Genomic DNA, 70,931 nt, shown 5'->3' on the forward strand with positions numbered 1-70,931 from the left:
GGTTTCTTTGTGTAACAGTCCTAGCTGGTCTGGAATTAGCTCTTGAAGACCAGGCTCAACACCAGGCTTTAAAAAGTCAACTTTTGTTGCTGTGAACCTGGAGATGTCAATGAAAAGGAGGAACACTTTACTTTGGTTCATGGTTAAAAGAGCTTTGGTCCAGGGTCTATTTGTTTCATTAGCATGGGGACGTGGTCAAGCAGAACACAGAGGCAGAAGCATGTGGCAGAGAAAGCTGTTCTCCTCTTGGAAGAAGAAAGGAATAGAGAGAGCATGACATCACCAACCCTCTTCATCCAATCAGGCCCCACTTTCTACCGTATTCACTGTCTTCCAGGAGTTCATTTCACTGTGTGAGTCCAGCAGTGGACGAATCCATGGATGATGTCATCATTCTCATGTCCAGTCACTTCTCCTGAAGCCCACCGCTGAACACGAATGAGCCTTTAACATGCCTTGGAAATCCCCTCTGCCCTCATCTGTACTGGCCACCACGGCCTCCGTAGTGAGTGGTATCGATTTTACAGTTTTAACTCACAATTGCATTTTATTATAATCAATGGATTCTGGGAACCAGGAATTCAGAGAGTACAGTGTACCCAGGAGTTGGCTCCAAGCTGTCTGGATCCTCAGCTGCAAAGTCTCAAAGGCAGCCAATGACTCAGTGCCTAGGGCTAAGTTCATCTGGAAGGTTTTAAACTCAGACACACCTGCTAGGTTTTCCTGGTGAGCAGCTTTATCCTCAGTTAAGCGATTGCCTGGAATAGCTATGTGTTTTCTCCATGGTGGTCTCACTTCGAGAGAGAATTTGGGCAGCCTCACTGGATTCCAAGAGCTAATTGTCTAAGAGAATCAGGTTAAATGCCATTCAGACAGACTTAAGCTCAGAAGCCATACAATGTCACTTGCCCAGAGTCAGTCTACACCACAGTTCAAACTGTCCCCTGCACAGTCAGTCTACACCATAATTCAAACGTAGGGACTTTTAAAAAATTTCTAAGCCACGCTGGTCTCAGCCTCTCTTTTTAGCTGAGAATGGTCTTGATATTCCGCTTGTCCTGCTTCTACCTCCAGAGTCTGGGATCCCAGGCATGTGTGCTCATGTTTCATTGTATGCAATGCAGGAGGGTGAAGCCAGAGCTTCAAGCATGTCAGGTGAGCACTCTAGCAGCTGAGCCACATCTTGTTGCACCTGCCTAATTTAAAACCTATTTTAAACCTGCTCTGCTTTAGAAAGCATCGTGTATGTTTTACCTGAGACCATCCTCATCCCCCCTTTCCCAGGCAGTGTTCATTAAGGCTTGTTGAAAACACTAAACATCTGCTTTCTTGGCCTCCCTTGTAGCTCTTGACACAGGTGTGCCCAGTAAGACACCAGCCATAATCTGTTGCTAGGCTTCTAGGTAAGTTCCAACCCTGGACAAGGAAATGACCCACGGTGTGAGATTCCAGCTACACTGCCATCTTTGGGCAAAGGCCAAAAGAATTGCTACATCCTTAGAGGTGGGTGAAAGTACTGGCCCTTGTACCATTGAGCCCCTGAGCTGGAGCAGCCGCCTGTCCAGACCCCTAGCCTGTGAGAAAATAAACCCTTATTTGGTAAAGCCCTGATAACATCTATGAATCCAAACCTGGAAAACTAAAGGACTTCCTTTGGAGGTGTAGGAATCACACCTGAGGTGTAACAGGTTCATAGAATAGAGTCAATGATGCAGATAAGGAAGGGGGGAGAATTTGAACTGAAAAGGATGAGTAGAGAAACTCTATTGAAATTGGGAAAGAATTGGCGTTGTATGAGAGGCTCTACGTCACCGATTCATTCAAGCCAGTATGGTGGTGCATTCCTTTGATCCGAGCACTTGGGAGGCATAAGCAAGTGGATCTCTGCAAGTTCAAGACCAGCCTGGCCTATATAGCAAGTTCCAGGGCTACATAGTGAGCCCCTCTCTCAAAAAAGGGTAGGGTCTGCTAGAGGCATGGCTCAGCAGACAGAGCACTGGCTGCTCTTCCAGAGGCTAGATCTGGTTTGATTCCCAGCACCCACGTCATTTCAGACCTGTCAGTGATTCCAGTCCCAGGGAATCTGACACCCTCTCTCCTCAACAGCACAGATGTACATGCAGGCAAAGCACCCACACATATAAAACTAAAAAAAAATTCTTTTGCTTTTTGAGACAAGGTTTCTCTGTGTAGCCTTGGCTGTCTTGGAACTTGCTCTGTAGACCAGGTTGACTTTGAATTCAGAGAGCCTCCTGCCTCTGTGTCCTGAGATTATAGGCGTGTGCCACAACTACCTGGCAAAATTTATTTTATTTTTTCCAAAAAACGATTCATCCAACAATAACATCTTGATGTCCATGAAAATCTAGGCACAAGTTAATCATCTTCAGATGACACAATCCAAGCGTGAAGGTGATTAGACCGCCCATCCTGCGGGGCACCTGGCGTCCTCAGAAATCTCATTTCCCAACTCCGTTTTGAAAGGCTCTTTGCAATTTGACTTTAATTTGCCCTGTAGTTGGGCTTTCTGTCACCCAGTCCTTGATAGCAGCACTGGCCTGGGGACCCACTTTTTCCACTTCTGGCGTAAAAGTCTGCCTTCTCTGCAAACAAACTGAAGTTCTTGTGGTATCTGCAGCCATCTTGCTTCCTATTTCCTTCCTGTTATGCTAGAGAAGGCTCCCTGTTCACTGTGGAGCCAGGAGTGGGAAAGCTTGTATTTGCAGTAATCCTCCAGCCTCTGCTCCTAAGTGCTGAAATTACAAATGTGGGCCACCCTAGTGTTTCTGGAGGAGACTTTGGATTTCTACCATTCTTTTTTTTTTTTTTTTTTTTTGGTCTTTCGAGACAGGGTTTCTCCGTGTATCTTTGACTAGCCTGGAACTCACTTTGTAGACCAGGCTGGCCTCGAACTCACAGAAATTCACCTGCCTCTGCCTCCCAAGTGCTGGGGTTAAAGGCATGTGCCACCATGCCAACCCGGCATGGATTTTTATCATAATTGTGCCTTCCTCTCTATATCCCCATATGAACTGGGTGGTCTCAAATAAGGCATTAAGATAACAAGTATTTCCCAAGAACTTTCTTTTTGTAGGTTGGGATTGCCTAGTTAGTGTCCACAGCTGGATGGTGGATTTGCCCAGGCTGAAGGTAACTAAGGCAGAAGGGGGCCCGAGCACAGCAAAGTGAGTTCTAGGGATCAGACAAACTAAAGATTTGGATTTCCGCCTTACATTTAATTACCAAGGTGAAAAATTAATATTATAATGCCAATTTCCATTTTAAAAAATCTGTGTTAGAAAGATCTGTTTGGTTGAGTTTCCCATAGCAGATGGAGAGTTAAGGGTGAGGAGTCGTGGCTTTCCTCCATTTTTATGTCCGCACCAAGTGCACAGTAGGTCCCTGTTGGTTGAATAACTGAGATCGTGGAGTACTCCCGGATTCAGTTAATAAATCAACCAATAGTGGGTTTCCCCCACCCCCGCATTCCTCCCCACGGCCCCCCTAGCCCCGCCCCACATGCCGCGTGTCGCGAAGGCGGCCGCAGCCAGGAGCGCTTTACGGCAGCCGCGTTGCAGCGGGGCGGGGCTCCGGGCTGCCCGCTCTTGACGGCAGCTGTGGGAGGCAGGCCGGCAGGCAGACGGCCTCGCAGGCGGGTGGCGGCGGCTGTGCTGGCTGCAGAGGGCGGGAGCGAGTGAGTCACTGCGCGCGTGTGAGGGAGGGAAGGAGCGAGGGAGCGAGCAGCCCGCGCCCGCCGCCCTCCCGCAGCTCCCGGCAGCCCCCTCCAGCCCCCGCCACCGCCTGCCCTCCGCCCAGCGTCCAGGCCGGGCCGAGCCGAGCCGGGTCGGGCCCGGGCCATGCTGCTCACCGTGTACTGTGTGCGGAGGGACCTCTCCGAGGTGACCTTTTCCCTCCAGGTCGACGCCGACTTCGAGCTGCATAACTTCCGCGCGCTGTGCGAGCTGGAGTCCGGCATCCCCGCCGCCGAGAGCCAGGTACGCCAGGGGCAGCGAGCGGGGCCTCCAGCCGCTGCGGCCGGGGAGTCGGGGGGGGGGGGGGCGACTGTGACCCAGTCCTGCAGCCGCCCGGAGATGCACCCACTGCAGCGAGGGGGACACGTGCACGGGTGGGCACCCCTCCCCACCTTCTGGCCCTCTGGAGCCCTGGATCCTCATCACGTACCTCCTGCTTCTCCAACCAGAAATACCAGTTTGGATCACTGGGAGATAGACACTGGTCTGGGGTTTGCTTATTTGTACCGAGTTCTTCCGTCAGTATGCGTAGTTTACCTGGGAGCACACATATCTGTAATTGAAAGTGAGGGGAAAAGTTTGAGACTCGCTCTGCCTCTGCCTTTGACGTCGCTAGAAATGTATGCGTTTCTGGTTAATTTATTATTATTTTTTAAAGCGAGGGTTAGGTCAACTCAGTCTATTTGCTTCTCAGGCCAAAGCCCTCCTCCTCTCTGGTTCCCCGTTCAGTTGGGTCAGTTCAAAAAAGCTCAGTGCTTTCGAAGGATATCGGCTTGAAAATGACCTACTGTCTGAAGACCTCCGTGGGACTCGGTGGCCAGGCGTTCAGTCCCTCTTATGTTTTAACAAGAAAATATATTCTCAAAATGCTTTGGAGCTCTCAGTAGTCTTCATCAAACAAAATAATAGGTGGACTGCTCTGTAGCCTTTGCACTAAAACTCTTAAGATTCTACCCAAAGTGGGCCTTGTTGGGCATAGTCCAAACATTAGAAAATTGTAGACGACTCCCAAGGCCTCAGAATGTAAATCTGGATTTCCTTCTGCAGTTATGAAATAGTTCCAGAAACTATTGCCCAACTACTGCTTGTTCTGCCCTGACTTATGGCAAACATGTGTCAATATTTTGTTCAGACTTATGATTCCTTTGCACAATGTGAACTTTAGAACCTTGGCATACAACTTTTTCTGGAAGGGTCTGTTTTAGGGAACAAGGTGTCACTCACATATGCAGTCTGGCAAAAGGTAGGGATTAAACAGTTCCCCCAATTTCTATAGAGATATTAACCCACAAAAACCTAGGACTCAGTTCCTGTTGGTCAGCCTCATACTTGTGGCAGTGGCAAACTAAGACCAAAGAGATTGTGTGTGTGTGGCGGGGGGGGGGGGGGGAATATATCAGCTTTTTAGAGGGTTGATTGATTGATTGATATATTTTTGATGGGGGTTTCAAGACAGGGTTTCTCTGTGTTGCCCTGGAAATTGCTCTGTAGATCAGGCTGGCCTTGAGCTCACACACATCCACTGGCCTCTGCCTCCTGAGTGCTGGAATTAAAGGTGTGCGACACTGCCGCCCAGCAATTGTTGATTTTTGAGGCAGGGTCTCTCACTGTATAAATCCTTGGCTCCCATCTAAACTCATACAGATCCCTTCGCTCTGTGTCCCAGGCCAGAGCTATCTCAACCAGCTGTTTCGTTTTTTGAGACAAGGTCTCAACTAAGGGGCCAAGGCTGACCTCAGACAACACTCATCCTGCCCCAGGCTCCTGGACTGCTGGATCACATGCAAGTGTGCACTACCATGCCCAGCCTAGCCTTTTCCGTTTTTGAAGTCCTCCCCTCCCATAGTTCTTTTATGTGGCTGTTTGATTACCCCAGTTATAATTGCAAGCTGATTGGGAATAATTTTAAGTTGAATTTGTTAGTAGGACTTGAGAGTGAACAGAGGTTGACATTGTTTCTTTTCCCACAGTGTGCACATGCACTCTGCATGTGTGTGTGAGAGAGAGTGTGTGAGAGAGAGAGAGTGTGTGTGTATGTGTGTGTGTGTGTGTGAGAGAGAGAGAGAGAGAGAGAGAGAGAGAGAGAGAGAGAGAGAGAGCATTCTACCCCTGGGTTATAGGAGAGAGAGAGAGAGAGAGGGGGGGGGAGAGAGAGGGGGAGAGAGAGAGAGAGCATTCTACCCCTGGGTTATAGGTGCACTCCCACCCCCAGCCTGTGGCACTCAGAGGGCATTGTCATCTGCCACTTGGGGACTTTAGGGGTACTACTTGAACAATTAGGCTAGCTTCAAATTCTTTCACTGCTGGCATCAACATTTGGTATTTACTTTCTTCCCAACGCAAATTAGTGTGCTCCAACTAGTGTTAAGCCTGTATTAAATAGCTGTAAACAGCGCCCTGTTTTTCAAGTTAGTTCTGTCGGCTCCATGTAACCTGACAACGTAGTGTCTATTTTAAGAGCGGATTTTTAAGCGCTCTGGGGGTCGCTTGTCTGGTTTGCTGGCTAGCCCCCACAGGCAGGAACAGGATCTGCCCCAGACACTGAAGTCACTTCCTTTCATCGGATCTTAAACATTATCATTTTTTTTTGTTTGGTTTGTTTTTTGTTTTATTTTCCCCAGTCATTTCTTATTTGAGCTCCCCAACCAGTTTTTCTAACTTGAACCTTCCTCTCAGATTTCTTTCCGGCTGTTTACTTCATTGGGCTTTAGTTTTTTCGTCCCCATTTCTTCACCTATTTCTGACTCCACGCCACGGGTGTCCAAACATGTATAAATTTTACAGAGCTGCTTGGCTACCGAGTCACACTTGCACTGAGATAGAATGTGGTTTCACTTTAATCACATGTACAGGTGGAGATGGTTTCTGTTCTAAATTTATTATCCTCATGTAATAATTTGTATCTCCATAAGTAAAGTGGTTCAGATCATGCTCACAGTACCTTGTACATAAATTACAAAAGTGGCTGTTTTAGGTACTATACACGTGCATATTCTCTTGTGTGGTACATAGCAGTTACAGCTATGTACACAGTTATATATGTGCATATACTATACATCAGCTATGTTGTGTACATACATACATTGAGTAATAATGTGCATTATAAACATGCAGAATAGAACTCAAGGATAAAATAAGGGGGGAGTGTTGGTGCATGCCTTCAATGCCAGAACTTGGGAGGCAGAGGCAGGTGGATCTCTATGAGTTCCAGGCTAATCTACTCTACAGAGCAAGTTTCAGGACATCAAGGACTACACAGAGAAACCCTGTCTCAATTCCCCACCCCTCCAAAAGAATAAACAAGACTACATGGAAATGGGACTGAAGAGACAGTTACCGACTAAGAGCACTTGTCCTTACAGAGGTTTGATTCCCAGCACCTATACAGTGGCTCACGACCATCTGTAACTCTAGTTCCATGGGATCCAGCACCCTCTTCTGACCTCTGTGGGCATTAGACTGTACACATAGTACATATACATACACGTAGGCAAAGTACACATACATAAGTCAAAATTTAAAAACAGTAAATAGAAATAAGAATTCTCAGGCTATACCTGTGCTCTCGAGTTGTCTTGCGTGCCTGTCTCACCCAGGGAGCACTGTTCGGAGCTCCACCTTTCATCAGCATCATTTGTGCACAAGACACTGGGAAAAGGTGTTCATTTTCTAACAGCTCTGGTCTCGTTATAGTAGTTTTAATGCAGTGACAATAAATTTAGAATAGAAACTGTCTCCACTTGTGCCATGATTAAAGCAGGACATGTTCTCCCGTGGTGCAAGTGTGGGCTTGGCAGCCAGGCAGGCTTAGGGTTATGCTTTGATGCAGACTTGACTGGGCCGACCTCAAACAGTTATCAGAACTTACTTCACGATAATGTCTGGGTGGTTTTGAAACTAATTTACTTCTATAGGTGGTATGGAGTACAAGCCTGTACAGAATGGAAGGCCCCTCAGTGAAAGCCATGTTTAAGTAGCAGCTAGCAACCGTAACTGTGACCCTGGAAATGCCACTTTTGTACAGCTTATGTGGTTTACAAAAATGCTATTTTAAACCGTGGAAACTGAAGATACTAGACATTGTAGTATTTTCCTGTCCTTTGCAGACATCCCCCAAACCCAGTATTACTTGATGTTTAGAATAAGGGCAGTTATGTGTGTATCCCGTACCCCATACTCAGACTTGAACCCAGGGGCTTCACATAGCAGTCAGGCACTGCCAGTAGAGGTTTAGATCCTTAGCAGGGAAGGCTGGTTTAGAAGCCATTTCTCGAAGCTACTTTGGGGTGCTAGAAAAGAATACCATTTTTAATGTCAAGCACATAGAATACCCGCGTCATGTCTCTTAATAGCTGTGTGGCCTCTGTGCTTCTGATCCATAAAATTGGACGAATGATCCTTGTTAAAATGATTGTGACAGTCCGTGAGACAGTGTGAGGGTTAAGAGGGAGAATGGGAACTGGACTTGTTAGCCCAGGAGAGTTTCACTCAGTGGTAGCAGGGTGCTCTTTAAGTTTGGGTTTCAATACTATGCCCCACTGGAAGAGAATTCAGTAGTCTTGTGTTGAGCTTTTCCATGCCAGGCAGACACTCTCCTACTGAACCAAGCCTTACCCCGTAAACTGTTCTCATCTTCCTGAGTTTGGTTTTTTATACATGAATACATTTTCTAGTAAGTGTGTCTTCCTTGGGAGACGAGTCATTTGTCTTTAAATACATTGCAGCTGACTCACTGAACCTGAGACGCTAGGGTAGGCAGGCCATGGGCTATTGGTGACCTCATCACAGTGGCTTAATTGTGTTGATGCCACCCAGTACACCTCAACCTGTAACCCTGGTTTATGGCTGTTTTCCACTCACCCTCACAAATTATATGTGGTACAGTTCTCCATTGTATTACCAAAAAGAAAGAAGAATCAGTTTGGGATACACACTTAGATGAGTGTCATGATGAGGTGGCAGTGATGGTTACAGTCATTTTTAGTAGTGTATAAAACTTGTGAAATTGGTTGGGCCATGGTGGCACAACTTTAATCCCAGCACTCAGGACACAGAGGCAGAGACAGGTGGATCTCTGTGAGTTCGAGCCCATCGTGGTCTACAAGAGCTAGTTCCAGGACAGGCTCTAAAGCTACAGAGAAACCCTGTCTTGAGAAACAAAACAAACAAAAACGTGTAAAATTGGACAGGTAAATTCTGTTTTCTTGTCTCCAGAAGGATTCCATTTTGGAGGATTAGGGTTTTTTTTTTGCCGGTATCACCATGAGATTAGGAACAAAATGGCAGCATATGCTCAGGATGGCCGGTGTCAATGATGTTTGCTGTTCTGTGCCCAGGAGCTTTGCCAAGAGCGTATGTGGACAGGCGCAGGAAGGCTGTGGTGGACAAATTGCCTAGTAGGTACAAGGCCTGGGTTCAGCCCCCAGCACGGAAAAAGAACTGGAAGGAATATCTGCTATGATCAGTCCTGGTGGCCTGCTGGACACAAGACATTTAACTTCTGGCCCACCTAGTGACAGGCCCCTCCTAGAGTTCCTGGCTGAGTTAGTAACCACTCAGTTTGTTTGTGGCCCTGAACAGGGCAAACGCTTAGGGAGCAAGGTGTGCCAAGTGTGCCACAGCGTGTCCCATGGAGTACATGAGAACATAGGGACAGTGTTTCCACCCTCACTCCTGTGTGTTCCATTCTTCCCTCACAGTACACTCTGCTTATGTGTTGGACCCATTGAAAGTATTTCTGTTAATAGGATTTAGCTCAGCATGTTTTTCTTTCATGTTAGTTTTCTCTTATAAACATGAGAACAATAAAACTTCGAGGATGGTAGAAGAAAGGCCTGCTGGTGTGCAGACTCGCTGCTGACTGTACTCTGTATTCCCGTCAGTTACTGTAGTCACACAATTCTCTTTTATCCTGAATTTCTTTTTTGTTTTTGTCTTGTTTTGTTTTTTGTTTTCAAGATAGGTTTTCTCTGTATAATAGCCTTGGCTGTCGGGGCTGGAGAGATGGCTCAGCGATTAAGAGCACTGCCTGCTCTTCCAAAGGTCCTGAGTTCAATTCCCACCAACCACATGCTGGCTCACAACCATCTGAAATGAGAGCTGATGCCCTCTACCGGCCTGCAGGCAGACATACAGACAGAATATTGTATGCATAATAAATATTTCTAAAAAAAAATAGCCTTGGCTGTTCTGAAACTTGCTTTGTAGACCAGGCTGGCCTTGAACTCAGAGATCCACCTGCCTCTGCCTCCCAAATGCTGGGGCTAAAGGTGTGTGTCACACCATTCCTGCCTCTGAAGCTCTGAATTAATTTCTGTCTGTCTGTCTGTCTCACTCCCTCCCTTCGTTTCTTTAATGACTTATTTTTATTTTATGTACATTGGTGTTTTTCCTGCACGTATGACTGTGTGTGAGTGTCAGATCTTGGAGTTACAGACCGTTGTAGAGCTGCCATGTGGGTGCTGGGAATTGAACCCAGGTCCTCTAGAAGAGCAGTCAGTGCTCTTAACCACTGAGCCATCTCTTTAGCTCCCTGAATTTCTTAACCATCTCTTTCTCAGGTTTTTAAACTATGTTTGGCTTTTTACATTTTTTATTTGCTTTTTTTGAGAACTTGATCCTTGAGTGCTGTGCTCGCATCATTTCCACACACACCCCATTCATGACTTGTTTTGTGATTGTTGTTGTTGCATATATAATGGGTTTTAGTTTTGTGGTTTTTTTCGAGACACTATCTCACTGTAAGCCCTGGCTGACCTGGTACTTGAGGTAGTTTTTTGCCTTGGCCTCCTAGTGTTGGAATTACAGGCATGTGCTACCATGCCTAGATAGCTAAAAAAAAAAAAAAGTCAACATTATTTGCTTTATAGCAGACATAGCCAGAATATGTCATCCCTACTTCCCTGGTTGCTCAGAATGGAAGCTAAATTCCCTGCTATATGAACCAGCCCATCTTTTACTTGAGTAGACTTCTGGGCAGTCATTATTTACCAGGCTTTGTCCTAAGCTGATGGGCAGCTGAACAAAATCATTATTCCACATAGCTTACATTGTAGTTGACCAGATCAACGTGTAGCATATTAGTGAGGAAAGTAGTTTATTTCAAAATATATTGTGTTGTTAGGGATAGAACCCAGGGCCTTGTGGGTGTGAGAGAAATGCTATGTCATTGAACTCCACCCACAGCCCATGTCCAGGGTTCACTTTAAATGTGGCTTTAGGGAAGAGCACTGAGATAATGTTTGATCAGAGCCCTAAACCAACTGATAGGAGGAAGAATGGTCCTCAGGTAGAGAAAGAAACAGAGAGCTTGAGGGGAAGGTGGTGTGTGTCTCATTGGGACAGCAGTGGGATGAGGTCAGAAGTGGCCATCGGCCAAATCCTTTGGGCCTAGTAGGAAACAGGCAGGGCTTTGGGTTTCCTTCTAGGCATGATGGGAACGCATGGGAGGGTCTTGAGCAGGGAACATGATGAAGAAGAGGAAAGTGGTACCATGTTGCTTCTCCGCACTTTATACCACCGGATCTTCCCTTGCAGATTGTCTATGCAGAAAGACCTCTCACTGACAACCACAGATCCCTGGCTTCTTACGGCTTGAAAGATGGTGATGTTGTGATTTTACGGCAGAAGGAGAATGCAGACCCTCGCCCTCCAGTGCAGTTCTCAAGTAAGACCAATGCTCATCACCTTCTAAATACAGTGTCAGACTAAGGGGGTGTAGGCCGCCTGCCTGCCGCATAACGTTGGGCAGGTCATTGGATTTCTAAATCAGTCATCTCTTTAGCAAGGTAGGTGTCATAATTAACCCAGCTTTACCTCATCAAGAGATGAAATGCAGGCTTAAATGATGTCATCACAGTCACGTAGCTAGTAAGTAAAAAGTGATTGAAATGGCGCTTTTTCTGTTGCTCCAAACCTGCAGATTTAAGTGGTTGGAACATCAGGTTTGGGTCTCTCCCTGACACTGTTATTAGTCTTGATGTGCCATTCAGAATGGGGAATTTTCTTCTCTTTGTAAATGTTTTTGTGGGTTTTTTTGTTTGTTTGTTTGCTTGTACGTATATTTGTTTTTGTTTTTCTGAGTCAAAGTTTTTCTGTGTAACAGCCCTGGCTGTCCTGGAGCTCACTCTGTAGACCAGGCTGGCCTTGAACTTACAGAAAGCCACCTGCTTCTGCCTCCCCAATGCTGAGAGTAAAGACTCGCACAGCCACCACCCTGCCATAAAGAATTTTTTGGGGGTGGGGGAGGAATTAGTTTTTCGAGACAGAATTTCTCTGTAGCTTATGAACCTGTCCTGGAACTCGCTCTGTAGAGCAGATCCACCTGTCTCTGCATCCCAAGTGCTGGGATTAAAGGCGTGCGCAACCACTGCCTGGCTTTAATGATGTGTGTGTGTGTGTGTGTGTGTGTGTGTGTATTTTACCTCTTTGTGTGTATGCTATTGCATGCAGTTCCTGTAGAGGCCAGAGGAGGATATCAGATCTTCTGGAACTGAGTTTATTATTTTTAATTTTGTGTGTGTGGGGGGGGTTGTGCACCTGAATACATATGCCCACAGAGATTAGAGGCATTAGAGCCTCCAGAACTGTAATTTAGCTACCTTACATGTGTGCTTGGAGCCATCAAAAATCTCTTAACCACTGAACTATGCTCCAGACCCCATGGCTTTTTGTTTTGTTTCAAACCCAGAACAGCCATGGAATTTTCTGTGTGAACCAGGCTGGCCTCCAGACTCCTGAGGGCTGAAATTACAGACGTGCACCCACACATCCAGCCAGCTTGGTGTTCATAGTCTGGAGCCTGCATTTAGGTTTCTGTGTCTAAAATATGCAGGACTGTGTGGGAGTGGGCACATATGTGCTTGATGCTGAGAGGTCCTGTAGCTTCCTTCAGCTGCTCTCATGATTCAGTTACCAAGCCCTGATATGGGCTGTGTGATGAAATGTGACTTCTTTTCCCTGCTGCCTGCCATATTTTGGTGAAAATTTCAGACAGTATTAGGCCTCCAGGTCTCCTGCCTTTAAAGGGTGTGGTACTGGATTGACAGGTGTGTTAGGTGTCAGCACACTGCTTCATTCAGACTCCTAGACCCAGCACTCGTTGTACCAGTTCCGGATTTTAATCCGTCCCTTGGGCTTCTCCTGCTTTAGGAAGAATAGCAGTTGGAGTTTGCTCATCGGTAAAAACCAGATCTTCCCTTGGGTACTTTGTGAGGTGGTCGGTACCAGAGAGTCGCCATAGTAGTTTTGTTTGTATGTTTTATTTTTTTCTTCACTGTTTGTGTATGGACAGCATCACAGTTAGGTTGCTGTGAGGGGAGGGGTGTGTGTGGAGATCTGAGTTATGAAGTAGACAAGGTTTTCAGAGTTCTGAAGTGAATCAACTGGCAAGTGGAGATAAGTTTCTCCAGCTGCAGAGGTGGCCCCACCCATGTGATTTTGTGGTTGGTAAGGACAGCAGCTCCCCAGGGAGTCTGCCATTCCCTCACCTTTCCATTGCTTAAATGTTTTGTCCCACATGACTCTCTTTTCAACACACACACTGACAGCCGGCCTCTGTTTTAAGACAGTGACTAGTTGAACCCACATGTGAGACTGAAACCTTACATGTGAGTTTAAGCTTTCCCTTTTTGTAGTTGATACACAAAGGGCTTCAGGATAGTCCAGACTCTGGACAAGGCTGGTCATTAAATAAGTTTTAGGGTTGAATGTAATGTGGATTTTTTTTTTTCAGGGCCATTGTCTCATTTTGGCTCTAGTTTGCTTTAGTTTGCCTCTATTTTGGAGACAGGCTTGCCTCAAGTTCCCAGTCCTCTTGTCTCCGCCTCTAGCATGCTGGGGTTACAGGCATAAGCCACCACAGCTGTCACCTTTCTTTTACTAAGCAGATTTATTGAAATAAAGTCCACACAACCATGATTCCCCCTTTTAAAGATACAGTTCAGTGGCTGTGATATTCACAGAACTGTATAGCTTTACTCTCTGTTCAGCTTATTCATCTGAATCCTAGTAGTGATTCACTGGTTTCCCTTACACACCAAAAGTGTGCTTCCTGTCCTTGTGTACTGTTCTGGTATTTCATAGCAGCAGAGTCTGACATTGTGTGTGCTCCTGTGTGAAGATGAAACTCTAGAACAGTCTAGAACCTAGGATGAAAAACTCCTCTTCATTTCTTCAGTCCTGTAAAACAATTATGCCCACTTAACTTCCCAGGACCTTGTTTGTCTGGGATGATGCACAGATGGAATTGTAAATTCAAAGAGGTACGGAGAACCTCCACAGACTTCCTCAGGCAGTGCTTAGATGTTCAGAATTTGACATGTTTGTGCTGTTCACTTGATTCATACAGTTTTCTTTACTCCAAGTGTCCAGACTTTTCAACAGAGCAGTATATCGGGGCTGGAGAGATGGCTTTGAGGTCAAGAGCATGGGCTGCTCTTCTAGGGACCTAGGTTCAATCCCAGTACCAACATGGCAGCTGATAACTGTCTGTAATTCTAATTCTAGGATCTAGAGTAAGTACATGCACCACATGTGTGCCTGCACAGGACTGCAGAGGAAGACATCAGAGCTCTTGAAATGAAGTTAGGCATGGTTGTGAGCCACCATGTGGGTGCTGGGAATTGAATGCAGGACCTTGGAAGAACAGCCAGTGCTCTTAACCGCTGAGGCATCTCTCCAACTCTGGTTATCTATTAAGAACCTTATGTAGAGGGGCTGGAGAGATGGCTCAGGGGTTAAGAGCCTGCTCTTCCAAAGGTCCTGAGTTCAATTCCTGGCAACCACATGGTGGCTCACAACCATCTGTTATGGGGTCTGGTGCCCTCTTCTGACCTGCAGACATATACACAGACAGAATATTGTATCCATAATAAATAAATAAATATTTTTTAAAATAGAACCTTATGTAGAGCCGTGCAGTGGTGGCGCACCTTTAAGCCTAGCACTCTAGAGACAGAGACAGACGGATCTCTGTGAGTTCAATGCCAGTCTGGTCTGCAAAGTGAGTTCCAGGACAGGCTTCAAAGCTACACAAAGAAACCTTGTCTCGAAAAAACAAAACAAAACAAAAAGAACCATATGTAGGGCCAGTAAGATGCCTCAGAAGGTAAAGGTACTTCCTGTACAAGCCTGGCAACCTGAGTTTGAACCCAAGAACCCACATTAAGGTGGCAGAAGATAACTTATTGGGTGGTTTGAATATAAATGCCCCCCATAGGCTCATATATTTGAATGTTTAGCCAGGGAGTTGAACTATTTGAAAGGACTAGAAGGATTGGGATTTGTGACCTTTTAAAGGAAGTGTGTCACTGGGGATAGGCTTTGAGGTTTCATAAAGCCCTGGCGAAGCCCAAAGTCTCTCCCTCTGCCTATGGATCAGGATGTATCTCTCAGCTACTGTTCCAACATGCCGCCATGCTCCTTGTCGTGATGGTAATGGACTAAACCTCTCACACTATAAGCGAGTCTCCAGTTAAATGTTCTCTTTGTAAGAGTTGGCGTGGCCATGGTGTTTCTTCTCAGTGACAGAACAGTGACAAAGGCAGCGGTGTGCGCGGGACACGTGCCCACATCTTTAATCAATTAGTAATTTTTATGTATTTATTTTGGGGGAGTTTTTCTTTATATGGCCCTGGCTAGCTATCCTAGAATTCACTGTGTAGATCAGGCTGGCCTCAGAGTCACAAAGATAAGCCCTATCTCTGCTTCCTGAATGCTGAGATTAAAAGCCCACACCACTATGCCTACAATAAAATTGTTTTAGAAGAGCATATCTAGAATTAGGCAGTTGCAGTTACTGAGACAGGCATAAGTTTGTATAGTTTGATTGTTTGAGACAGAGACTCATATATCCCCAAGGTGGACAGAAATCTACTATGTATCGGATTATCTTGAATTTGTGGTCCTTTTGCCTCACCTCATATAGTTTATGTGGTGCTGGGGAGTGGGCCCAGGACTTTGGCATGCTGAACCTGATTCTGAATTCGCTCGCTCTCTCTCTCTCTCTCTCTCTCTCTCTCTCTCTCTCTCTCTCTCTCTCTGTCTGTCTCTGTCTCTCTCTTGGGTTGTTTGTTTGTTTGGTTGGTTGGTTTTTTGTTTGTTTTGTTTTTTGGTTTTTTGAGACGGTGTTTCTCTGTGTAGCTTTGGAGCCTGTCCTGGAACTCACTCTGTATACCAGGCTGGCCTCTAACTCACAGAGATCCGCTTATTTCTGCTTCCCAAACTCTGGGATTAAAGGTGTACACCACCATGCCTGCCTCTTTTTTAGTTTTTTAATCTTTTTTTTTTTTTAAATAATGTGTGTGAATGTTTTGTCTGCACGTATGTATGTGCACCGTGTGTGTGCCTGACCTCATGGAGGTCAGAAGAGGATGTAGGCTGTTCCTAGGACCCAGGTTGCAGGAAACTGAACAGTGGTCTTCTGCACCTCTGAGTGGTCTCTCCAGTGAGCCCTTCCCCTCTCATATTTTTCCCTATTAATTTACTCTTGCAGCACCATCTTGGAGGAAGGGCAAGGGGAAAGACAGAGCGTTTATAGTCACCACTTCTTTTTTGCTGTTGTCAATGACGAATGCTTTTGTTGTTTCCTTCAACACTTGTTTTTATGGCATGCATCCTTTGGGTAAACTTGACTGATTGATCTCAACAGACTTGCCCCGGATTGACTTCAGTAGTATAGCTGTGCCTGGCACATCAAACCCCCAACAGCGCCAGCTTCCCAGAGCGCAGGCTCAGCACTCATCTCCTGGGGAAACAGCATCGTCTCCTCAAGGCTTGGACAACCCAGCCCTGCTCCGAGACATGCTGCTGGCCAACCCGCACGAGCTGTCTTTGCTGAAGGAGCGTAACCCACCCCTGGCAGAAGCTCTGCTCAGTGGAGATCTTGGTAAGTGCCCTTGTGTGTCAGTAGTTGTGCCAGACAAATGTGTTTAAGGCAGCTGTTTGAGTTCATTGGCTGTCTGCTGTGAGTCTTGAGCAGGCCACTTGTTGATGAGAGGTGATTAATGTAATCTCAAACTGGGGTAATTGGCAATAATGTTTGTATTTAATTGAAATCATCTTGATCCTTAGGGCAGTCTCTTTTTAAAAAAAAATTTATTTATTATATATACAGTGTTCTGCCTGCATGTATGCCTGCAGGCCAGAAGAGAGCACTAGATTTTATTGCAGATGGTTATGAGCCACCATGTGGTTGCTGGGAGTTGAACTCAGGACCTTTAAGAAGAGCAAGCAGTGCTCTTAACCACAAAGCTATGTCTCTAGCCCACTAGGGGCAGTCTCTATCCACCTGGGCCTCTGCCTCCATAGTGTTGTGATTAAAGACATGTGATACTATGCCCAGCTTCTTCTTTTTTGTTTGTTTTTCAAGACAGGGTTTCTCTGTGTAGCTTTGGAGCCTGTCCTGGAACTCACTCTGTAGACTAGGCTGGCCTCAAACTCAGAGATCTGCCTGCCTCTGCCTCCCCCCAGGGCCAGCCTGATCTACAGAGCAAGTTCCAGGGCTACACAGAAAAAGACTATGTCGGGACTGGAGAGATAGCTCAGTGGTTAAGAGCATTGCCTGCTCTTCCAAAGGTCTTGAGTTCAATTCCCAGTCAACCACATGGTGGCTCACAACCATCTGTAATGGGGTCTGGTGCCCTCTTCTGGCCTGCGGTCATACACACAGACAGAATATTGTATACATATACTTAAAAAAAAAAAAAAAAAAAACAAAAAACAACTATGTCTTGGGGGAAAAAAATTGTTTCTTTTTAAATTACATCTATGTGACCACAGCTGGCATATGGATGTCACGGAAGCTTGGCTGTCAGTCCTTCTCATTCATCTTGTTTCTGAGAGCTGGGTTTCTGCTGTTTATCACCGCACTGTATACAATAGGCTCGCTGGTCTGTGAGCTTCTGGGAGATTTCGTCACCATAGAAGCCCTGGCATGTGGATTGTACGACTTCACCAGCTTTTATGTGCGTTCTGGGGGTCTGCACTCAGGTTTCATCTTGAATAGGTGTCACAGCACACACCATAGCCATCATAGAGGGCAGTTCTCAAGAGCTGGTTCTCCTGCCCTCTTCGGGGAGACAGGGATTAAATTCAGATAACCAGTCTGGTACGCAAACTTCTGCCCATCTAGCTTGTTTTGAGTCTTTTTAAAGTGGAATTTCATATGTAGACCTGAAGGAAAGCTCAGATATCATCCTTAAGAATATGATCCACCTTGTGTGCAGCAGGGTCTTTCCTTGGCTTTTCATCATGTGGGCCAGGGCCTCAGAGAGCCTCTTGTCTCTGCTCGGGCACTGGGACACAAGTGCACACCATCATTTCCTGCAGTTTTGTGTGGGTTCTGGGTCCTCATGTTTATAAGTTGAGCACATTACCCACTGAAACTATTTTCAGCTAGAAAGTTCCATTGTGTCCCTTTTATTCACTTTCCTCTTGAATAGGCTAGCACTGTTCTGATATTTGATTTGTTTTGTCTGTTTTCAAACTTAATGAATTTGGAATTATAGAGTACACTCTTTGAGGTTTTCTTTTTCTTTCTTTATTTTTGGTTTTTCAGGATAGGGTTTCTCTATGTAGTTCTGGCTGTCCTGAAACTTGCTCTGCAGACCAGGCTGGCTTTGAACTCACAGAGATAGCATGCTTCTGCTTTCTAAGTGCAGGTATTAAAAGCTTGCTAAAATGAAATAAAAACATTTTTTAAAATAAAAAGTAGCTGGGTAGTGGTGCTGCACGCCTTTATCCCAGCCTTGGGCGGGCAGAGGCAGGCAGATCTCTGAGTTTAAGACCAGTCTGGTCTATAGAGTGAGTTCCAGGACAGCCAGGACTTCACAGAGAAACCCTGTCTTGTAAAAACCAGAAGAAAGAAAATGTAGAGCTGAATATGTCCCTCCCTTATTTCTGTAGAGAAATTTTCTAGGGTTCTGATAGAGCAGCAGCAGGACCGAGCTCGGAGAGAACAAGAAAGGATTCGTCTGTTTTCTGCTGACCCCTTTGATCTTGAAGCTCAGGCAAAGATAGAAGAAGATATAAGGTAAGATCCATTTACCTAATGAGCAAGCTCACAGCATGCAGGTTATCAGGCATTAACTAGACGTCTGCTTACAGGTGACTTCCCATCTCCAGGTTGAGATAATAACCTCAGTCTGTCTAGGTAACTCTCTCCTTCATAGTCCTCACATTTTGATCCAGTATTTGGAAGTGCTCTCAAATTTTGCGAGCACTTCCTGATTAGCAGACAAAACAGCATCGTTAAAGCAAGGCAGTTGACCCCAGGATGACTGAAGAGAAACCCCATCTACTGAGATCAGTAGACTTACTCTGAAGGCTGATTTCAATCCTCATTAAGTCAGATCTTGAAGGCAGTTGGATTGGAGAGCTCTGCACAAGTGGAGTCTTGCAGTCTTCTGTCTTCTTTCGACTGCCCCTTGCTGGCTCCCTGCCTGACACTCTGCCAACCTCGAGTCTGTTGCAGCGGCTCTCTGCTGGGGCTGTATTAAAGCATGCAGTAAGCTTTTCAGATTGCAGATGCTTGAGCCTTCTCTATTCTGATGAATCAGGATCTTCAGGAGTGGAGCCCAGGCAGGTACAGAAATGCTAAAGGCTAGTCACAAGCTAGATGCTGTCTGAATAAAATGGTAATCTTCTCCCTAAACCCAATTCAATTTTTTTTTTTGCTAATTGTGAAAATCCTCCTGTAACTAAGAGGAACAAATCTAATGATACTCCCATTACACTGAATAGCTGGGTGGGAGCTGTAGTTACCCGACTTGCTTGCTTTATTACACTCATAGGCTCTCCCCACCCTTTGCCTACACTGGGCCCTCGATACACTAGTCCTTTATTACCAGGCTGCATCTAGGACACTGACTATTCTCGAAATTGAAGAAATAAATCATATTTAGAACTAATTGACAGCCCTAAGCTTTTTGCTCGTGTTCTGTTGATTAAGTGTTCTCTTACATGTATCAGATCATGGTGATTTTCCCTCTTACAGTTAGACAAGTGTTCTGCCGCTGGGTCACATCCTCATCTCTGCTTTTACTCTTTATTTCGAGACCCAATCTCACTAAGTTGACAAGCTGGCCTTAAATTTACGTCCTGCCTCAGCTTCTCCACTAGATGGGAGGCCTATGCAGCCGTACTTTAATCAGATATTAGTGAGTGTCCGTGGACGTAGCTTGACTAGCTGAGTCAGCCCAGATAAATAAACCATTTATGTTCTCAGATTGCGGCTCTAAGGGAGTCTGACATTTATTTCAGGCGTAGTTGCATTTGTCCTAGGAAACCGGGATGGTAAGGCACCATAGACAAACCCTGGAAGTGGAGTGTATCGAATTGAAACAGGTTGTTCCTACAGGGGTGGGGTAAAGGAAACTGGGTGATGTAAGGAAAGGAGTGCCCAAGCTGGCCTGACACTGCTGTGCATCTGGGGCTGCCCTGAAACTCTTTGTATTTGTTTGACTTGGTTGGCTGGTTCATTGAATTGTGTTGTTTTGAGACAAAGTCTTACTATGTAGCCCTGGCTAGCCTTGAGCTCAGGTCTACCTGCTTCTGTGTGTTCTACCATGTGTTGTAAATACTTTAATTTTATTGGTGTGTGTACACATACACATATATGAGCCACAGAAGTGTAATGAGTCTGTTGGATCATTGGAGCTATAAGGAAAGGCAGCTGTGAACTGTCTGACGTGGATGCTGATAACTGACCACCAAGTCATCTCTCCAGCCCAAGAAATGTGGTCAAAGCTACCTAGAGTTAAAGCATTTTTATTATTTATCGGTATGGATGTCCATGCGGTGATACATGTGTGTCAATCAGAAGACAGCGTGCAGGAATTATATCTGGTTTTCTCCTTCCACCATGCGTCATAGAGATAAAACTTAAGTTGTCAGATTGGTGACAAGTGCCACGCTTCCTGAGTTGTCTTCATGGCCCCACATTCATCATTTGAAGGAGACTTTGCACTTCTGAAGCTCTTTGGTTGTGACCTTCAGAGCTGTAGCAGATTGGTTGTATTATTTCAAAGGATTATTTTTTCTGAGATTTTTATTGGGCTTTTCCTCAGCTGCACTCACATTCATTCATTCATTCATTCATTTGAGGCAGCTTGTCTTGCTGAACCTGGAGCTCACAGATTTGGGTAGGTTTACTGGCTGACCAGTGAGCTCCAGGGACCCTCGTGTCTACCTCCCCACCTCTGAGATTGTAATTAGATACTGCCAGGCCCCCTCATGTTTGAATGGTAAAGATATTGCAACTGAGCCATCTCCCTAGCCCCATATACTTTTTTTTTCTCCTGAAACTTAACTTGGATTAGAGCAACATCAGGGGTTATATAATTATTTGTATGTAATTTCTAAATTTATAATGTGCCATTGGATAAAGGTATATAATTATATCAAATGTGTCTTAAAATTTCTGCTTGGCACATGACACCATTATACATGGGCATGTGTACACCAAGGTGTAGTAAGTAGCTTCCCTGTTTGCCGGACTAAATTAAACAAGAGTGCCTGGACTTGCTGAGAAGTGTTTCCATCAGTTCAGTGAACCAGGGTTTTAGAGAAAGCGCAGGCAATGGTGTTCCGAGCATGGGCCAGCAGACTTTATGTAAAGCTAGGTAGTTAGCTGTTTTAGGTTGTGCGGGCCATGTGATGTATTTCAGCTCTGTGCCTGCCACGTGAATCAGCAGTGACAGTGGACAGCATGTTAGTTACTTATCTACTTGCTGTGACAAGCAACTTAAGGCAAGGAGAGTTCATTATTTATTCTGTTTAAGGCTGTAGTCCATGATGGCATGGTGGCAGGAACATGTCTCCTTTTTATTCAGTCTTGGACCCCAGCCTGTGAAATGGTGAGCCCACACTCAGGGCTTCCTCAGAAGCCTCCTCCGTGACAAATCTAGACTGACATTTCTGTGCTGATTTTAAATCCAATGTAGCTGATAACTGGATTTAACATGAGATGGTATGTAGACAGTGCCTCCATGTTCTTATGACATGTACACACGTATTGGAATGTGGTCTTAGCAGTTCTTAATTCACAGTGAACTTCACCTCAAATTGTAGACTGAGTTCACTATTTCAGTCTAAAGGTATACTGTCAGTGTGTGTATCTCAGACTGGTCTTAAATGTAGCCAAGGGTGACCATAAAGTTCTGATCCTTCTGCCTTCAGGTCTCAGATGCAGGAAGTACAGGTGTGCAACAGCACACCTGGAGTATATGATCTGGGGCCCCTGCTTTCGTGTATACTGTGAAGGACTCATCCAACTAAGCTACTTTTCCAGATAGATGCAACATCTGAAGCTCTGTTCTTGACTTACTTAACACCATAAGCTAAATTCTGTAAGGCTGTTCATCAACGTTGTAATGGGAAGGAATTGTGGGGTTTTTGTTTGTTTTTTTCATTTTTCAGATTAGAAAAGCCAGTTGTGGAGATGAAGCAGCCTGTGCAGCACAGGCAGGTGGCATACATGGGATTCTGGTTGCAGACTAGTAAGACTGATGAGCTGGGATGGTACTCAGATGCCCAGGACATCCTCAGTTCAAACAAGAGTGCATGGGGTTGGAGAGATACTTAGAGACCAAGAGCACTGGATGCTCTTCCAGACTTCCTGAGTTCAATTCCCAGCAACCACATGGTGGCTTGCAGTCGTCGATAATGAGATCTAATGCTCTCTTCTGGCAAGCATGCACGCAGGCAGAACACTGTATTCATAATAAGTAATTTTTTTTTTAAAGGAGCATAGGGCTGGCATAGTGACACATTCCTTTATTACCAGTCCTTGGAAGGCAGGGTGGTGGCCAGGGCTACACAGTGAAACCCTGTTTCAAAAAGATCCAAACCAAACTAACAAAAAACCAAAAATATAGGAACATGGTGCACACATATAATCCCAACACTGGAGAGGCGGAGATGAGAGGGTCACAAGTTCAAGTCCAACCTGGGCTATGTAGTAAAAACCTGTTGTAAGTATTATTCATGAAATATCAATTTCAGTGTTTGGTAAGATCGAAAGGGCCTTGGGGCCTTGCTTTCTAGTAGTTTATTTTTCCATCTGTGAGCTTTTAGGGGGAACATGATCATTTTACAGGAGGATAGTTTTTATTCCTGACTTAGGTCTTCTGCCAGCTCTGACTCATCACCTCCTGTTGAGTCACCTGTGGGGAGGACAGAACCAATTTCCATTCAGTGACTCAGCTGCTCCAGTTAGGGCAAAACCGTTTACAAGTGTGTTTGTGGTGGTCTTTCTGGAAACGGAGTTTTCAGTGTGCTGCTCTGGCTTGTCACAGGCAGCAGAACATCGAGGAGAACATGACGATCGCTATGGAGGAGGCCCCGGAGAGCTTCGGCCAGGTCGCCATGCTCTACATCAACTGCAGAGTGAACGGGCACCCTGTGAAAGCCTTCGTCGACTCAGGTGAGGATGGAGCGGAGCGCTGCTCCCGTGCTCTGCTTGTTGGTGCCTAGAAGTTACACTTCACTCTTCAGTCTTTGTTTAGTGGTAGATTCTTTTCCCGGTCATTTCTTACCTCATTTTGTGTTTGCTGTGCCTCATCTGGTAGGGCCCAGGGATGTTTCTAGGTTCTCGTCCACTTAACCAGAGACCTGAAAAATAGAGGCTCACACAGGGAGCCATAGTTGAGATTGACTGGGGGCGGGAGTGGGATCAGCAGTTAAGTTAGTGTTGCTCTTGGAGAAGATGTGGGTTCAGTCTCCAGCAACCAGATCACATAGCTCACAAACTCCCGTAACTCCACCCTCTTCTGGCTTCCTGGCCACCTGTGCTCACTTTGCACCCTCACCCCCCCCCCCCCCGCACACACATGTACATGTAATTAAAATAGAATAAAATCTTAAAAAGAAGAAGGTTGACAGGTTAACCTTAGGCCAAATGGGTAACAATCAGTATTTAAGGCCCCAGTTATTTGGAGCTGCTTTTTGTGGGACTCAAGAAAAGGAAGGGTTGGTTACTAAGGAGGTGGTTTGAGTAGTTCTCTATTTTGGTTGATAAATTAGGTCATATGTTCATTTTTCTTACTGTATCAGATTTTAGTTATATGTGCACCCAGTTATACCTAGACACAAGACTGTAAATAAGGGATTCCCCCTAAAAAGTTACGAGGTGACACTCGATTCCCTTATTGTGCATGCACCCCAAACTGCTTCGGATTGGATTGGCCCTACTCTTGTTCAACCCAGATATACTGGAACTACACTTGACTAGAAACTGTCTATATTTGGCATTACCAGGAATGGAAAAAAACATACAGTGTTCAGAGATGGTAGCATGCATAGCCTTGTGTGAGTGGGAGATGGGGGATTCTGAAGTTTCAGGTGCACTGATTGAAAGGACTATGGGTGCACGGTATGTTCTCCTGAAGGGACCAGGTGCCAAGTATCTTTTTACAAGTGTGACATATACAAAACCAAATGGGGGTTCCAAGCTAAGCTTCCCCCGTGCTTGCCTGCCTCCTTAGTTCCTCAGTTAGTGCTCTGAGATTCTTGGGCACCTTGGTAAGGAGTTGGGAGCAGTAGGGGTCTATAAGGTGCTGTGAAGGGCATGGGTCTGTGTTGTTTTCTTGTTGCTCTGAGAAGGTACTTGCCTGTGAAAGCCTTATTTTGGCTCATGGTTTCAAAGACTTGGGTGGGTGGGGGCATTTTGGGGAGGAGAGAGATGTGTACCTTATAGAAAAGAAGGAAGACTGTGTATTGTGCAAGATCTTTCTCCTTTCCCCTTTGTTCAGTCTGGGAGGCCCCAAGCACACCTACACGGCAGATGTTCCTCTCCCAGCTAACCCTACCACGAAGTCCTTTTCTCACCCACCCCACAAGTCTCCTGGCCAGTCTCTTGTTTCTAAGTCTAGGCAAGTTGACAGTGAAGAGGCAGTCACAAACATTTTCATCTGGTCGTTGTGCAGCACATTGCTTGGAGTGAGGCAGGTAAGGCCACATGAGACTTGGTCCCTGCCTTTAAGAAGCTAACAGTTGAGGCTGGAGAGATGGCTCAGTGGTTAAGAGCACTGGCTGCTCTTCCAGAGGACCTGAGTTCAATTCCCAGCAACCACATGGTGACTCACAACCATCTGTAATGAGATCTGGTGCCCTCTTCTGACATGTAGGCACATTATATGCATAATAAATTTTTTTTTAAAAAAAGAACCTAACAGTTAGGGTTGGAGACACTGCTCACAGGTTAGGGCACTTGCTGTTCTTCCCAGCACTCACAACCATCTGTAACTCCATTTCCACAGGCATGAATGGTTCGCTTACATACATGTCAGCAAAATTCATGCCCATAATAAATTTGGAAAATAAAATAAGAAAACAGCCTGGAGGGATGACTTAGTTAAAACACCTTGCTGCTCTTTTAAAGGGCCCAGATGCAATTCATAGCACCCACACTACATCTGAAAACTGTCTGTAATTCAAGTCTCAGGATCTGTTGTCCTCTTCTGACCTTAGGTGAGCACTGGGCTTACATATGCTGCACAGACAATGCAGACAGAACACATAAAATTGAAAAAGAACAAAAGAACAGGCAGGGAGATGGATAGAGTTTTCCACTTGAGTCTTAGGTGGTCCAGATACTGACTGGAACCTAGTCTTAATAGCAACTCTGCTTTTCTGCAAGCCCCCACCCCTTTCTGTTGTTTGTTTGTTTATTATTTTTTTGGTTTGTCCAGACCGGGTTTCTCTGTAGCTTTGGAACTTGTCCTGGAACTAGCTCTTGTATGGTATGCCAGACTGGCCCCGAACTCACCTAGATCCGCCTGCCTCGGCCCCCCCCCCCCCCCCCAATGCTGGGATTAAAGGTGTATGCCGCCACCGTCAAGCTACTTTTAATGTTTGGCCTACAAGTATATCTGTGGCTACAGGTCAGAAAAGCGTGTCAGATTCCCTGGAACTATAGTTATAGGTAGTTGGGAGCTGCATATGGGTGCTGGGAATTGCACCTCTGTTCTCCTCAAGAGCAACAAGTGCCCTAAACTGCTGAGCCTTCTCTCCAGCCATAGCTCTTTATTTTAAATCCTTCAGTGTGGGTGCATAAAGGAACCACTTATCTTAATTCTGGGCATCTCTTGAGGTTGAGACACCTGCCTGTGGTATGTCCACCAACACTCGAACACATATTGAGGTTGTCTCTTAAGACTAGGACAGTCCCAGAAATCAATGTGCTGATATGGGTGGTTTTTTCTTTTGTTTTGTTGGGGTTTTTTTTTTGTTTTGTTTTGTTTTTTTTTTGGTTTTTCGAGACAGGGTTTCCCTGTAGTTTCTAGAGCCTGTCCTGGAACTAGCTCTTGTAGACCAGGCTGGCCTCAAACCCAGAGATCCGCCTGCCTCTGCCTCCCGAGTGCTGGGATTAAAGGCATGCGCCACCACCGCCCGGCTGATATGCGTGTTTTAATGATGCTGGAGAGATGGGTATCGCAGTAAGAACACTTGCTGCCCTTCTAGAGAACCAAAAATAGGTTTCAAACACCCAGGTTAGGCAGCTCACAACCTGTAAGTAGTTCTGGGGATCCAATGTCTTCTTCTGGCCTCTGAAGGCACTTGAATGCATGTAGCATACATGCACACAAACATGTAAATAAAAATAAGTCTTAAAAATAAAAAGATGTTGGCTTGGGCGGTAGTGGTGTAGGCCTTTGGCTTCAACAGTAGGGAGGCAGAGGGGCAGGCGGATCTCTGAGTTGGAGGCCTACATGGTTTACAGAGCGATTTCCAGCACAGCCAGGGCTACACAGAGAAACCCTGCCTTGAAAAACCAAATGAATGAATGATTGATACCTGTCCAGTGCTGCATGCAATGCATTGGCTGAGTGGTTAGTGGTAAGGCTTTCTGTCAGAGCTACCGGACATATGAGAGAGAGAAATGCGTAGCTCCCCAGTGCACATTAACCGCTTTCTGTACACCAGGCTCTGTGCTAGATGCTTACGACATCTTACTGCGTCCATCATACTTCAGCCTCAGACATCTCTATGAGCTGTGGTGTGTCCTTGCTTACAGATAAGGAAGCCAAGTCTCTGTCCCAGGTAGAGACGTGGTAAATTCAGCCTCAACTGTACTACTTCTAGGGGAACCGACACCCGTGACAAAATACCAACGCACATAAAATTTAAAAAAGAAAAAAAGTATATGCCACCATGTCCAACTTTTCCGAATGGCTCTGGGATCAAACCGTGTTAGGCAGGCTCTCTCCCACGGGCTGTACTCCTCGCTGCAGGCCCTGTTAGCTCATGAGTCGTAGTGTCCCATCGCCTCAGGTAAAAATCGCTTGAGTCTGTGTGCTGGGGTGCATAATCCCAGAAGGCTGAGTCAGGGGGATTACATATTCAAGACTAATTTTGGACTACACAGGAAGTGAGACCCTAACTCAAAAACAAAACAAAAGCAAACAACAACAAAACGACGACATGTTATAAGTGTAAAGTGCTGCTTAACTCAACATTGCTGTCTGGACACAGCAACATCTGAATTTTAGATCACCTCAGGTGCGTTTCTTTTCTGCTGGTGAAGTTTTTAGTGTCATTCTGGTACTCCATTAAAAACATACTCTTGCTGGGTGGAGGTGGCACAAGCCTTTAATCCTAGCACTCAGGAGAACAGAGACAGACAAATCTCAGGCCAGCGTGATCTACAGAATGAGTTCCAGGACAGGCTCCAAAGCCACAGAGAAACCCTGTCTCGAAAAACTGAAAAAAACAAAACAAAACAAAAAAAACCCAACTCTCAGGTTTCTGTACTGTTTTAGATTCTGGTACGGAAATTGAATTAAGCAGGGGTGTCGGTGCACATCTGCAATCCTAGAACATGGGGGTTGAGGCAGGACGAACATCAAGAGTTTTCAAGAATAAATAAAAGACCAGCAAGGCAGGGAGATGTGGGTTATAATTTCTACAGTTTGATCTCTCTCTCTCTCTCTCCAGGTGCCCAGATGACTATTATGAGCCAGGCTTGTGCAGAAAGGTGTAACATCATGAGACTGGTGGACCGTCGGTGGGCTGGCATAGCAAAAGGTGTAGGCACGCAGAAGATTATTGGAAGGGTGCATCTAGGTGAGTGAAGGCAGGCAGATGCTTGCTGCTTTTTGGTAGGGAATTTTTAGGGTGATTGAGTTTTAAGGTTCTTTCATAATCATCTCTGGTTGTTGTGGCTATGTACATGCAAACAAGCAGGTGTAGCTCAAATTCTAATTGGTCTTAATAATAAAAACCCAGAGTCAAATATGGGGGTAAAAGCTGAAAGATCAGGAAAGATCAGAGAAGCAGAGCAGCCAGCCACTAGTTCTTCAAGGTGTGTGCCACCACTGCCTGGCCTCTGTGACTAATAGTGGTGTAGCTCTGCATTATGATCTTCAAGCAAGCTTTGTTTGTTAGTAGATCACAAACAAAATATCACCATAAGCGGGTGTGTATCTGTGGATAAACCTTCTCCTGTGCAGGTCAAGTCGACTTTGGGAGCTGATTCTCGCCTTCCACTCTTCTGTGGTCCCTGGACTTGAATTCAGGTTGTCAGGCTTCTGTGGCTAAACAGTTTACTTGCTGAAACATCTTGCTGACCCTAGAGTGTGTGTTCTTCCCTCTAGTCTGGTAGATCAGAAGTCATTTCCCTAGAATTATGATCAGTGTTGCTGTGGGAATGTTGAATGCCCTTGAGGAGTATGGTCCCTTTCTTCTTTCAGTCCCCCTTAGGGTATTTTCATATACTTGAGTGTCTTTTTTTTTTTTTTTTTTTTTTTTAATATTTATTTATTATGTGCACAATATTCTGTCTACATGTATGCCTGCAGGCCAGAAGAGGGTGCCAGACCCCATTACAGATGGCTGTGAGCCACCATGTGGTTGCCGGGAATTGAACTCAGGACCTTTGGAAGAGCAGGCAATGCTCTTAACCACTGAGCCATCTCTCCAGCCCCTTGAGTGTCTTCTTTTCCTTTCTTGTACTTGAGTGTAATGGCTTTTTAAGTCTGGGGATGCATCCTTCAGTTCCATGATGGAGCCCAGTGCACATGATAAGCACACCCCACAGCCAGGCTGTCCTCTGTCCTGCCCCTTGATGTGCTCTGATGGTGATCTCTTCCTGTTGCTCAGTCAGTGGCCTCCTATGCCAGGCTCATCCTCCATATTCTTAGTGTGTTTGTTTTTTTGTTTTGTTTTGTTTTGTGTGCGTGGAAGTGAGGGGGCAAAATATTAATGGATACTAGAATGGGCATTCTGTCAGTTAAATCTTTCTAGAACTACTGTAGCAATATATTCAGAGGTATGTTTCCATAGAAAGTCTAGATCCTATCAAGTTGGCTGTTTCTCGTTTTGGCTATCATCACCAAGGGGTTATCTGCACTCTAGATGTCTGTGGGAATCTTAGAGCAAGAGAGAATTGGAGGTGTTCTGGGATAGCTGAATGTTCACGTAGAGAGAGGAATAGACCAGCTTCACAGTGCACATATATAATTGTCCAGGTGGATTACAGCCCAAAGGTGGGTTAGAAAATGCTTGAGTTGACAAAATGCTTGCTACGCAAGTGTGAGACCCTGAGCTTGGATCTCAGCCTGTAAAAGCGAGGTGTGATGGCACCTGTCTGCAGCCTCAATGCTGGGAGCACAGACCAGCTGATCTCGGGACTGGTGAGCCATCTAACCCTGTCAAAATGGGTGAGACCCCATTTCACAAACTATAGTGGAAAGCAATTGTATTTATGTTTTAATAAATAAATAAATAAATAAAGCTTGCCTAAAGATCAGACAGGCAGGGCTGGAGAGATGGCTCAGAGGTTAAGAGCACTGCCTGCTCTTCCAGAGGTCCTGAGTTCAATTCCCAGCAACCACATGGTGGCTCACAACCATCTGTACTGAGATCTGGTGTCCTCTTCTGGCCTGCAAGTATACATGCAAGCAGAACACTGTATATGTAATAAATAAACAAAGATTTATTTAAAAAAAAAGATCAGATAGGCAAAGCTAAGTCACTAGAAGTCAGGCAGTGGTGGCCTTTAATCCCAGGATTTGGGAGACAGAGGCAGATGGATCTCTGTGCGTTCAAGGCCACCCTGGGCTACACAAGATGGATGCAGAAACAGATCCAGGTGGTGGTGCTTCACACCTTTAATCCCAGCCCTAGGGAGTCACACACCTTTAATCCCAGCACTAGAGGGAATATAAAATGGGAGGAGAGAGAGGCTTAGTCTGCGATTGCTCAGCATTGGTAGAGGTAAGACTTCAGTGGCTTGGCTGCCTTGTTTTTCTGGTTTTCAGGTTGAACCCCAATATCTGTCTCTGGGTTTTTATTATTCATGCCACAAGCAATAGAGGGAAAGGCACTTAGCATCAAACTGCAGTCTCCACATACATGTTCACACCTGAACCTGAGTACACCACATGTGCTTAGAGGCAGATTGCAGTGCCCAATACACTTCTAAACTAGGCATTTGACAGGTGGAGGCTGGACCATATGAGATGCTGACTCCTAAAACTGACCATGAAGATAATGAAGAAAACAAGGGGAAAGATTAAGATTCAAAGTTTTATTTTTTTAAAGACAGTCTCTCTATAGCCCTGGCTAACCCTGGAACTCATTATGTAAGACAGGCTGGCTTTGAACTCACACATCTGCCTGCCTCTGCCTCTGGATTATTAAAAGTAAACTCTATGCCAAGCAAGATTAAAAAGTTTGTCCTGAGAGCTGGGCGTGGTGGCGCACGCCTTTACTCTCTTGTGAGTTTGAAGTCAGCCATAAGGAGTTCTGGGACAGCCAGAACTATATATAGAGACCCTGTTTCAAGAAATAAGCACGATAACAAATAAAGCCTTGCCGTGGTGGCGCACACCTTTAATCCCAGCACTCGGGAGGCAGAGGCAGGCGGATCTCTGAGTTCGAGGCCAGCCTGGTCTACAAGACCTAGTGCCAGGGGCTGGAGAGATGGCTCAATGGTTAAGAGCACTGGCTGCTCTTCCAAAGGTCATGAGTTCAATTCCCAGCAACCACATGGTGGCTCACAACCATCTGTAATGAGATCTGGCGCCCTCTTCCGGCCTGCAGGCATACATGCAGGCAGAACATACATAATAAATAAGTCTTTAAAAAAAAAAAAAAAAAAAAAAAGACCTAGTTCCAGCCGGGCGGTGGTGGCGCACGCCTTTAATCCCAGCACTCGGGAGGCAGAGGCAGAACGGATCTCTGAGTTCCAGACCAGCCTGGTCTACAAGAGTGAATTCCAGGACAGGCTCCAAAGCCACAGAGAAACCCTGTCTCGAAAAACAAAAAAAACAAACAAACAAACAAAAAAAAGACCTAGTTCCAGGACAGGCTCTAGAAACTACAGGGAAACCCTGTTTCGAAAAACAAAAAAAAAAAAAAAAAAAAAATATCTAATCTCAGCACCCAGAAAGCAGAGGCAAGCAGATCCTCGAGTTCCAGGACATCCAGGGCCACACAGAGAAACCCTGGGGAGGGGGTTCCTTGAGCACGTGTGGTATTGTACATCTATAGTTCCAGTGCTTGAAAACATAAATAATACTTTAAAATAATAAAATAGACACAATGTTGGCTAGAAATATGTATAATACTATCTAAAGATCGAGGAAAAACTAAAAATGATTAACACAGAACTAAGATAGTTGGGAGAGTTGGAGGAGACAGGTGAGAGGAATATAGGAAACATATCACTTTGGTTCTCTTTTTCTTTTTAAGATTGTTTTTATTTATGTGCATATGTCTAGGTGAGTGTGTATCCCATCTGTGTGCACAGGCTGACTGGAGTTACAGGCATTGTGAACTGCCAGCATGGGTCCTGAAACTGAGTTCAGTTTATTAGGAAGAGCAGCAAGCACTCTTAACCACCGAGGCAGTCTCACACTTGGTTTTCTATTTCTTCATCTGGAAACTAAGTGCATGGTTGTTTAGTATATTTTATATTGGACACATAGCTCACACTCTGTTTGGCTTGCTTCTTAATAGTAGCAAAGTAATTTAATGCCTTTTTAAAAAGTGTTATGTTTATGGTTGTTTGCCTCCATTTACATTTGTGCACTCCCTGTGTTCCTAATGCCTATGGAAGCCAGAAGGGCAGTTATTGGTGATTTTGAGCTGTTCTGTTGGTGCTGGGCATTGAACCTCTGCAAAAGTAGCCAATACTCTTAATTGCTGAATCATCCCTTCTTCCCCTAGTAAAATAATCTTTTTTTTTTGTTTTTGTTTTTTTTGTTTCATGTGCATTGGTGTTTTGCCTGAATGTATGTCTGTATGAGACTGTTGGACCTCTTGGAACAGGACTTACATGAGCTGCCATGTCAGTGCTGGAATTGCACCTGGGTCCTCTGAAAGAGCAGCCAGTGCTCTTAAGTGCTGAGCCATCTCTCCAGCTCCTAGTAAAATAAATTTTAACCTGAGAAGTAAGAGACACAAGCAGAGCCAGACTTTCCTTGTGTCCCTGATTTGAAAAGTAGAAACTTGGCTCTAACAGGCAATGAGAAACCTTTTCTTGTGTGAAGGTTGACTTTAAAAGGTTGCAGATATGCTGGTTCTATTGCTTTCTAGGAAACACTTGTGCAAAATGTGTCAGAGTGGTATGGTTTGGGCTCCATCCTAGTAACCATGTACATAGTGTACTCACAGATACTCGGTAAACCATTTATAAGTACATAGGAAGCCGTTGGTTAATAACCAGAGAGCTGATTTCACTGTTACCGTTGTGTGTGTGTGTGTGTATATATGTGTGTTAATCCTCTTAATGCTTGCTTTCATCACCTGCTGAGCATGGGTCCTGATAGTGATCCTTGAAAAGCCAGGTATTGAAAATAGTAGCCCTACCCTGAATACTTCATTTGCTTCCCAGCCTGTTTCATTGTTGTGCCTTCCTTGGCTTGACTGATCCCAGGGAGCCCAGCACAGGGGATGGGTTCTTCTACTGCTGCCCCAGGCTTGTGCAGCTGCATCAGTAATATCTCCTCCTCTTATGCTTTAGCTCAGGTTCAGATTGAAGGCGATTTCCTGGCATGTTCCTTCTCCATACTCGAAGAACAGCCTATGGACATGCTTCTGGGACTAGACATGCTTAAACGACATCAGGTAATTAAGAGCTTTTGTATGTGTGTGTGCATGCATGGACACACATAAGTGCGTGGAGGCTAGAAATTGACAGCAGATGTCTTCCTTGGTCTGTCTCACCTTGTTTGTTGTAGCTGGTGTCTCTCACTAAACCCAGAGCTCACCAATTTGACCAGACTGGTAAGACAGTAACTCCAGGATCCTCCTGCGTCCACTCCCCCAGTGCTGAGGGTGGTATAGGTGTGTACTGTTGCACCAGAGTCATGGGTTTGTTGTATGACCCTGATAGGCCCAGAGTTCACTGTATAAAGAAACCTGCCTTGAACTTGCATGTTCTTGCCTCTGCCTCTTGATCCTGGAATTATAGGCATGTACCATCATACCTGAGCTGTCTGCTTTTTGCTATGTGTCTCTAATATTTGCATCAGTTCTGCTAGTTGCATAGATTAACCAAGAAGCATGTTTTTCAAACATGGAAATGTTCTTGGTAGATTCTGTTGTATAGAGTTGAGATGACTGTCATTCCAAATAGAGTCTGTCAGTTGGGTGTGGTAGTGCATGCCTTTGATCCTATCACTTAGATCAGATCCTAGCACCTAGAACAGAGAGGTAGCCAAGTATCTGTGAGGCCTGAGTTGCATAGTGAGACCCTGTCTCAAAACAACAGCACAGATCTCTACTTGTAAAACCTCTAGGGATAAGCTAAATCTTGTCTGTTTTGACATTATAATAGCAGTTATTTTAGCCTTAAATTTTTTTTAGACTTAGTTTTATCTTATATGTTTTGTTCATGCATTTGTGGTACACTTAAAGGTAAGAGGAGGGCTGGACAGATGTCTCAGTGGTTAAGAGCACTGCCTGCTCTTCCAGAGGTCCTAAGTTCAATTCCCAGCAATCACAAATATCTGTAATGGGTTCTGGTGCCCTCTTCTGGATTGCAGGCATACATGTGTAACATGAGGAGCGGGCTGCTTGTCCTCCCAACTGCCCAGCTATCTTATACCCAAAATAATCACACAGAGATTGTGTTAACTAAATCCCTGCTTGGCCCATTATCTCTAGCCTCTCATTGGCTAACTCTCACATCTTGATTTAACCCATTTCTAGTAATCTATATATCACCACGAGGTAGTGGCTTACCGGGTAAGATTTAGCATGTCTGACCTGGCATCTTCATGGCGGCTCTCTGACTCTGCTTTCTTCCTCCCAGAATTCAGTTCTGGCTTCTCCGCCTACCTAAGTTCTGCCCTATCAGGCCAAGCAGTTTCTTTATTGATTAACCAGTGAAAGCAACACATAAACAGAAGGACCTCCTATACCATACATGCAGGCAGAACACTGTAAACATAATAAATATTTTTTTTTAAAAAGTAGGAAGAGAGTATTGCATCCCCTGGAAGTATAGTTGAGATGCTTATGAGCCACCGTTTGGGTACTGGAAGCAGAAGGTCCTCTGCAGAACAGGTGCTCCTTTGCCTTTCTTCCTCATATTGAAATAGATTTTTTACCCTCAGATGATATATCCTGGTTATTGTTTCCCCTCCCTCTATTCCTCCCAGTTCCTCCCTGCCTCCCCTCCCATCCAGTTCCACCTTTCCATCTCATTAGAAAACAAACAGGCTTCTGTGTTATGGTATGAGAAAACAAAACTTAACATATCAGAATTGGACAAAACAGTCAGAAGGAAAAGAGCCCAAGAGAAGGCATAAGAAACAGAGACCTCCGTGTTCTCACTCGGTCCAATAAAAACAGTGCAGTGGAAGCCGTAATGTATATGCAGAGGACCTGGTACATACCTATGTGGGCCTGTGCGTGCTGCCTCATTCTCTGTGAGTTCACATGCGCTTGGACTATGTTGATTTGAAGAGCCTTATTTTCTTGATGTTCGTCATCCTCTGTCTCCTCTTTTTCGGGGGTTTCCCTGCTCCCTGAGGGGAGGGATGGTGACATCCCCTTATTAACCACTATGCTATCTCTCCAGCCTCAGCAGGGTTTTGTTGTTTGTTTGTTTGTTTCTGTTTTGTTTTTCGAGACAGGGTTTCTCTGTAGCTTTGGAGGCTGTCCTGGAACTAGTTCTTTTTTTTTTTAAATATTTATTTATTATGTATGCAATATTCTGTCTATGTAGATGCCTACAGGCCAGAAGAGGGCACCAGACCTCATTCCAGATGGTTGTGAGCCACCATGTGGTTGCTGGGAATTGAACTCAGGACTTTTGGAAGAGCAGGCAATACTCTTAACCACTGAGCCATCTCTCCAGCCCCTGGAACTAGTTCTTGTAGGCCAGGCTGGCCTCAATACACCTGCCTCTGCCTCCTGAATGCTGGGATTAAAGGCATGCACCACCACCGCCCGGTATCAGCAGATTTATTAAGTTGTATAATTTTAAGATTCTGACTAGAAATCAAGAGGGTTTTATTTTTTTAGAATGATTTCCTGCAGAATGATTCCTAGATGAGGAATAAAGCATCATGACAAATTAATGTATTGTCAGATAATTCTCCCTGAATGAACAAAGCATTTCCATTCTCTACTCTTTCAATCTCAATGTTCTGTCTACTGTCTAAGTAACACCCAAGAGAAGTATGCACTAAGCACCTGCATATGTTTGAATATGTTTGGCTAGAAAAAAGCTAGGTTGTTTATTTGTCAGTTTCTTGTTATCTTTTAGCATACACTGGTATTTTCTAACTTTACAGGTGTAAATCAAATATGGGTGACCGTCCAATTTTATGTAGAAATAACCACACAGGGAGCCAGGCGGTGGTGGCACACACTTTTAATCCCAGCACTTGGGAGGCAGAGGCAGGTGGATATCTGTGAGTTTGAGGCCACCCTGGTCTGCAGAGTGAGTTCTAGGACAGGCTCCAAAACTACACAGAGAAAACCTGTCTTGGGGGGAAGAAAAGGAAGAAAGCCACACGGAAAAGGTAAAGCGAAGTGGCTGTAGTGGGCGTTACACCTGTAATCCCACCACTGGCCTCAGGCAGGTGGATCAAGATGTCAAGGAAGGTCAGGATTATAGACGCTTTCTCAAAAAATAAAAAAACATAGAAGGACAGGGAGATGGCTTAGTTGTAGGGCTAGCTGCGGTGCCTGTGTAAGCCTATTCACCCAGGCTTGATCCCCAGAGCCCTTGATGGGTGTGGTGGCATCTGTAGTCTCAGCGTTCCTACCCCAAGATAGGACATGGAGGCAGAATTGCCTTGAAACTCAGGAGCTTGCTGGCCTGAAGTATGCAGTGCAGCAGCAGAAACAGGAGACCAAATAGAGACAAGGACCATGAGTTGGAGGTCAGCCTCCACTGCATGCTGGGTTCAAGGGCCTATCTAAATCAGAAACGATCTAGGGAGATGGAGAGGCACACAGGCAGGAGGAAGGTGAGTTGGAGGCTGTTAGCCTACAGCATGAATCGAGGTCGTTCTGGATTAACATAGCAAGACTTTGTCTCCCAGGTGTAAAACATTGCTGCTTGCGGGTATATAGTAAGGGTGTCTTTGTGTTTCTGTTTAAGCCTTCTCTTTTCCTGGTCATGTTCTTCATTGGTTGAATGTGGGGCTAAGACTCGATTCATTTACTGCTTTTCTTTGCTTTCTTCCAAAGTGTTCGATTGACTTGAAGAAAAATGTACTGGTAATTGGCACCACAGGCTCACAGACCACCTTCCTTCCTGAGGGGGAGCTACCAGAGTGTGCCCGCTTGGCATATGGAACTGGGCGAGAGGACATACGGCCAGAGGAGATTGCAGACCAAGAATTAGCAGAAGCCATTCAAAAATCAGCAGAGGATGCAGGTATTGGGGCTGACCATCTGAAAGGTGCTTTTGTTAGTGCGGTGAAGGCTTCCTAGGAATGAGCCTCGTTGCTGAGCACTAGTTGTGTTCTGTCTTCTTACTCCTCTTTCCATCTTAACACTGTGGTGAGAAAGAAGCTCCTGGGGCTCGAAAGTAGAGCACTTGCCCAGCACACATGAAGCACTGGGCTCAGTCCCCAGTACCACATAAAGTGGATGAGGTGCTACACACCTGGAATTCTAGCACTAAGGAGGTAAAGGTGGGATAGTTGATGGAAGGCTAGCTTGGATATCTGAGACCCTGTCTCAAAAAGGAGGAGAGAGGGTGGACGGGTTTGCATTGCTATAGCTTGGCAGGTAAAGACACTTGCCACGGAAGCCTAGAAACCAGAGCCCATGTGAAGGTTGAAGGAGAACAGCGACTCCACAGTTATGCTCTGACCTGTGCATGCCCACACATAGTTGCCATCATGATAAAAGCACTCCTATTTCAACAGATCAAGAAAAAAGAACCTAGGTAGCTGGGTGTGATGGCACACACCTTTTATTCTTGCACTCCCAGAGGCAGAGGCAGGTGGATCTCTGTGAGTTGGAGGCCATCCTGGTCTACAGAGCAAGTTCCAGGATAGTTCTGACTGTTACACAGAGAAACCTATCTTGGAAAACCGAAAAGAGAAAGAAGAATTTAGGTATAATGGCATATACCTGTAATAGTAGCAGTCCAAGACTGAGGCAGAAGAATCACAAGTTCAGGTCAAAACAACCAACAGCTAGAGAAGCCTTAATCCCAGCATGGCACTCAGGAAGCAAAACTGATCTCTACCTCTGTGAGTTCAGGCCAAGTTGGAACCAGGATCCAGTGCCATGTTCAAGGTTAGGTCATTCTTTGCTTGCATGCTTCTAAAGCGTCCTGTTTTGTTCATAAAGAAAGTTCTACAGTAAGCATACACTTTCAGGATCAGCAGTATCTCAGGAAATGCATTTCATTTTCTCAGCACGTTTATTGGTTTCAAGGAAGGCATTATCACTATGACTAAACAGTGAAAATGTTTACCAAAAGTGCTGCCTCCAAAGAAGAACCAGTGACGAGTGTAATCTTACTTTAATCAATTGTAGTACTTATGCTTGCTGAGGTCTCAGACTAAGGCCACATAGCAGTGCTTTGAAACCAGGTGCCCCTAACGCCTTCTGAATATGAAGAAAGATCAGTCTTCTGAGGAAAATGGATCAAGACAACTTCCCTGAAATTCTCCATCTGTTAACAACAAAACAGTGACTCATGCATTTTCCAAAAACTAAAAAGATTTAACTTTTAAGTGAATTGTCTTAAAGTCTTGGGTCAGGATTATTTATCAATGTGACCATCTCACACCTTGCTCTTTCTGGTAGAATTATGAACTCATGGAATAACTTTCTTCCCAAGACAGAGATAATATAATGTTTGAAAAGCTTTGTTATGTAGCCAGGCAGTGTTGGTGCACACCTATAATCCCAGCACTCGGGAGGCAGAGATAGGTGGATCTCTGAGTTCGAGGCCAGCCTGATCTACAAGAGCTAGTTCCAAGACAGGCTCTAAAGCTACACAGAGAAACCTTGTCTCGAAAAACCAAAAGAAAAGTAAAGTTTTGTTATGTTTTCCTAGAGCCCGTGTAGGCGTGTAGCCTTGAACCTCTGAATTGTGTAGCTGATGGAACTTCCACATGTGGTCCCACTTCACTATGTGGAAAGTAGGATTTTGGTTTGCAACTGAGGTATTTTTTGGAAGGAAGAAGAGAGAGTTTTGAGTTACCAGCAATCATTTTAATCTTCCTGGAGGGTCAGTGCCAGTGAGCTCATCAACCTCCTTAGCCTATGGACGGCAGTTTGGCAATTTAGACGGGCTGCTGACATTTTAAGATAGCATTTCCCCACACAGCCATGTGCCGTAATTAGAGAAACACCAGCTGACGGCAGCAGTGTTCCTAACCCAGTCAGTAACACTCAGCCTTCTGAAGTGCGCATCACGTTCAGGGTACTAAAGTAACTGCCACCTTTTCAGAATCAGCAAAGATAAGCACAGACCAGTTTTAGAAACCACCAATCCATGGAATCCTTGCTACTAACACACGTGACCTGTGTTGATTTTTGTAGTGTTCTAATGGTGTGATTCTGCAAAGTTAGACTTGATTTATTAGGAGAATCAACTGCTTGGGATCACTAAAATCATGATTCTTTACATGATATGTGGAAGTATTTCCAGAAAGTTATTTATTTCCAGAAAATTGTCAGGGTATCTTTACCCTCTGTATCTATCTACAGACTGTAGGAGCTGTCTAGCATGTCTATATGCTGGTTAACTGTGAAGAAGGCAGCATCAGGGCCTTAGCCACTCTTGGTTTGTCTTCAGAAAATGAATGAGAGCCAGGTGTGCTGGCACCTGCCTATAAGCCCACGCTTCGGATGTCAAGTTCTAGGCCAGTCTGGGCTACATGGCCATACCTTGTCTCAAAACACAAAAATAGAGCTGTTGGGCAATTGGAAAGCTTCTACCCTGCCCACTAATCCTTCTAGGTGGCCGTCAAGCAGCTCTTCTGATGGATCGACTTTGCCTCCTACATCTGTGCAGAGCTGTGAAATAATTTCTTTCCAAGTACAGTTAAAAATCTGTTGATGTAGAAACCTTGTTGGTTGTATTTGGAGAGAATTGAAGCAACCAGCAAGTCTTTGGGATGCCCAAGCTTTGGAAACATCCCTTACCATGGACTCCTCGCTCCTCATTTTAAGAATGGGAAGGATTGAAGACTACAGCCCTGCATGCCTTGTGGTTCTGCGTTCTTAACCCACGTTTGCTTGTCTGTTTCCTAATCCAAACAGAGCGTCAGAAGCCATGATGCATGTAGTGTGTGTGTGCTGCAGCTGGAGTGGGCCCCAGACCAGGTATTTATAGACGCCACATTACCTTCCATCCAGTTGTCCTGTGCTCTCAACAGTCTCTGTCTGGAACCATTTTGGAAACTCAAGACTTGCCATCTCTGTTTCTCCCTGTTAAATCTGGTTACAACTAGCCTGTATATACACTCTTGTGTATGTTGGCATATGTACATGTAGGCATAAATTCTTGTTTAGAACGTTACTGTTTATGGGAACAGTCCAGGGGAGATTCTTAGTGAAGATACTATGTACCCACCACCTCTGACAGTTGAGGACACCGAGTCAAGACTGTCTGCATTACGGCAGTTTGTTGCAGGTGATTTGTTAGATGTCTCAAGCCATCTTGCTTTGAAAAGCTGGAAGTCCTTGTACATTGGAAGTTTATAGAGGACAGAGTTTTCATCTTAATTGAGCAGAAATGGAAACTTGAGCCGGATGACTTACCCAGAATTATAGTAATGGGTGGGCAGGGCATGGTAGTGCCTCTGGCCATCCCCTTCTTGGGAAGTTGAGACAAGAGGATCCCAGGCTTAAGACCGACCAGCCTGGACTGTGTAGTGAAACTTACTTGGGAGGAAAATTGTTAGCAGAACTTAGTTTTTCCCCCCAAATAGTAAGAACTGATACTTGGGCTCTTGTGTCTTTGGCCTGACATGACTGTGGAAGGCCACTGCTGCCTTCTGTGCTGTCGGCAGGACTGTGTCCGTCTGAGTACACTTACTGATTTTATCTGAAGCACCTTTAATAATAGCAAGGGTTTGGAGGCTGGTTGTAATTAGACTCATAGCATTTCATTCTCATTCTCTCTCTCTTTCTCCCTCCCTCCCTCCTTCCCTCCTTCTCTCCCTGACTCCTTTCCTCCCTCACTCTCATTTTAAGGACATTAGGCATGGTTAATGTCCGTCAGCCTCTTTTTCTGATTCCCCTGTTGCACTAGCTATTTCGGTTTCAGAAGGATGACACACATGCTGCTCTTATAGTGAGTATAAAGTCTAAGCCAGGCAGTGGTGTCATGCGCCTTTAATCCCAGTACACAGGAGGCAGAGGCAGGCAGATCTCTGTGAGTTCAAGGTCCTCGTCTACATAGTAAGCTCCAGGACAAAAGACTACATAAGAAATCTTGTCTTGGGGCCTGAGAGATGGCGCAGAGGTTAAGAACACAGAAGCCGGGCGGTGGTGGCGCACGCCTTTAATCCCAGCACTCAGGAGGCAGAGGCAGGTGGATCTCTGTGAGTTTGAGACCAGCCTGGTCTACAAGAGCTAGCTCCAGGACAGGCTCTAAAAGCTGCAGAGAAACCCTTTCTCGAAAAACCAAAAAAAAAAAAAAGAACACAGGCTGCCTTTCCAGAGATCCTGAGTTCGGTTCCCAGCAACCACATGGTGGCTCACAGCTGTTTATCTAGTGGGACCTGATGCCCTCTTCTGACATAAAGGCTTATGTGAAGAGTGATAAGTCTTCTTAAAAATAAATAAATAAAAAGAAAAAAAATAAATCCTGTCTCAACCCAGAAAAGAGATAGCGTGTCTGGCCTTGGAATCCTAACTGCTCTCTGCAGGACATCAGGAGTAGAGACCCAGCAGTGAGTGTGCTGTGCAGCACAAAGCATCTGATTGAGTTTAACCAGGAGCCGGTTGTTTCCAACTTTGATAGCAGCCTGTGCCTTTTAATTCAAGACATTGTGGGTGTTTGGAGGCCAGTTTATAATAGTCCAGAAGGAGTTGGACCTATTGAATGGTATCATTGTAGCATCTGCACTGAGCTAGTGTTTGAGCCTGACATCATTTGAAGGATTGTTCAATTAGAGTGAATCTAAATTACTATTGCCTATTGAAAAACTATTGTAGGGGCTAGAGAGATGGCTCAGTGGCTAAGAGCACTGACTGCTCTTCCAGAGGTTCTGAGTTCAATTCCCAGCAACCACATGGTGGCTCACAACCATCTATAATGAGACCTGGCATGGAAGGAATGCTGTACACATAATAAATAAGTTTTAAAGAAAAAGAAAACTATTGTATTGTTCCTCCACCTTCCCTCCCCTGTATTCAGCAGAGAACTTCAATCTTTTTAGAGTTAGCAGTGTTTGGAAGCTTGGTGTGCTAGTTAGTGTGTGTTGTAATGCCCACTTAGTCTGAAGCAGGAGGAATGCTTGCTGCAAGTCAGACTGGACAGAACTGCATTATAGGGCTGGAGAAACAGTGCCTCCCTGGCATACATAAAGCACCACATAAACTGGGAACAGTGACGCACACCCGTAATTCCAGTACCGGGAGGATCAGACTTCTACATCAAGTCAGAGGCCAGCCTGGGAGACATGAAGTCTAGCCTCAAGAGTGAATGAATAAATAATTATAGTGTTTAATCAGATGAATAAAATTTTGTCTAGCCGGGCGGTGGTGGTGCACGCCTTTAATCCCAGCACTCGGGAGGCAGAGGCAGGCGGATCTCTGAGTTCAAGGCCAGCCTGGTCTACAAGAGCTAGTTCCAGGACAGGCTCTAGAAACTACAGGGAAACCCTGTCTCGAAAAACCAAAAAAAAAAAAAAAAAAAAAAAATTTGTCTGCTACATCTTTGGGGTTTTTTTGTTGTTGTTGTTTTGGTTTTTTTTTTTTGTTTGTTTTTTTGCTATGATGTTCTAGAAGCTTGGCTAGAAATGAAATTCATTATTTACTTTATTTTCTAGGGATCTCTAGGCATGTAAACCCCTTCTCTCTTGGTTGCCCCACCTGTCCCTAGCATACTTGCTTTTGGATTTCTTCTGTGTAACTTAGGCTCACACTTGAAACATAAGGAAGTGCACTGGAGCCAGTGTGGTGGCCCATGCTGTAATTCCAGCTCCCAGGAGGCTGGCATGTGAGATCAAGTGTGAACGCTGACACAGCCATTATGAAGTGCATGCTAACAGCTCTTCATGTATGAAATTTAGTAATGTTTATTAGAGACATACTCACTTCAGGTTCAGTGATGCTAACTCATTTATCACTGATTTGTATATTCCTTTAGCCTCATGTTTGCAAGACAGACCTAAATAAAAGACCTGCTTTTATTCTATTGAGATTTCATTTGATAATTTAGTAGTCTAACTTTTCTTCTTTTTTTCTTTTTTTTAAAAAAAAAAAACAGAGAAAAGCAGTAAAGAATCTACCTCACTGGGAATGTCATCGTTGCTGACTTCAGATGGATTCAACCATACAGCCCCTTCTTCAGGGCAGAGTCCTGAGGTTGGTAGCCCCACGAGTCTTGCTCGCTCTGTCTCTGCTTCAGTTTGCGCCATCAAGCCCAGTGACCCCAATAGCATTGAACCTGTAGCTATGGAGGCTGTGAAGGCTTTGGCTGAATTCCAGACAAATTCTCCGAAAACAGATCCTCCTCCTCTGCAGGGCCTTCCTGATCTCACTTCCCCAGCAGACCAGAATCCAGCTATGCCTTTGCATAATTCATCCGAAGAAGCATTTGTTGCAGATAATCCAGAGAAGTTTGCTATTGGAGGAACCCAGGGCCTCAGAGTTTATCTCCACACCAGACAGGACACTAGTTTATCTCTCACAACCACTGGGGTGCATGAGCCAAAGGGATTTGTGGAAGAAAAGAGTTGGCATCCAGAAAATAAGAACCCAGGTCAAGTGAATGGCCCTCAGCAGCCCAGAGAACCACACAGAGGGAGCGGTCAGCAGAGTGCCCCACATGACCAACAATGTCCTTGTGACACAAAAGACCTTGAACTTCATGAAGAAAATCAACAGGACCAAGAAAACATTGTCAGTTTGGAAGCTGCGGTGAAAGGAGATAAACTACAGACAAATGCTCATCTTTCAGATACAGAGAAAAGTCTTGTAGCTTCAGGGCGCCATAGCTGCTCATGCCCAGAAACCCTGATGGACGTGGATACAATTGAACGGTCTCTGACTGCCTTGTGCAGCTCCATGGGCAGCCAGGATGCCAGCATCAGGAGCCCTGGTGCACCGCATCTTCCTTCAGATAATCCTGCGATGGAAATGGAAGCAGTACACTGCAGCCCCTCACCTGAAAGTATGGAACATTCCATCTCAACTTGGGATTTGCAGCCCCCAGAAGATAATGCTGAAGTGTCTGTAATGGATAGCAAAGATAGCAGCGCCTCCTCTTCCCCTCTGAGTCACCACGGTCAGCCCTCTGTGGAGGCAGCTGAAGAATTTTGTTCATCTGTCACAGTGGCCTTGAAAGAGCTGCATCATCTTTTGGTCATTAGCTGTAAGTCAGCTTCGGAAAGTGCACCTGAAGATGCTACCTGTCGGTCAGAGATGCAAGCTGAGAGCCAAACAGGTACTTTGGACATTTCCAGAAGGGGGGCCCAGAGTGAGAATTCGACCCCTAGTGACCAGTATCCACAAGTCTCCTGTCACCAGGCCACCTCTGAATCAGAGAAGACAGAAATCATAGGCACCACACCTTGTCTTGGGATAGAACATGAAGCGTACACTAGCTTCAGGGGTCTGGGTGATGGCTTGTCCAATGGCAAAGAAGGTGTCCCCAGACCAAGGGAGTCAGTCAGGGAGAGCGGTTCTGTCGCCATAACCTCAGCTAATCCATCTGTTCAGCCACATTGCACCTCAGGTGTGGAAATTTCACCCACATTTGCAGCAGGTGAGGAGAGTACCTGCAGTCAGCCTTCTGAACACATGCAGAATCCAGGCACAGACGTGCCGGAGACTAGCAGTGTTTGCCCTGGAGCTGCGCCACCCTCCCGTGGATTGGACCCACCTGCCACACAGCCCTCATCTTCTCCCTCCGCTCTTCCACCCTTCATCTTTCCCACTGCAGATGTTAACCGGATTCTTGGTGCCGGCTTCACTCTGCAGGAAGCCCTTGGGGCTTTGCATCGAGTTGGTGGGAATGCAGACCTCGCACTTCTTGTTTTGCTAGCAAAGAACATTGTAGTTCCTACGTAACTGTGGGGAAGCTCTCTCCACACAGACACACTCACCACATATATACACCGTATATGTAGAAACCAACCTGCAAGCAAAATGTTGAGCCAGATTTTTTTTTCCCCCGGCCAAAGTAATTTATGATCTTTTGTCTGATGAATTTGTCTATTTTACTTGTTTAAAATTTGGGCCTTTTAAAATGTATTGGCAGTATGTGCATACAAAAGCTTTTTATTCTCATTAAGATGATGTATTCTGTAATAAAATAGATGGTTTTGTGTATAGCATACCATTTTAGATGAGTGAATGCTTTGAAAGCAGGAGCCACAAGAACCCTGCCACCCATGCAGCTAGGACCAGGCCAGCCGCCAACTGTGGCTCTGGCTGTGCTGTGTGCAGAATGTGGCTTGTAACAGGAAGCTGGAGAAGAATTGAATAACTCCTGGAGTTGTGTGTTTTGGTTTGTGTGCTCAGGGTTGACATTTAAATAGGGTGAGCGGGAGGGCTTAAAACTTGGGCTGTCTTGTGCTTCATAGACTGGTGCATGGATTGATTGCCAGATACCTTTATGACAGTGGGTGGGGTGTGGGGGGATTCACAGTAGAATGAAACATGGTGCTACTTGTATTTAAAAAGGAAGGGGAAAACTGATCATAATTCCATTTGCAAATGTCAAGGACTGTAAGAGATAAAACACTGGAATGTACTAGAGATAGGACTCGGGGCATCTCACTGACACCCCAGCCCTTGGTGGCCAATGGTCAGCTGCCAGGAGCCTAGCTTCTGAAACACACCTGCTGGGAAGGTCTTCCTGTGCTCACTCTGAGCTGAGCGAGACTGAGCTAGGAGAACCTTCGTCCCTAGTCCTCTTGGTGCTTAGACTGGTCATTCTGTGAGTGTCCTTCGTGACAGTGGGTACAACCGGAGTTCTGACGACAGTGGCCTTGGTACAGTTCCCATCCCTTTCTTTCCTCAGGAGTTTCTTTTCTAAGCAGGGTCCATGTTTGTGTTCACACTGAGTTAGAGTGGGGCGGAATGCGGAGATGCGTTTACCATGTAAGTTCTCACCTTGTAAGTCGTCCTGTGGGCCCCACTGTGCAATAATCTCTGCGGACAGGGTTGAAAGCATCCTTTCCTGGAACATAAACTGTTGTCTTAGATGTCTGGCAGGAATCTGGAGTCTTGCTTTTCTCGAAAAAGATCTTGAGGATGATTCCTGGTGAGAGTTTGAAATCTGTTTCTGGACTTAGCACTAACTGATTGTGTCTAAAATCCATCTGTTTCTCTCTCTCTCTCTCTCTCTCTCTCTCTCTCTCTCTCTCTCTCTCTCTCTCTCTCTCTCTCTCTCTCTCTCTCTCTCTCAAGCTTGTTCTTTCCATCAGAATTGAAGTCATTGAGCACAGATGGGTTCATATCTCAGGAGTTGGTGAAACTTTAGGGCACTTACAGGGGTCTGTTCTCTGGTCCATTTCTTCTTTTTGCCACGCTGCTTATGTGCCGAGACTCATTTCAGCGACACGATGGCAGGTCACACACAGAATCACGGCCCTTTCTGGAGTTTGGAAGTGGTTGCTGGATGGCCTTGTGGTTTCCCTTCTCCATTAGGCACTCAGAACATCAAGCTAGCCGAGAACCTCTTTGTTTCGGACAAGCACAGCCTGTCCGCCCTTTGCTTGTCGCACCAAAGATGTGTGTGCGTGTGACACACTGGGAACCTGCTCCCAGGAGTCTCTTGCCCAGCGTACAGTTGTGGCTAGAGGCCTGGTGTTTGCTTTGGGGGGTGGAGGTATATTTTAGGATTACAAATCTTTGGGGCCACAGGGTGGGGTGTGTAGAGAAGGTACTGATGACAGACCGCCACTGCCGCCTCCACCCGCACCCCAGAAGGCCTTCTGAACAGAGGAACTGGTGTGCAAGACCAGTGGTTTGGCCACTGAATTTTTAAAATGGGTGTTTGGGAGAGAGCCCTAGGCAGTGTCAAATACTGGTCTGGAGAAGATTTCACTACAATAGCTTTTAATGAATCTACATGTATGTTCAATTTTAGAAGCAAACTGATAGACCAGATAGACCTTTGGAATCCTTGGACTGAGCTTAGCTCACTTGCCAAATACTTTGTTCCTTTAGGTCATTGCTTTCTTTTCAGCATAGTTAACTTTTGAGTGCCGGGCATGCTGGCATATACCTTTATCCCCAGGAGGCAGGCAGATCTCTGCGAGTTCAAGGCCACCCAGAGCTACATTACATTAGTGAAATCCTGTCTAAAAACAGAAAGGTGGGGGGATCTTTTTTCTGACATTAGTAGAAAAGTAAAGTTAGGAATTGACTGACTTAAATTGAGCAGTCATAGAACAGAGGACATGAAAGGATGTGACCCTAGTGGACCTTCATTGTCAGATTTCACTTAGTAGCTGACTACCCAGGGTTAGACCACATCATCGTGCATCCTGGTGTTGAGCATGTCGGACTACAGCCATAACCACAAGGGGCAACTCCTTTACCAAACATGTCGGCACTTTACCTCCAGTGCTGATCTCCATTTATGCACCAAAGAGGATTTTCTTGTAAGACTTGTGCTGAAGCTGGTTTGCAGCAGGGGCGTGGTAGCCAGACAGCGTAGCTGCAGCTGGAGCTATGGCCCTTTGGATGTGCTAGTTCAGGCCTTAGACTGCTGTAAGCCTTCATCCCACAGTTTGGGCCCCTCTGACTGCGCTGTCTACCCAAAGCTTTTCTCTGGCAAGAGTTACGGGGCTGGGCCTGGTGTCACTGATTTTGTAACCAGCTTGTGTAGCGTCTGCCTGTTCGTCCCTCTCTACAGCTTTCTGTCTCTAGCGAAAGCCATAAGAATTTGTTTCAACTTTTCAGCTCATGTCTATAAATAAATATGTAAGCTATCATATACAAGGTGATTGACAAATGTTTTGCATAGGCAGAAAAGCAGCTCCTGTGTCTACAGATGCCTGCACATCTGGCGGCTTTTCTTCCTACCATGTATATAGTAAACTGCCTTGCTGTGCAAGAGAGTCAAGGCAAATCTCCTTTCCTTGTTGTATGTTTTCTGTTGTTCTTTTGTTTTGTTTTGTTTTTTGAGATAGGATCTTGCCATAGCCCAAGCTGGCCTCCAACTCATGGCACTTCTGCCTCAGCCTCTAGAATGCTGGGATTATAGGCTCACGCCACCATGCCCAGTTCATTCAGTGCATTCCGACTGCTACCTGTGCTGAGCATGACCGGCATGGCTGAACTGGCTGGTGTATCACTAGCAGTGCTGCAGGGCTTGGGGGCGTGGCTTACTGGGAGAACTGCATAGCATGTGAGGTCCAGGGTTTGATCCTTACTACCAAAATAGAACAGTAAAAGCTGATCTTGGTGATGCAGGAGACCATGTACTTCTGGTGAATGAAGGCCTCTCATCTCAGTAGTTAATGTAAGATAGCGTTTTGTGTTTCCTGGGAATGAGTTCCTCTTGACAGCAGAAAGGACTCAGCAGTCTCCGAGGGCTGGCACTGAGCTTCTGTGCCTGCGTTGCCTAATCCCCTGAATGTTGGCAGAACTGCAGGAGGGACTTCGGGGTGAGCCTTGGATGCACTTGCTTTTCTTTTGTGCCTTAATTGTTTTTGACTAGCAGAAGCATCACATCTTGGGAGTATCGGGGAAAAGTCAGAGGGCGGCCACAGGGTGTGGTCCTGGCTCATTGCCACTTTGATCCACTCTACCCTGCATCCAACATTAGGCCTCCCCAGATAGGAGTTTCTGCATCCTGTATACCAAAAATGGTTTCTCAGTGTTTTGTAGGTTTTCTGTTATGCATTTTGTGCTTTTAAGAGAAATCAAATCTTACATTCTAAATAAGAAATCAGTTCCACCTATCAGGCTGTGCAGTATGGGCAAGAGCCCATTGATTTGTTCGTCAAACATTGAGTAGCCCTGAAGCCTGGGAGCTCAGCAGCACCTGACCCAGACTGGGACTGCCTGGCCTTAGAAGCCTTCAGTCTAGGAGAGACATGAGGCAAAGTTTAACTAAGATCTGTGTTTACCTATTGGCATGCTTTTGTTTTTGAGAAGAGATTTAATGTAGCTCAGGCTGACCTTGAACTAGTAATCCTCAAGGAGATAAGATTAAGAGGTTATAGGCAACACATTTTATAATGTCTGGGTAGCCTGCGTTCATTTTTAAATATACTTGGTTGTAGTTTAGAACTGACTGGGAAAAAAAATCAAGGCCACAATGGAATCAGATGCTGTAAACCTAGTTATATTTTAAAATGTTTAGTTTTGTTAGTTTTGTTTAAACAATTAGGGGCTGGATATGGTGACACACACCTTTAAGCTGTAAATGCAAGACCAGTCAGGAATACGGGGAGAAACTGTCTCAAAATGTGTAAAAATAAAAAATCAATTGTGGATGTGGGAAAATGTAGCCCATTGATGATGGATAGAGCACTTGCCTAACTGCCAGAAGCCTCAGTCCAGCCTGGACACTGCCACGACCTGGGTGCGGCATGTGCAGGTAACCCCAGCCCTGGAGAAGTAGAGGCAAGAGGATCAGAAGTTCAAGGTCATTCTTGGCTACATCTTGAGTTTCAGGCCAGCTTTGGTTACATGAAACTTTGTCTCCAAAAAGTGGGGGAAGGGTTTTGGTAGAACACTTGCCTGGCATGGACAAGGCCCTGGGTGTGACCCGCCCCCACCCCCAGCACTGCAAAGAAAAAAGTTTTAACTAAAAATTTAGTAGAAATAACTGAAAAGATGCTGAGGGATCAATGTGTAATGCTGTTCACCAGAAAGGAGCCGGCAGGAGAGGAATCACCTACCTTTCCTTCCCTGAGTATGGATGCCACATTGATTCTGGTGGGTGTGTGGCATCCTCCGCCCTCTGGTGAGCACGGCGCGACCAACTGGGAGAGCAGAGCTCAGCAGAGGTCTCTGCGGTGCGCTATTTAAGGCGGCCGAGTGCAGTGTGGAACTGGAAACGCAGAGCAGAAAAGAGTAGTCGACCACGGGTGGGATGGCAGGCAGCGTTGCTTTGCAGAACTCTGCATGCTCTGCAAAACATTCTCCACCCCTCTGAGATCGCCCAGCGTCTGCATTCCTGAAGCATAGAAGAGTAGAGTGCTAGTGATTGTTAGGAAATACACTTAAAAGTTAGCCGGTCACTAAGACTGGGGCACTGGCGAGGAGGGGCTGTGTGAAGTGTGAGGGGGCTACTAAGTTTTAGGACGCTATCTAGGGAAATTACCAAGAAAATAGCTCAAGAACAGAGGAGTTTCTTTACCTACAAAGTTTGAACCACACATTAGGAGTCGGCGTGGAGTTCAAGGTCAGATTGCTTCATACAGAGCCGCACTAGGTAAGCAACCTACGAAGGTCTTGAGTGGCTAGTTTGGGTAAGGGGCGTTTTCCCTGGGCCTGTTCGGCTGATGGGCAGTGATCGTACTTAGAATTTGGTAGCCCACAACCTGCAGACTTAAATAAATGTCAGTGACGTGCGGAGTAGATCTGTGTTCCTACGTAAGCCAGCCACATCTGTGTTTACAGGCTCCTTGACTGGACCGTAAAGCCTGGGAGACACGTGGGCTCGCACCATTCCACCCCAGTGCTTAGGTGTGTGTTCTTCCCTGCCCTGCACACCTTTAGTTCTGGCAACAGACACCAGGGGAATCCTTTGTGTTAATCGAATCTGCTCTATCACACACCTGAGAGACTAATTGTGCGTTTGTATCCGGATCTCTTCATGGTGAGTTGGGTAGTGGCTTCAGCCCCTAGCAGAGGCTTGTTCAGTGGTTTCCTGTCCCACTTGGCAGGCCGTGACTGGGAAACCCACTTTGCATCTTGCACCTGTGTATCACAAGGTGTCCTGACTTTTTTTGAAGCAAGGCTGGTTGGTACAATATGCTTACCAGTGGGCCAGTCACACCCGCATGCTTTGAGAGTAGAGAAAACAAACACTTTATTTTATTTTTCTTCTTTAATAGGAATTTTCTGAAGAAAACGTGATGTGTAAAACCTTTGATATTTAAGATAATAAAGTTTTTATCATAAGAAACTGTTTAATCTGTTCTTTTCTATTGAGATGTCTCTTCGCTCCAGCCCTTTTTCCTACTGACCTTTGAAATTACTTCTGCCCAGGTACTGGGGCAATGTTTCTTGCACTGTGTTCCGGAAGGAATGAGCAGCCATGAAGCTGACTTAGGTTGCTGGAGATCTGCTCCCTGTGAATATAAGATGAGCATCTTGTATGCAGTTGGTGCAAAATAATAGACACTGGCAGTGGGTATCAGCCTGTGGGTTCCGACCCTTTGGGGCACCAAACAACCCTTTCATAGGGGTCACCTAAAGCCATGGGAAAACATTTGCATTTTGATTCATAACAGTAGCAAATTTTACAGTTATGGAATAACTGTACCAATGAAAATAATTTTATGGTTGGGGTTACCACGACTTGAACTGTGTTAAAGGGACGCAGAGTTAGGAGGTTGAGGACCGGAGCCCGGCTCCTTGGTATAGTCCATCTTTTCTGTTTAGTAGACTATTAAAGGGCTGGGGAGTGTACACCTTTAATCCCAGCACTCGGGAGGCAGAGACAGGTGGATCTCTGGGAGTTCGAGGCCAGCCTGGTCTACAGAGGAAGTTCCAGGACAGGCTCCAACCTGCTACACAGTAACCCTGTCTCCACCCTCCCCTCACCTGCAAAAAAAAAAAAAAAAAAAAAAAAAGAATCTTTAGAGATAGTTCAGTTAGAGCACTGGCTGTTCTTGCAGAGATCCCGGGTTCAATTCCTGCATCCGTATGGCAGCTCACAACTGTCTGTAGCTCCAGTTCCAGGGGATTTGATAACTTCACACCAATGTACATAAAATAAATTATTTTTAAAAGTAGGGGGGAGTTGACTCCATTGATAAAGTGCCTGCTTCACAAGCATGCAGACCTGAGTTCATATCTCAGGGCCCACATGAGAAAAGGCCGGGTGCCTAGGCAGCGCAGCAGAGGCTGGCCAGTCCCCAGGCTCACTGGCTTACCAGCCTAACCAGTTGAAAATCTCTCCAAAGAAGGAAGTGTGGACCTCTGACCCACATGTGCATGCTCACATATGCACACGTACCATAGACAGGAGAGAGATTGTAAGGATCGAACAGGTTACGATATGGAAGGTGCTTAGCTGATAACCGGCCGAAGAACACACTTAGGTGTGAGGTCACTGGTTCAGAGATGTGAGATGCCAAGTGGCTCTTGCAGAAGCTGGTGACTTCTTGCAGACATATTTATTTCAAGTCAAGCCAGTGGTGTTGCTGGGTCGTGACCACAGCGGACTTTTAAGAGAGGCTATGAAGCCGGGTGGTGGCACTTGCCAAGAGGATCTCAGTGAGTTTGAGGCCAGCCTGGTCTACAAAGTGAGTTCTAGAGTTCTAGGACAGCCAGGACTGTAAGAAAACCTATCTCGAAAAGCCAGAATGAATAAATCAATAAATAAATAGAGTTGGAGAGGTGGCTCAGTGGTTTGCACTGACTGCTCTTCCAGAGGACCTGGGTTCACTTCCCAGCATCCACATGGCAGCTCACAACTGTAACTCCAGTTCCAGGGAATCATAGATTAAAGTTAAATAATTTTGTTTTTTAAAAAAAAAGAGGGGCTATGAAGTATAATCTATGTGTTTGCTTTGTGTGTTGGGGGGTAATTCTTTCATTACATTTATTCTGTGGTGTGTGTGTGTGTATGTGTGTGTGCATACCAGGGTATGGGTATATACCTCAAGCTGGCCTCAAACCCGATCCTGCCTCAGCCCCTTGATTGCTGAGGGTGAAAGGCCCGTGCCAACGTAAGGACATGAAAACCCTGTCTTAAAGGGTTTCTCTGTGTAGCCCTGGCTGGCCTGGAACTCACAAAGATCTACCTGCCTCTACTTCCTGAGTGCTGGGATTAAAGGTGTGCACCACCACCTCTGATTTCTTCATGGGGTTCTTAAATTGCCCAGTCCTTTACTTTGTTTGAGATAGTGGAAGTAAGGCAAGCTGGGGAGGGCTGGGGACAGAAACAGTCACTTGGCCACACAATAGAAATCCCAGCTACATATAATGTAGCTAGCACCTTATAGCTGTGGGCTCTGCACACCTGTTTTCCCAGCATGGATTAAGACTGAGGATTGCGCTAAATTCCAGGTCAGACAGCAACAGTCTCTTGGGAAAGAGAGCAGAATTGGCTTAACACCATTTCTGTCGCAGAACACCAGTACTGTCACATCTGATCAGGGAGTAGCAGACTTGACTCCCAGCTCTGCTCCGATATTGAGACTCCCAGTTGAGACCCACTGTGTTTTGTTCTCTGACATGGGGCTGTATGAATCATATCCTGGCCTCACCATGGCTATGTAGCTGAGAAGGACCTTGAGCTGGACTCCTGTGCTCCTACCTCCCGAGTGCTAGGATTACCAGGCTGTGCCACCACTCCCGGCTGCAGAACTGGAATGGAGTTTCTTGGTTGGCTGGATGGTTGGCCTCATCACAGAGATCCGCCTTCCTCTGACTCCCCAATTTTGGGACTAAAGGCGTGCCCCACCGCCGCCCGAGAGTCTCAAAACTCTTCCATCTCTATTTTAAGGCTCCTAAGTGATGTGCTTACTTATTCACTCATTTTAAGCAGATCTTCTATACCCTAGACTGGCCAAGAAAGAGATGGAACTGAGAGTGAACCCCCTGCCTCCACCTCCTTAGTGCTAGCATTACAGGTATGCACCACTGTACTTAGCTTATCAAGTGCATGAACTCAAACCCAGCGCCTCCTGCCTGCTGGACCAGTACTCACTACCAGCTGAACTGCAATCCCAGCCCCCCGTTGTCGTGGGTTTGTTTGTTTGTTGTTTTTGTAATGCTGAGGCAGGAGAGTACTTGTCTAGCACTAAATACCCAGGGCTGCAGAGAACAAGACTATAAACTTGTGTCGGGGGAGTTATGTGTCAGAGGTCCAGGACAGAAACTCACCTCTTCAGCTGGAGAAAAGACAATGGGAAGAGAGTGGGCCATCCATTTAAGTAAAAATACAATGAAATAGTTTTGGTTTTTGTTCTTGTTTTCTTAAGTTTTAGAAAACTGGTGCCCGGTGGTGGCGGCACACCTTTAATTCCAGCACTCTGTAGGTAGAAGCAGGCAGATCTCTGAGCTGGAGGCCAGCCTGGTCTATAAAGTGAGTTCCGGGACAGCCAAGGCTACAAAAAGAAACCCTGTCTTGGAAAACTAAAATAAATGAATGAATGAATAAAAAATAAGTAAATAAATAAATAAATGCCAAAAGTATGTGTTAAATGTGGGCTTGGTTGGTAGAGTGCCTACGGGCAAGCGCAGGCCCTGGGTTTGATCCCAGCACGTCAAGTGGGCAGGCTGGCACACACCTGCATTCCCCACACTGGCAAAGTGGAGATTAGAGAGTCAGGGTTTTAAAGCCACCCTCTGCTACACAGCAAATCGGAGGCCAAGCTTGCTGGACGTGAGGCTCTTGAAATAGAAAAAGATGTCACAAGCAGAAGATAGAGAAATCAGGACTAGAACGCTCCCAGATACTGCTGCTTTGTTTGGAGGCATTGATGTCCTCAGGGAATTAACCAGATACCTGTCCTTATCTGTGAAGTCACTCCCTCCTGAAAGGTTCCAAAGAGGAAGTCCTTAAGCAGCAAGGACTGTCTTTCCTCCCAGTACCTGCTCCTCTCACACCCTGAAGCCAGCTCACCTTTAATCCTGTCGGTGCTACCTCAAAGCACAGAAGTCTGGTCATGACCCAGATCTGTCGTTCCAGCCTACATGGCCCTCCTCCTCTACGTCTCCAATGGCCTCTCCCTCAGAATGCAGGCCAGAACCTTCTTAATGTCTCAAGGACCCTTCACTCCTCAACTGTCTTCTGCCAGCCAACTCCCTCCCTGGATCTAAGCTAAGCTGGCAGCCAGAAGCCTGAATAAGTCACACTTGCTCCTTCCTGCCCCTTAAGGCCTTAGCACCCCCATCATTCTTCAGCCTGAAATGTACTTACCCCACTTCCTTCCTTTTTCTCATTTCTTTCCATTCTTGGTGTAAACGTCACCCTTGGCATTCTGTGGCTACTTTACCCAAATCCTAGCTGCCTCTCTTTCCTGCATGGCTTTCTTCTCCTTAGACTGACCCCTTCTCACGCAATCTAAAATTCTCTCCTGTATCTTGCTTAAGAGTTGTTTTATTTTCGAGACAGGGTCTCTCTGTGTAATCCTGATTGTCCTCTAGCTTCCCATATAGACGGGCTGCATGCCCAGTCCTGACTCTCGTGTTACAAAGGAGTAAATTCATGAGCACAGTTATACCGCCTTCGTTTCCTCATCTCAAAGGCCCCAGTGGGTTGTGTCATAGATGGGGTCACAACGCTAGTAACAGCTGTGCCTATCTGAAACCCACCCATATAAAATAAAGTAAAAATGATAAAAACTTTAAATTAAAATTTTAAAAATGCACCTTACACACACACACACACACATGCACACGCGCGTGCTGAATGGCAAGAAGTTGCTTGAAGGCTTTGTAAGCTAGGAGGTTGGGTAATAGCCCAGTGTCTACCCACCCATTTTACTGACTAGCTAAAATTCGAAGAAGTTTAATATACAGTCAAATGCCCTAGACAAAGCTGTGTTCCTTCGGTTTGTCCAGTCTACTTCTGGATACAGTGCAGAATGGGGGACCTAGAACCAGCCTGTCCCACTGTCCCCTCTCTGGTAGGGCTCAAACAGCTTCACCAGCCTGCTGGCCGAGAAAGTGATTCCTCTAAACACAAGCATAATTGTCTAGAGTCGGGAGGAATTCATCCCTTTTTATTTATTAAGTTTTATATATGAGCGTTTTATCTGCACATGTGTCTACGTATCACCTGCATTCCTGGTACCCAAGGAGGCCAAAGGGCACCAGATGCCCGGGGCTGGAATTACCAATAGTTGTAAGCTTCCATGGGGGTGCTGGAATCTGAATCCAGTGCTCCAGGTAAACCTCCAACTCTATGAAGTTGAGGACGATCTTCCCACCTCTACTTCCCAAGTGCTGGAAGTCCAGGCTTGTGCCTGGACACCTGGCTTTGAACTCCTTTTGTCTGTGCCACTGATTCGGAAACCAGGGCAAGTGTCTTGCCTGAGGCCCTGGCGTGAATCAGCACAGGCTCTGGGTTTTTGATGCTTTTGACTCAGAGTCTCATGAGCGTCTCACGTGACAGGGAAGTGTTGTGTAATAAAAGAAGGGCTTTTCATTTCCATCTTCGTGATTCCCAGCAGTAGGATGCCTGTGTTTCCCAGAGTCGCTATTTTTTTATATTTATTTTTAATCTTTTTCTTTTATGTGTATGATGTTTTGCCTGTGTGTCTCTGTACCACGTGCGTGCTTGGTGCCCCTAGAGGCCAGAAGATGTCGGGTTCCCTGGAATGGCAGCTAATAGATGTTTATGAACCACCATGTGGCTGTGGGGAATCAAACCCAGGTCCTCCAGAAGAGTAGCTGGTGCTGAGACATCTCTTCAGGCACCCTGTTTGTGACAGGACAGATCCTGTGTATAAACCCCAAGCATGGTGCAGTGGCCCGCTCATGAACACGTGTGTGGTCTCTTCTCAGCCAGAAAGTCCTGTCAGACTAAGCGTGACCCTCTCCTCCTAGACACACACTTACCCCGGAACACCTTGGGAAGCTGGCGGGCAGAGAACACATGTTCCTCCAAAAGCTGTAAAATGTAGTTTGGGACCGTAATCCTCCAACAGGTGCAACAGCATGGCAGAAATGCCACCACCTTCCACGTAACAGAGGAAGTGGACAATCTCAGCACACGGCCAGAATGAAAATACCTGTTGCTGGGGGCTGGAGAGATGGCTCAGTGATTAAGAGCATTGCATGCTCTTCCAAAGGTCCTGAGTTCAATTCCCAGCAACCACATGGTGGCTCACAACCATCTGTAATGAGGTCTGGTGCCCTTTTCTGGCCTGAAGGCATATACACAGACAGAATATTGTATACATAATAAATAAATTAAAAAAGAAAATACCTGTTGCTGGACATGTTGCTCAGTTGGTAGAACGACTGCCTAGCCTGCACAGAGCCCTGGATTGCTTTCTTTTGTATTTTATTTTTATTTATACTTTTTATTTATTTTATTTTTTTAAGACAAAGTCTTACTACTATGTAGTCCTGGCTGGCCTAGAACTCCCTATGTAGACCAGGTTGGCCTCGAACTCATAGAGATCTGCCTGTCTCTGCCTCCCTAGTGTTGGAATTAAAGGTGTCGGCCACCACACCTGTTTGTTTTATTGTTGTTGTTGTTTTAATTACTTATGTATGGGGAGATCAGAAGAGGGAACCAGACCTCCTGAGCTGGAGTTACAGGTCATTGTAAGCCAATAGGGGTGCTGGGAACGCATCTCCAGGTCCTCTACGAGCGAAGCAGACACTCCGAACTATGGAGCCGTCTTTCTGGCCCAAAGCCCTGACTCCCATCTAGTGCCATATAAATCGGTTTGATGGCACATACCTGCCACTCCAGCCCCCGGAACTATCAGAGGTTAAAGTATTCCTCAGCTGCAGGGAGTTTGAGTAGAGCCTGGGCTATATGAAATACAGTTTTAAAACAAACAAAAGGGGGCGGGGAGGTGGGGTGGGGCTTGGGGTGAAGTGGGGTGTGGAATGTTAGCAAAGCACTTGTTTATGTAAGGACACAGCCCTGTTCCCCACTCCAGGCACTGTGACTCATTCTAATCCCATAGCTGGGCACCCAGACACAGCAATTTAGACTAATTGGTGAGTGGCAGGCCAATGAGAGACTTTGTCTCAAAGAAGGAAGATAGTGTTGCTAAGCATGACATGCTTCCTAAGCATCACACACACACACACACACACACACACACACACACACAATCTGTCCTGAGTTCAAAACATGAAAGAGGCATTTGTTGGAACACAGTGCCGAGCAGCTGACTTGACGTTTAATAGCAGGGAATAACCACATAGCTCACAGGTTATACTTTTGGTCTGAGCAGTTCTGAAGAGCCAGGCCTGCAGCTCATAGGCTGGGGCCTGTAGGCACCCTAGCTAGGAGGGATGGGGAAGGGAGTCATTCATTCAGACTAATCTTCCTTCTCCTTTACCACAAACACCTCTGGACATCTGTCTCTTTCTTTATCGTTAATGTAACATGTTCTCTGACCTCAGTCTTTTCTTTACTTGGGCAACAAATGCAACCTTGATTCCCAACTCTTTTGCCCTCTACCCAGTTCCATGGCGACTCTGTTTTTCTTGGATTCAAAACAAATTTAAAACTCCCTGGCTCGGTTGTTCTAGAGACTGTACTTTTCTTCTAAAGGCTAGACCAAACCCTTAGGGGGCCTGTTAGAACAATCTACAACATAAAACAATCCTGGGTTCAGAAAAACGTATGAGTGATTCCTGGAGTTGTACTCTAGATTCTATGGAAACCACTTATTTTAGGCTGATCCTGGTGGTGTTGTGTCTCAATACTCGGAGTCTGAGGCAGGAGGATTGCCTCAAGTTCAAGGCCAGGAAGGGGTGTGAGACCGTGGCTCAAAAACTAGTCCTGGATCTACTGATGTGGATGTACATATCCTTGATCACACAACTGGGGAAGCAGAGGCAGACAGATCTCTGTGAGTTTAAGGTCAGCCTCGTCTACAGAGTGAGTTCAGGGCAGCTAGGGCCACAGAGTGAGACTTGTCTCAAAAAACCAAAGCAAAACAAAACAGCACTGGTATTATAGGCATGGCCTAATGTTTTTGCCTGGGTTTTTGTTGTTGTTTTGTTTGGTTGTTTGAGACGGGATGTCATGTAGCCCAGGCTGGCCTACAACTTACCTCTCTATATAGCTGAGAATGGCTTGTTAACTCCTGATCGTCCTGCCTCCACTTCCCAAGTGTTGCAATAACAGCTGTGTGCTGTCTGGCTAACACTAGCCCCAAGTGGGATCCCAGATTCCCTTTCCATTTTCAGAGTTTATTTTTTTCCCCTTATCCACTCCTAGGAAACAAAACTATCACCATCTTTGGTCTCCCTTTGGCGGTCAGAGAAAGGGTGGGGTCCTCTGTTCATAAGTTATAGGATTGGTGCTCCAAGGGGGACTTTGGGGGTGAGTTAGCCTGAGCAGACACTGTTGAAAACTAAGGAGCCAGAAGTGAGAGTTTTGGTGTCTAAAGAATGGATGTATCGCTCTGTGAAGACGTGTTTATTTGGGGATCAGACTTAGAGAAGTGACCCAGGGTAGGAGACAGAACCCAAGTGTAGAGTTGGTGAGTTTGGAGTAGGGTATGTGTTATGGTTCTCGGGCTGAGGGGCACAGGGTTAAGTGTCTTAGTTAGCTTTTCTACTGCTGTGATGAAATATGAAACACCAGGAACAAAGCTGCTTGGGGAGGAAAGGGCTTATTTGGCTTATATATTGGCTTATATATTGGCTTATATATTTTATATATAAATATTAAATATATTATATATTTGGCTTATATATTCCCATAGAGGGAAGCCAAGGCAGGAACTCAAACAGGGCAGGAACCTGGAGGCAGAAGCTGGTGCAGAAGCCGTGGAGGGGTGCTGCTCATTGGCTTGCTAATTAAGAGAATGCCCTGCAGGCTTGCCTATAGTGATCTTATGGAGGCCTTTTCTCTTTCTTTCCTTCTTTCTTCTCTCTCTCTCTCTTTTTCTTCTTCGAGACAAGGTTTCTCTGTAGCTTTGGTGCCTGTCCTGGAACTAGCTCTTGTAGACCAGGCTGGCCTCAAACTCACAGAGATCCGCCTCCCTCTGGGATTAAAGATGTGTGCCACCACCACCAGGTTAGGAGGCCTTTTCTTTCTTTCTTTCTTTCTTTTTTTCTTTCTTTCTTTCTTTTAAATATATATATATATATATATATATATATATATATATATATATTTTTTTTTTTTTTTTTTTTGGTTTTTCGAGACAGGGTTTCTCTGCAGCTTTTTTAGAGCCTGTCCTGGTTAAATATATTTTTTAAGGTTTATTTAATTATGTATACAGTATCCTGCCTGCAGACCAGAAGAGTACCCCAGATCTCATTACAGATAGTTGTGAGCCACCATGTGGTTGCTGGGAATTGAACTCAGGACTTCTGGAAGAGCAGTCAGTGCTCTTAACCATTAACCACTGAGCCATCTCTCCAGCTCCCTAAGAGGCTCTTTTCTTAATTGAGGTTCCCTCCTTTCCGATGAGCCTAGCTTGTGTCCTTGTGTTGAGCTGACATAAAGCTGCCACCCAGACAGAAGTTATGAAGGCTGCTTGGGAAACGGGGCTGTTTTGGAGGTAGGAGAGCCACCAGGGATTTGCAATGACCTGAAGTTGAGGACTGGACTTCGAAGATGTTGGAATGCTGGGGAGGATGGAGGGTTGGGCTCTGGAGTCAGGGCCAAGATTGGGTGCTGGAGCCTCAATGCCCTCTGAACCCATGAACCCTGGGGCATGTATGGAGGGGTTGGAAGAGAGATGGGTAGGTGTTTCTGACTGGCCAGGCCTTGGCTCTAGAGACTCTAGCGTGCGGGTATGTCTGGCGTCCCCTGTGGGCAGGGGTGAGGACTGCCAGATTTGTGATGGGGGAGGGGCGCTGTCTGTGCTGGTCCTGAGTGGGGGTCTCCAAGGAGTAGGGCAGAGATCCTGGGAGGAGGGTCTTTGAATGTTGCAGGAGAGGGGGATGGGAACAAGGAGGGAAGGGGTGATCTCTAAGGAGTTGTGCGGGTTTTCAGGCCTGAACAGAGAGAGCCCTGTTGCGGGGGTGGGGGATGACACGGTGTCTCCGCGGAGTTGGGAGGGGGCCCGGGGTCTGTGAGGTCCCGGATCTCAAGTCCCCAGGTCTCTACGGAGTTGTGCCGGAGTGAGTAAGGCGGTTGGGGGAGGGACGGAGAGACAAGGTCTCTGAGTCCCTGAGTGTTTGAGGTCCGAGTCTCAGGGATGCCGGGTCTAGGAGTCCCCGGGTCTATGAGATGCCGGCTCTATGAGGACCCGGGTCTGTGTGATCAGAGTTGTGTGATCCCGCCTGGGTCTCCGGGGCTCCAGGTCCCCAGGTCTCCGCGACCCCGAGTCCCGGAGCTCGCAGGTCTCAGCCGGCCCGGGACTCGGAGGAGGCGGGCCCGCCCGGTCCCCGCCGTCCCTCCCGGCCGGTGCTGGCGCCGCCCCGACTGACATCAGTTCCTGCCGCCGCGCACAGCCCGCGTCTCCTTCCCGGCTCCGCGCTCGGGAGGCGGCGGCGGAGCGAGGCCCGGGCGAGGCGAAGCGAGCGCGGCGGGCGCCGGGGCCCGCGGCCGGCACCACGGAGTCCCCGCACGGCCGGCGGCAGCGGTTGGCGGCGGCCCCGGGCGCCCGGCGCGGGAAGCGGCGACGGGGCGGCGGCGGCGGCGCCATGGAGCCGCGGGAGGTGAAGGACCGAATCCTGGAGAACATCTCGCTGTCGGTGAAGAAGGTAAGCGGCCTCCTTCGGCCCGGGCCCCTCCCCGGGCCCTGTCGCTCACCTCCCGGGTCGCCTCTGTGCCTGGGATCCCTTGCCACCGACCTCCCGGCGACCCGAGCCCTGCAGGGGAAGCGGGCGGCTCCCGGGAGCACCGCGGCCTCTGAGCTATTTTTAAGAAACAAAGTTGAGGTCAGCGTTCTCGGAGCTCCCCGGTGCCCGACCCGGCCTTGCCGTGCCGTCCCTAGAGGGGCCGGTGACACTTCGGGAAGGCTCCGGGGACGACCCGACACAGTGAGCATCCCCGAGGAATCCACTGCATCCACCCTAACTCAAGGCAAAGGCCGAGGACCGGCACTTGCCTGACGTCCTGGAGAGTCCCCAGGTCATCCTACTCCGGGATGACAGTTTAGAAAAAGCTCATTGCAGAGTTCTGATTGAGGACCCGAAGTGCCTAGGATTGTATTTTTGGATAGTGAGTCGTGGGACAGATGACACTAAGAAGCTTTGCAGCAGGGCTTGCTCGTGTTGGTCATCGCCCCAGTTCCTGGTAGGAATGACTACCTGTCAAGGGCATGCACATGGGTGAGGAGACAGGCCAGTCTCAAAAGTTCGGGTGTGGTGGTGCCTGTCTGTCATCCCAGCGCTAAGGAGGCCAAAGCAGAATCCTGAGATCTAGGCTCGCCTGGACCACTTAGTGAGACCCTGTCTCAAAAAAACAAAAAGTAATAGGTAGGACCCACAAACCAAAAAGGATCCCAAGCTAGGTGGTGGAATTCATAGTCACCGAAAACCTACATGGGCCATCAGAAGAGATTTATTTCTATTTAGTTTTTATTATTTGAACTCCTGCCTTGCCTGACTAGAAAATATTTAACTAGCTTTCCTTTTCTGCTCTTTTTATAAATTATATTTTATTTACTCTGCATATGTGAACGTGTGTATCTCTATATATATGGGTGCCCACATGCCTAGGTGGGAGAGTGGAGGTCAGAGGGACAACTTTTGAGAATTGGTTCTCTCCTGTCATGTGAGTTCCAGGCATCAAACTCAGGTTGTCAGTCTTGGTAGCAAGTGCTCTGCCCGCTGAGCCATCTCTCTGGCCCTCTTCTTGTTTCTCTTTTCTTCGTTTCTTTTTTTTAATAGCCTCGCTTTGTAGACCTGGCTGGGCTCGAACACTACCTCCCAAGTGCTAGCATTAAAGGCGCACACCACTATGCCTGGCCTCCTGTAAGGGCCCTTCTGCTTCTAGCTGGGCATAGCAGCACATGACTTTGTCCAGCACTTGGGAGGCAGAGGCAGAGGAAGTCTGCTTTCTATGAGTTTGAGGCCAGCCTGGTCTACATAGTTGGTTCCAGGACAGCTGCCAGAGCTACGTAGTGACGTCATAACTTGAAAATAAATAAAAAAGATTTCTGCTTCTAATAAGACTGCTTAGTTGGAAGGCAGCTTGGAGCTATGTGGTGATAGGTCTATCTCAAAACAAGGAAGAGTCCAGCTCCAGCAGTGGATACGGAGGCCTCTGCAGGCCAAGTCTCATCTATGCTTTGAGAGCAGCCATGGCAGGCCCGGTAAAGGTGGTGTAAGTCGGTAAAAGTGCTTGCAAGCCTGAGTTGGTGTGCAAACTGGACGGCCTGGGTTCAATCCCTAGAACTCACGGTGTAAGAAGAGGATTAAATTAAAAACAACAACAACAACAAAAAGTTGGAGCTGGGTGGTGGTGGCACGCACCTTTAATCCCAGCAAGCCTGAGGCAAAGGCAGGTGGATCTCTGTTAGTTCAAGGTCAACCTGGTCTACAAGAGCTAATTCCAGGGGCTGGAGAGATGGCTCAGTGGTTAAGAGCATTGCCTGCTCTTCCAAAGGTCCTGAGTTCAATTCCCAGCAACCACATGGTGGCTCACAACCATCTGTAATGAGGTCTGGTGCCCTCTTCTAGCCTTCAGGCATACATGCAGAAAGAATATTGTATAAATAAATAAATCTTAAAAAAAAAAAAAGAGCTAATTCCAGGACAGGTTCCCAAGAAACCCTGTCTCAAAAAAAAAAAAAAAAAAAAAAAGTTGGTAGCGAGATAGCCTGGTGGCTAAGAGCACTTAAGAGCACTGGCACTGCTTGTGAGTCCAGTTCCACATGACCCACGCCTGTTCTGTCTTCTCAGGCACCTGCACTGTGTCTACATACCCACACACAAGAGACACACATTAATAAAAATAATGAAAATAAACCTTTTAAGCTGCAGCCATGGCCTCCAAAGACTCTGTGTTGGTTGAGAGAGGGGGCCTTAACTAAGCCTTGACAAACTGGTAGAATTCTCAGAGAGAAAGAAGTAGATATTCAGGCTAGAAGGAACATCCCCACAGAAGTGGGAGGCCCCTAGGTGATCTTCTGAGGACACTGGGGAGAGAGACTAATTTCAGAAGGATCAAGGGTTCTGCTAGATGTGGCTAGGATGTTCACCCTGGAAAAGTCATGCAGCCTGGTGCACAGGCCAGAGGCGCACAGACCCAGGCCCGGCTTTGGATTCTGGATTTATCACTGGGCACAACAATGCTGGCAGACCGTGGAAGCTCTGTTGACGTCTCCAGTCATGCTATAATGGGAATTCAGTTCCATGGGATGACATGCCTGCAATGCTCAACTCAATGTCTGTCATACACTTAGGCCGCAATACTGTCTCAGCAGCCACTACGACCTGCGGCATTTCCTTGTCTTTTCTCCCTGTGGTGGGGCTGGACCCCCAGGGCCTTGTGCATGTTCTGTGAGCTTTCCACCGTGACCTACAAACACAGCCCTTTTTAATTTCGCTATTTTATTTTACCTTATTTTTTTTTGATAGTCCAGGCTGACAAAAATGGCCTCTGAAGACTTTTGATCTCCCCCTCCCCCTCCCACGTGCTGGAGTTATAGGTGGGCATCACCACAACAGTGTGTTGCTGAGGATTGAGCCTAGGGCCTCTGGATACTGGGCAGGTGCTCCGCCCACTGTGCTACATCCTGAGTGTTCCTTTTTTACCTTTCTGAGACAGGGTCTAACTACGTTGCCCAGGCTGCTCTTGAACTTATGTCCTCTTGCCTTTGCTTCCAAAATAGCTGTAATTATAGACCTGGGGCACCGTGACCTGCTTCCTGTAAACTTAACGAATCTTCTTAAAGGTATTTTCAAACTGCCTAGCCTTCACTGACATTACCCAAGTCTTTCTTTTTTTTTTTTTTTTTTTTTTTTTTTTTTGCCCTAGAGCAACCAACTGAAGGGTGAGGCTGTATCCCAGAAAACCTTTATAACAATAAGTAGACCAAAGTTTGGTCCCCAAGCCGTCGTTTATATATGGACACGTGGGTCTACCCTAAAAAGTCCCTGTCAGGGCAGGCTGGGGAGCATTTTCAGAAGAGTGAGTGGCCAGCCCATGTGTATTGCAGCAGCATCTTTGTGTTATAGAAGGTTTGTGGGGTGAGTGTGGGCACCGTGAACCACATGGTGATGAAACATATTCAGGTTCGTGAGTACCTTCCCATGATCCTCATTGTTGTAGGCCGGCAGTTCTCAATCTGTGGGTCGCACCCTCCACAGAGGTCGCATATCAGATATTTACATATAATTAGTAGTAGCAATAGCAAAATGACGGTGGTTATGAAGTAGCAACAAAAATAATTTTGTGGTTGGGGTCGCCACAACATGAGGAACTGTATGAGGGTCGCAGCATTAGGAAGGTTAAGAACCACTGGCCTAAGCCCTAGGAAGGTCACATGGGAAAAGGTCTCCATCCACCTGGAAGCAACCTTATAGTAGCAGGTGAGGAATTAGCCAGGCTGGGGTGGTACATGCCTTTAATCCCAGCACTTGGGAGGCAGAGGTAGGTGGATCTCTGTGAGTTCGAGGTCAGCCTGGTCTACAGAGCTAGTTCCAGGACAGGTTCGAAAGCTACAGAGAAATCCTGTCTTGAAAAAAACCAAAAAATAAATAAAATAAAAAAGAAGAATGAGGACTTTTTAGTCCAGTCTTATCGAAGACTGTTTCAGGTTCTAGCCAGTGCTGTACAGAGTGTGATGAAAAGTAAGATGTATTCTAAGAAAACAGGTCTTTTCTTGAGTGAGGAAGAGAGACAGGGTGTCACACTGTAGCCAGATCAAACTCCCTGTAGCCCAGGAGACCAGCCACCAGTAACAATGCCTCCCTGGCATTGCAGGCCTGTGGCAATATGCTAAGCAACACGTTCCAAAAACATACACATATTACACACACCACACAAACATGCATCACACAGGCATGCACCACACACACCACACAATGCACCATACACATATGTACTGTACATACATGTGCCACACATGCCACACACATGCACCATACCACACATACACACACCTGAAAATATGGACTGGGGGTGTAGTTCAGTGGTGGGCTTAGCATGCATAAAGTCCTGACTGGATCCCCAGCACTCTGTGGGGGTGCACACCTGTAATCCCAGCACTAGGAGGTAAAAGCATGAGGATCCAAAATTCAGGATCATCCTCAGCTACGTAGAGAGTCCTAAGCCATCCTAGGCTATACCAGACTCTGTCTCAAAAACAAACAAAACAAAACAACAACAACAACAACAACAAAAGCCAAAAAAGCCCCCCCCCCCGCCAGATTTAAACAATAAAAACCCACACATACTCAGGAGCAGGAAGGCTAGGACAGGAGGATTGCCATGAAGCTAAGGCTAGCCTAGACCTGCTTTCAAAATTATTATTCTGATTATTATTTTTAATAATAAAGCCACAGGTACTTCAATACTTCCAGTATACAATGAAAAGTAGCTGTCCTGTGTCTTCCTCTTTTTAAACATTAGGGAAAACGAACTCATGAGACATTGAATTTAGCACAGCGGCTGCTGGTCCGGCCTGCTTCTTCACCTGCTTGGTTTGAGGCAGACTGCCGCCTGCTAAATGAGGCTCAGAGGGCCTCCTTCCCCCCAGTCCCCCACAGCCGGAGGCCCCCATCACCCAGAGCCCCTTTCCCCTCCTGGCCCAGTGGATCTGGATCCAGGCTGCAGCTGTTTCCCAGCCCATCTGAGCATTGCCGCTGCAGAGGCTGTGCTGGGGGTGGCTTTTTCCCTGATTTTCTTTTGTTTATTTTTTGAGACAGGTCTCTACTGTCTCCCTGGCTGTCCTGGAACTTGCTTTGTAGACCAGGCTGGCCTTGAACTCACAGAGATCCGCCTGCCTCTACCTGCTGGGCTTAAAGGCCTGTGCTCCCACGTCTGGCCTTTCCCCACTTTTTAACTCCTTCAGATAGCTTTGCCCTGCTAGTAGTGCATTGAAAATTAGTGAAAGTCCTGGCCCATTGCTCGAAATCAATAGTTTTGTTCTGTCTGCTTCCAGGGAAAATGTTCTACAAACCCCCAATGACTTAAGATGCCCCAGGTGAAGAGCTAAATAAAATAATAGCCACGCACTCATTCTACCAAGTAAGGTGCTTCCCTTTTCCTTCTGCTGGATTGTGGCTCTGGCCATGGCTCTTCTTCGGTTGCAGAAAAGGCTGTGAAGGACCCAAGGACCCCCAGGCAGGAATCACAGTATACTGGCCGGCTCCGACCTTGGAGGTCACCCCACTGAGGCCTAGGACCAGATGTGAGACAAGTGTTCCCTGCTTTTCCTGAGCCCTGCCCATTCGGCTTACAATATACTTCTCTTTTTATGCGACTCTTCTGACATCAGGTTTCTATTTGAAGCCGCGTGACATTGTGGTCCTTCCCACCCCATCCCAGAACACTCGAAGCCTTGTCCATCCTGGCCCTGGCTCTAGCTTAGAGCCATTCATATTGAAAGGCCTGCTCCTGGGCAGAGAGAAACGGCCACCTGCTGGCAATAGTGGGCAGACCAAGGCCGACACTCAGGAGTCTGGTGGCTCCGTTCTGTGGTGGTTTTGTGATCTCCCAGGAAACTCATCTATTTGGAACCCGGTCTGAAAGAAGGTCGTAGAAAAACTGGGCATCTGCTGCCAGCTGTCACATGTTAGGTCTGGCAGCAGACTGAGTGAGGGTGCAGTGGTCAAGACAGCGAGAAAGGAACAGTGTGCATGTTGTGGGGAGGAGAAGGCTGGCCCTTCGAGGTCGCTCATGGGGCAGACCGTTTGTCCTGCTGGAGGGCTTACGTTGGCCCTACGATTCATCGTCCTGGTGTGCGTGTTGCCATCAGAACTGACAGTACTCCGTACCCACAGGAAACGCTGGGGCCTCCTGTCTGCTGCACAGTTCTCCCAGGTGGCCGCTCTGGTGCGAAGGGGGTCACCAGTGTGGCGTTTGGAACCTGCCCTGCAGTGCGGCTAGAACTGGCCCCCTGGTCCAGCCTAGGCGGCAGTCCTGGTGGGTGTGAGCGGATGCTCCTTGCCAGTCTGTTCTCCCACTCATCCTCCTGGCTGCCTCCTGTGTGTGAGTGTCTCGAACACACATGTGAGGCAGGGGAGTGGTGAGGTCTCAGGCCAAGGCTGGAAGTTCACTGGTCTGTTGGTTTCACCTGGGACCTGGGCACGTCCCTTGTCCTCTAGGCAGGTGGCCCTGCTTCAGTCTTCTCTGTCACACTTGTGTATGTGTGTGTGTGTGTGTGTGTGTGTAGAAGGTATCTGTTTCCTATAGTCTATTGTCTTCCCCAGATAGCTGTTTAATAGTGGGACCTAAGAAAAAGTAACCCATTGGCAGGGAAGAACAAGGAAGAGACTGTGCACATTTGAAATTCCCACGATCCCCACCATAGTTTGTGGAAGTCAGTCACAGTTACTGATCAGTTTTAGCACAAGATCTCTGCTTTTGCTTTTTTTAAATGTTTTAATATTTTAATAGTTACAAATTCTTACATTTAAATCTTAACACATTATTAGTTACCACTCATGCATGCTATGGGGTGGGGTCCAGCTTCGCTATTCTGTGCAGATACTTGGTTGTCAAATCACCAGCTGTTGAAAGGACTGTTGTTTCTCCCATTCGGTTGTCTTGTCATTTGTGTTAAAAATCCGTTCACCGTATACAAATGCACTCGTTTCTGGAGTCCATTCCGTTCCCTGTTAGTAGAATAGCACTTGAAGTCCGGCGTCTTGGAGGCAGGCGTGCTTATGAATGGCTACTGAAGGGCCATTTCTATTCCCGCTCAGTGCGCAGAGGTAAGAATTGGAGTATGCAGGCACACCACCCATTAGACCACCCATTCTCTCAATTGACGCACATAACTCCCTTTCAAAGCAATCATATCAACTTTCTATTTCCATTCAACCTCATGGGGGTGATTTTGTCCTTCCTTTTTATGTATCTGTAAAAAAATGTCTCAAGCCTGAAAAGGCTAGCTTCAATTTTCCTCAACACATTTACTTATTTGCTCAATTATTTTATTTAATGTAAGAGATCATTGTCTCCTCTTCACTGTGAGGGTATTGACACAGGACAGCTTTCACTAGATCTTGCTCCTGCCCTGCTACAAGGATAAGAACTCTTATGCCTTCATGAAGTAACCCTAGCCACTGGCACATGACACCCTATCAGCCCATTCCTCCTCACATATACCTATTCTATGCATTCCAACGCCGATTAGATTACAGAAAAAGAAAATCCAAATTGCTAACTCTGCCCCAATGCAAACAGTTTAAAAGGTGGCAGAGATGTTGAGGTTGCCTGCTTAGATTCCAGTTTGTGCATATGGATGCTCCCCTTCACTGGGGTAAGAAAGTGAAAAAGAATATAGGTTGAACCAGAAACATATTAAATTTAGATTTATGAAATTCACTGTGGTAATAAGACTGCTTAGTGGAAATATATAATGGGTAGCTAGAAATCTAAGTCTGGAGTTCAGACAGGTGTAGAGAGAGAAATGGATTTGCTTGTACCTGCATGGAGAGAGGTATGCATGAACTTTTAGAGGGGACAGATAGGGTATAGAAAATAATACAACACATAACAAAGTGATAAATTTGGAAGAAGGACCAACTGTGTCAAGCCACAGGTTTATTAATGGCAGTTTTCAAAAAATATGAGTTTGACTACGTGGAGGTTGTTGGTAAGTTTAGGAGGAGTGCTTTCTAGGGCAGTGTAGACAAGGTCGGAAAGCAGGGTCCAAGTATAGGAAATAAGGAAGCAGTCAGGCATGGTGTTGTATGTCTGTAATCTTAGCACTCGGGAGGTAGAGGCAAAAAACTTCTAGATTGAAGCCAACTTGAGCTGTAGCATAAGACCCATCTCAAGAAAGGCTTAAAAAAGAAAAAGAAAAAAAAAGAGGGAGAACACACCTATCTAAACAAGTACCTTTTGTTCCAATCAGTTTTCATTGTGATTGAAAAGGCAGAAAGGATACAAGGTTGTGTACTGGAAGGCAATAGTCTGTGTAAAGGTAAACTACTAAGTCTGCTTTTTTTCCTTAGATGGTCTCATGAAGGTCTCAGGAAGCCGCTGTTGGCCTTGAACTCACTATGTAGCCAATGATGACTTTGAACTACTGATCCCCTTCTCTCCGCATGGAGCGCCACACCCAGTTTTATGTGTTCTGGGGTTAGACCCCAAAGGTTTGAGCACGTTAGGTGAGCTCCCTCCCTGTCCACTGAGCCACATCCCTCAGCCTTGCCTCAGACTGGTCATCTTGGGTGTTAGGAGGCTGCTGAGGCATGAGGCAGTCTGACCCACTGAGAGGAAGAGGGGATCCCACAAGTGGGCTCCCTACATTTAATCTGTTCGGAACCAACTCCTGTGTCCACACCTTTCCCATAGCAACACCACACACTGGCAGAGTGGCCCTTGTTGCCTGCCTCACGCAGGGGAGACTCAGAGGGGCAGGGTGTCCAAAGCCGTTAATCTCAGAAAGAGCATGGTTGACCTTGGAACCAGTTTTCTGGCTTCTGCTTTTTTCCATTTCTCTATTATGTCCGCCTTAAAATGATAGTCGTGTCTCTCTAGGTCGGTCTTTGTAATGTATCAAACAGTGGATTCCATTACGACACTCATACATGTGCGTCATTATACTTGCTCATGTGTGTCCCCTACTGCACTGGGCTCCCCGTCCCTTGTGGGCCGGCCCGCTGTACACAATTCGCGTTTTATGAATTCGCCGGTGACTGCTGTGTGCTGAACGCTCTTGTTTCGCTAGGGATCAGCAGTGAGCCAATTCTGGGAAACAGGGTTACATTCTAGGGACAAACAAGAGGCAGGTGGCAGTGGGGGTCTGTGGGGATATGTCAGTCAGTAAAGTGTGCAAGGACCGGTGTGTGATCACCAGAACCCACTTTAAAAGGCTGCTAATGGGACCATGCCTGCCGTCACCTGGTAAGGCGGTGACAGCAAGGTTCCCGGGCTTGCCGGCTAGCCAGCCCTGCCCATCCAGGAAATTCCTGGTCAAATGTGAGACCTTAGCTCAAAAACCCCAAAGTGGACAGTGTTCCTGAGGAAGTGACGTTAAAGGTGGCCCCCTGACCTCTGCATACCTCCCCACACACAAACAAAAAATAAGTCTTTGGTTTGGTTTTTTTGTTTTTTTGTTTTTGTAGCCCAGGTTGTCCTGGAGCTCGCTCTGTAGACCAGGCTGGCCTCGAACTCAGAGATCTCCTTGCCTCTGCCTCCCGAGTTCTGGGACTTAAGACATGCACCACCACCTTCTGGCCATGTAAAAAAGTAAGAATTACAGTGGCTGGATGTGTACCCCAAGCCCTCCCCATATCCTTAAGTAACCTTGGTTTGTAACCTAGAATGTTCCTGGCTGGCTTCCTCACCCTGCGTTTGCGTTTTCAGCCTGTAATGTTATCTAACTAGACCGTGGCATTGCATGGGCCTTGGACTGGAGAAGGGTCTCCGCCATGTTCTCCAGACTAACACTGTATTTAGACAGTGACCTTGGTGGCCATTTTCCTTTGGCGGCACACTGCTTGGGTGGGGGAAGCCCTCGTGAGGTCACGCAGACACAGTGGAGAGAGGAAAGGGAACTGAAAGAGAGCAGAGAGGCAAGGAAGGTGTAGCTTGGGAGCCGGGTTTACAGGAGGCTTGGAGAGATCCCTCCCCTGCATCAGCATGGCCCACAGCACTGGTGACTGAGAAAACAGGCGGGGTGTCTGCCAGCCTCTGCCAGCCTA

General features: G+C 46.3%; 3 protein-coding genes across 3 annotated transcripts in view; all 3 read left to right on the plus strand.

Annotated features, from left to right (window-relative positions):
• Nucleotides 1-3,621: 3,621 nt before the first annotated feature.
• Nucleotides 3,622-39,509, plus strand: Ddi2 (DNA damage inducible 1 homolog 2). Its single transcript, XM_038334811.1, has 9 exons — nucleotides 3,622-3,995; nucleotides 11,289-11,418; nucleotides 16,402-16,638; nucleotides 18,657-18,783; nucleotides 23,048-23,175; nucleotides 27,687-27,815; nucleotides 32,719-32,822; nucleotides 36,405-36,594; nucleotides 39,447-39,509. Exons 1-9 carry the CDS (start codon nucleotides 3,858-3,860, stop codon nucleotides 39,461-39,463), a joined length of 1,200 nt encoding a protein of 399 aa, XP_038190739.1. The 5' UTR covers nucleotides 3,622-3,857; the 3' UTR covers nucleotides 39,464-39,509.
• A 3,147-nt stretch (nucleotides 39,510-42,656) lies between these two features.
• On the plus strand, nucleotides 42,657-44,697 carry Rsc1a1 (regulator of solute carriers 1). Its single transcript, XM_038334809.2, has one exon. The coding sequence runs from the start codon at nucleotides 42,657-42,659 to the stop codon at nucleotides 44,427-44,429; it is 1,773 nt and encodes a 590-aa protein (XP_038190737.1). The 3' UTR covers nucleotides 44,430-44,697.
• Nucleotides 44,698-60,741: 16,044 nt separating this feature from the next.
• Nucleotides 60,742-70,931, plus strand: part of Plekhm2 (pleckstrin homology and RUN domain containing M2) — a 45,009-nt gene continuing 34,819 nt past the window's right edge. The window contains 1 exon segment of the mRNA XM_038333823.1: nucleotides 60,742-60,863. Within this exon segment, the coding sequence (XP_038189751.1) occupies nucleotides 60,804-60,863 (60 nt within the window). The 5' untranslated portion in view covers nucleotides 60,742-60,803.

This window comes from Arvicola amphibius, chromosome 6 (genome assembly GCF_903992535.2).
Source record: "Arvicola amphibius chromosome 6, mArvAmp1.2, whole genome shotgun sequence".
NCBI lineage: Eukaryota > Metazoa > Chordata > Mammalia > Rodentia > Cricetidae > Arvicola > Arvicola amphibius.

Bases quoted from the DNA above. Each gene is read 5' to 3' on its own strand.
- Ddi2 (XM_038334811.1), top strand. From the start codon at position 3,858: ATGCTGCTCACCGTGTACTGTGTGCGGAGGGACCTCTCCGAGGTGACC. The intron at 3,996-11,288 runs GTACGCCAGGGG...CTTCCCTTGCAG, and splicing joins TCCCCGCCGCCGAGAGCCAG to ATTGTCTATGCAGAAAGACC. The intron at 16,639-18,656 runs GTAAGTGCCCTT...TTATTTCTGTAG, and splicing joins TCTGCTCAGTGGAGATCTTG to AGAAATTTTCTAGGGTTCTG.
- Rsc1a1 (XM_038334809.2), top strand. From the start codon at position 42,657: ATGTCATCGTTGCTGACTTCAGATGGATTCAACCATACAGCCCCTTCT.